This window comes from Brachycentrus maculatus, unplaced genomic scaffold (assembly GCF_059751285.1).
Source record: "Brachycentrus maculatus isolate JH-2025_06_01 unplaced genomic scaffold, ASM5975128v1 h1tg001040l, whole genome shotgun sequence".
NCBI classification, from domain to species: Eukaryota; Metazoa; Arthropoda; class Insecta; order Trichoptera; family Brachycentridae; genus Brachycentrus; species Brachycentrus maculatus.
The window spans coordinates 3,653-75,741 of record NW_028281751.1 but is presented as its reverse complement, the minus strand read 5'-3'; the positions used below and the strand labels follow the sequence as shown (position 1 = coordinate 75,741).

At 31.2% G+C, this 72,089-nt stretch overlaps 6 protein-coding genes across 8 annotated transcripts; 3 read left to right on the top strand and 3 right to left on the bottom strand.

Annotated features, from left to right (window-relative positions):
* Positions 1-17,885: 17,885 nt before the first annotated feature.
* LOC148299630 (lysosomal cholesterol signaling protein-like) lies at positions 17,886-31,435 on the bottom strand. 2 transcript variants are annotated; one of them, XM_088275874.1, is made up of 15 exons: positions 31,229-31,435; positions 30,755-30,844; positions 27,524-27,813; positions 26,403-26,707; positions 25,351-25,472; positions 25,108-25,273; positions 24,277-24,504; positions 23,439-23,591; positions 23,175-23,349; positions 22,250-22,444; positions 22,009-22,150; positions 21,028-21,223; positions 20,212-20,387; positions 19,814-19,939; positions 17,886-18,792 (listed from the first exon to the last, which is right to left on the bottom strand). In XM_088275874.1, the coding sequence occupies exons 2-15, from the start codon at positions 30,835-30,837 to the stop codon at positions 18,600-18,602; spliced, it is 2,550 nt and encodes an 849-aa protein (XP_088132000.1). In that variant the 5' UTR covers positions 30,838-30,844; positions 31,229-31,435; the 3' UTR covers positions 17,886-18,599. The 2 variants fall into 2 exon arrangements, with proteins under 2 accessions (XP_088132000.1, XP_088131999.1); XM_088275873.1 differs by having other exon boundaries at positions 31,238-31,426.
* Positions 31,436-32,740: 1,305 nt separating this feature from the next.
* Positions 32,741-33,304, top strand: LOC148299629 (multifunctional methyltransferase subunit TRM112-like protein). The gene has a single exon (XM_088275871.1). The coding sequence runs from the start codon at positions 32,843-32,845 to the stop codon at positions 33,215-33,217; it is 375 nt and encodes a 124-aa protein (XP_088131997.1). The 5' UTR covers positions 32,741-32,842; the 3' UTR covers positions 33,218-33,304.
* Positions 33,305-33,771: 467 nt separating this feature from the next.
* LOC148299628 (cytochrome b-c1 complex subunit 2, mitochondrial-like) lies at positions 33,772-42,147 on the bottom strand. The gene is made up of 9 exons (XM_088275875.1): positions 42,047-42,147; positions 41,400-41,548; positions 40,831-41,005; positions 39,760-39,891; positions 37,924-38,186; positions 37,302-37,402; positions 35,835-36,007; positions 34,798-35,022; positions 33,772-34,087 (listed from the first exon to the last, which is right to left on the bottom strand). Exons 1-9 carry the CDS (start codon positions 42,089-42,091, stop codon positions 34,001-34,003), a joined length of 1,350 nt encoding a protein of 449 aa, XP_088132001.1. The 5' UTR covers positions 42,092-42,147; the 3' UTR covers positions 33,772-34,000.
* Positions 42,148-46,222: 4,075 nt separating this feature from the next.
* Positions 46,223-49,512, bottom strand: LOC148299627 (COP9 signalosome complex subunit 1b-like). Of its 2 annotated transcripts, none has more exons than XM_088275867.1 (3): positions 49,413-49,512; positions 47,729-49,075; positions 46,223-46,560 (listed from the first exon to the last, which is right to left on the bottom strand). In XM_088275867.1, exons 1-3 carry the CDS (start codon positions 49,458-49,460, stop codon positions 46,486-46,488), a joined length of 1,470 nt encoding a protein of 489 aa, XP_088131993.1. In that variant the 5' UTR covers positions 49,461-49,512; the 3' UTR covers positions 46,223-46,485. The 2 variants fall into 2 exon arrangements, with proteins under 2 accessions (XP_088131993.1, XP_088131995.1); XM_088275869.1 differs by having other exon boundaries at positions 46,223-46,580; positions 49,413-49,511.
* Positions 49,513-50,691: 1,179 nt separating this feature from the next.
* LOC148299626 (gamma-glutamyl hydrolase-like) lies at positions 50,692-57,947 on the top strand. Its single transcript, XM_088275872.1, has 6 exons — positions 50,692-50,989; positions 51,377-51,427; positions 52,078-52,307; positions 54,289-54,395; positions 54,870-54,967; positions 57,535-57,947. Exons 1-6 carry the CDS (start codon positions 50,754-50,756, stop codon positions 57,788-57,790), a joined length of 978 nt encoding a protein of 325 aa, XP_088131998.1. The 5' UTR covers positions 50,692-50,753; the 3' UTR covers positions 57,791-57,947.
* Positions 57,948-59,201: 1,254 nt separating this feature from the next.
* On the top strand, positions 59,202-70,295 carry LOC148299625 (gamma-glutamyl hydrolase A-like). The gene is made up of 8 exons (XM_088275870.1): positions 59,202-59,215; positions 64,237-64,357; positions 65,500-65,678; positions 66,236-66,286; positions 66,873-67,108; positions 67,940-68,046; positions 68,504-68,601; positions 69,738-70,295. The coding sequence occupies exons 3-8, from the start codon at positions 65,524-65,526 to the stop codon at positions 69,997-69,999; spliced, it is 909 nt and encodes a 302-aa protein (XP_088131996.1). The 5' UTR covers positions 59,202-59,215; positions 64,237-64,357; positions 65,500-65,523; the 3' UTR covers positions 70,000-70,295.
* Positions 70,296-72,089: the final 1,794 nt, after the last annotated feature.

The following is a 72,089-nucleotide window of genomic DNA, read 5'->3' as shown; positions in this document are numbered from 1 at the left end:
CGACTGTTTTTGCCTAGAATTTTCACTCATGAATTACATGAAATTATGGTAACTTTAAACATAAAGAGGAAATCCACTCACGAGTAGGCATAGGCTATGAAACTTATAAAGTTGAAGCCTGAGTAGGGACATGATAAACGGTGTTGCATAAGTCGTAGCTAGATTTCAGAGTCACTTGGACGTTATAATAATAATAATAAAACCCTTATCCGCACCCCAATTGTGCATAGGACACTGCGTCATATAAACGCAGTGTTATCTTAATCGTTTACACATGAAGGAAAGGTGATCAGCCTCTGCTTCAGGTCCCAGTCCAGGATAATATTGAATAAATATGACAGTGAAAAAAATCACTTATATTTATTTAACCCCCTTTGGGAATCGAACCCGGGACCTCCAGAACGGTAGCCGAGCGTACTGACCATTACACTACGGAGGCGGATATTAAAACTTGGACGTTAGCTAATTAAAAAAAAAGAGATCAACACATTCTAACGAATAGCCAGTTTTGTACTCTAGCATATTATGTTATGCACGGATATGTATTATCCTTGTCTCCTCCTGTCCTTTCCAGTTGGCAACTCCTGCGTCCTGAGTTAGTAGATCCTGCAGCTCACGGCCATTTCAAGGTCGGCCATGACTGAGCCATCGTCTGGGATATAAGTGGAATCGAACAGGGAAGTCTCGTGCTCTTAAATTATTTATCAAATGGAAATAACACTTAATTCCATGAATCATGAAAATATAAAAAATATAAATACATACCCCTTGTATGGATGGTGGTATTAATTTACATACGTCGCTCACTCCTTTCAAGAACGTCATAAATCAATAAAACCTGATTTTTCAGGAGAACGTTTTTAAAGTTTAAAAATATAACACAATGTATTAAAAATACATATCAAGCCGCTTATTGAACTTTTCACTGTGCAACAGATCTTTTTAGGTAAAACCTGAAGGTTTTTTCTCCATTCGAAAAATATTTAGTATATTTAAAAAAAAAAATAATACCTTCAAAAGTTTTTAAAAAAATAATTAAACGATACCTTTTCTTCAAAATGCAAAAACAACATTTTCTGCCCTGTAGCGGGTAAATATTAAGTTAAAAATATGCCTTTTTTGCTGGGATATAGTACATTTTCTGGGCATTCCGAAAACATGCACAAATGAAAATTTTACGATTTTTGATTAATAACGTTCTTGAAAGGAGTAAACGATGTATGGTTCTTTTTTTTAAAATTTAAATTCATATCTAATGCAAATTAGATTAATACCACTTTCAATCCTTCAATAATTTCATGAATCCCCTCTAAGTTGTAATAATGGGCAGGACATGTTACAAGACGAAACATCTCAAGATGGACACCTAAAATTTTAAGATTGGGAGAACAAAAGAGGCGTCGAAAGACCTCTGACGACAAAGCCGCTGTGGGGGTAAAAACTGGCTACAAGCAGCAACAGACCGAAAAATATAAGGATACAGAAGAGACCTATATCCAGCAGTGAAGGACAGAAGTCTAAAGAAGAAGAAGTTGTCCTTAAATTTTAGGTGTTAGTTTACCGGTAGCCATTAGTCGAGATGCCAAATACCGACTAGTCGCTTATTTTTTACACCGACTAATCGGCTTACACAATCGTTTAAAAAAAGGTTCTTTTCATAAGCATAAAATAAATATTCGTATTGTTTAGCTGCCTCTCCGAATTTATTATTTTATTCTCATAAATGATAAACAAAGGGTTAAATTATGTTTTACCTAAAATATGTTGATGATCTCGAGACGCCCTTGGACTCGGCCAAACTAACCCTTGAATGCCTAGTGGCTAGCGGCGCGGTCGGTCCGCTGCGGCCGCCACATTCCGTGTACCCGAATGCATCCAGCATGCATCTCGTCTCGCGACAGCTTCACGTGTGCATTGTGCATAATACGTACCTATCATTAGACTTGACTAAACTTGACAACTGCTCCGCTGCCAGATACCGAATATTTGTTTTGCCTGATTTATCATTCACGTGGGGTATAAATCAAATCTCGCAGTTTCACGGCCGCTAAAGAATATCAATAATTATTTATAAATAAGAGGGAGTTCAGGGGTCTAGGGAGAAGTAGCGTGTGATGTGAGAAATATACATTATTTATTAATTGATTACCGAACTGGGTGATTTTAATATAGAATTTTTATTAAAATATATATTACTGTTTATTTATAAACGTATTCTAATTCACGAATATTTTTTTTAAACTTGAAAATAAAAGATGATACCAGTCATGAATTGCGCCTCTCGTGATCAGACTGTCGTTCGGGAGAAATAACAAGTACTTTGCAATTTTTTTACAGGAAAAACATGTTGGAATGAATTCAAGCGAAAGTATTTTTTTTAAATTAACAAATAAAAACAACTATAAAAATGTGTATATTTAAACGAGTACTGAGGCTGTACAAATCTGAGAAAATTTTGTTTTACATAGTCAATATTATCGTTAAATTTTTATTGTTATTCTGGTGGAAGTCTTAGCATCCGTCTGAGTTCAGACTTCCATCTCTTTTATATAAAAACGATAGATGTTGTATCTCAAGTTGTGAAACCTTTAATATTGACATCACCTTATAGGTGAATAATCCATATCTGATTAATAAGTTAAAATATTGTTTTTAAAACTCTTATCCGCACCCCAATGGTGCATAGGGCACTGCGTCATATAAACGCAGTGTTATCTTGATCGTTTACACATGAAGGAAAGGTGATCAGCCCTCCGTGTCAGTCTGGTACCAGTCCAGGGTAATATTGAATAAATATGACAGTGAAAAAATCACTAATATTTATTTTACCTCCCTTGGGAATCGAACTCGGGACCTCCAGAACGGTAGCCGAGCGTGCTGACCATTACACTACGGAGGCGGACAATATTGTTACAACATGATTAATGTATACATATTTATAGTAAATTCCATTTAAACATTATATTCACAGCAAAAATATTTAATGCATTCTCTTAAATTTATTGCAGTACGAAAAAATATTTCTTTGCCGTTAGTTTAATGTTTGTGATTTCCACTATACTTGTTTTTGACTTTTTACTACAGAGAAAGTTAAGCTTTTTCATTCGGGAAATATAACCGAATAGAAACCTCGTGTATCGAAGCAAGTTCCGTGTAAATGGACAAGTAAAAGAAATTAAAGTTCTACAGGTGTCCATTATCACAAAGCACTAATTCATTTCGATTATCATTCCAAAGCAACGATACGAAATCATCAAAAGAAACTCTTCCGCTGTACTTACTTTAAAATGTTTCAAAAATAAACTCGTTGGATTTTCGCTCTTTGAATTCACGTCAGAATCTCTGATTGTCATTTCCAATTAAAATTGTCGCTTGGTGAACGAACAAAAAAACTTATCGTAGGGTCGCTAAAATGTTTCTTTGGCGATTTCGCGGCTTTGTGAGGTTGATAAAGTATTATAATATTATCTCGAATCTTGTCTCAGCTCTGGTTTGTCTCCTCTTTGTGTTCTTGTCTCTTGTCTAGCGGCGATCTTAAATTACATTATGTTAAATATATAAGAATATCTACGCCCAGGAAGACAATGAAACTATGAAACGTATTTTAGATAAAATGTTTGCGTTATGTCCGATTGTATTACAATTATTACTACCTCTTGTATCGAGAATTGAGACCGGTGAAAGATTCGTGCAATAAATTGTGTTTGCTCTCCATTGTCCGTTTATTAAATTATCCTAGATACCAATGAGCTACCTCTTACCGGGAATTGATATTATTTTACTAACAATATACTTTGTAAACAAGTATGGTAAATTATATTATAAATATTATTATTATTAATTAAGTTTTATCTTCAGGCCCTATCCTTACCCGAGAGTTGATAGAGAACCGCATTATAACGACGGTGTGTTAACTTGATATTTGATTTCGTTAGGCAGGGTGATTAGTCTTAAGCTCCAGATTTTTGAATCAAGGATTGGAATATACCTGATGATGACATGGAAAAACACTAATAATAATATCGTCTAACATCAATTTGTTAAATGAGTTAAAAGTAAAAATCAAGAAAAAAATATGGCAAAAGTTCAGAAAAGCAATGGGCAGACTTAATTTAGAGCTAAAGAAAAAAAGTATTGTGATATTAAACACATTAATTAGATGTAATATGTGGCATTTAACCATACTGAGATTTTAACCATACTGAGCCACAGCTCTTTTAAAAATCATTTTGACGTCACAAAGTATTTTTCCCCGCCTGATGTAGGGATTTTTTAAAATAAAAGTTAAATGATCAATAATTTTTTGAGATCTTTACTTAGTTGTGAGAAATTTTATTTCTTAGATGCAAAAAATACGGCATAAATAACAAAAGGATATAAAAAATGAGAAGAAAAAATAGCTACGAAACTTTAAAAAAAACATTTGTAATTTCATCACATATTTATATAAGAATAGTAATAGTATTTGTTTTTATTTATTAATCTACTTCCTTATAAAATAGTCATAATTCACTATTTTCTGCGCACTTTTTAAATCTTGATCATGATTTTATAGAACAACCAATATAATAGTACTTATACTTTTGGACATCAATATTGAACTTGATTTTTAAATCTTAATGTGTTTTTTGTGCAATATATAGAGACAGATAATGTATTCTCAAAGCAATTGAAAAAGAAAAACTTGATATTCTACCGTTACCATATCTACGAGTGGCATTAACTCAGCTCAGTTTGTAATGTAGGTTTAGTCGTACTTACTGAAAAAAGGAGTAAGTTTTTAGTGCCTATACTTCCATCCTCATACATAATACAATGCTAACTGGAAAGCAGTCGTGAGCTTCTCGAGTGAGATAAAACAAACCATAATATTAAACGGATAAAAAATATAAACCACGATCGCACAACTTACCTATAACTATAAACATATGTATTCGTATGATATTATGCATCATACACTAGCACAGGGATCCGCAACCTCTTGGACCAAAAGATCCAAACGTGAGTGGCAAAGCGATTATTAAATTTATTTAATATTTATAGAATGTCTAGAAGTATTTTTTTAACATATTTTTTCTATCAGTGATACTTTTTTGTGCAGATTTAAATACCTATCATAAATGTATAATTGACGCCCTTCCCTATCAACTTTTAGCTACTGAGGTGATTTAATTTCACGTAAGCACTGACGTGGGGGCTTCAGAGGCCCGTATATATATATTTGTTTATATTTAAAAATGTTTACGTTTTTTAGGGTTAAGTGTTTAATGATTAGCTTTAGTGGATACATTTAAATTATATTAAATATTTTTATTTATAATTTATTAATTAAAAATTAACTATTATATCAAAATTAAGAAAACACTAGGCATTTTTGGCAAAAATCACACGAGATCATAAAAAACAAAGTATTTAAAAATATATATTTTAAAATATCAACAAATTAACTTAGAATCTTAATTTTTAATAGTTTTTCTAGCAAATGGCAAACAAACAGTTTTGGTACCATAGAACGGGGCTACTTGAACTTTGATGTGTTACTTGAGCCCAGTACAAAAAAAAATTAATCTGTATTTGGTCTACAATTATGAACGTATCGACATGATTCATTGTTTCCCTGACAGGTGACACTCATTGTCACGATACTTCGATAGATACCACGATCTAAATGTTTTTTTGTACTGGGCTCAAGTAACACATCAAAGTTCAAGTAGCCCCGTTCTACGGTATGTATATTAACTTTCAAAGCATGAGAATGGTTTATTAATATAGACAAAATATAGACAACTATAGTATAAATAGGTATGTTTGCTAGCAAACTAGGTTTTTATTGGCATATTGAACATGAAAGTGGTTTGAGCCTAGTGTGATTTTTCAAAGATTGTTTTCTTTTTAATGTTTTTATTTTTAACAATATAAAGGTTTTATGAGGGCTCATATGTGCTTAAACGGCACCATCCCCCTTATCCAACCAAACTTAAAATGAATATACAGAGATTTATAAAAAAAATCCGTAATTTTTTTTTTTAATTTGACAAAGAAAGAGCCACACAAATTGCTTACAGAGGCACGTGTGGCTCGCGAGCCAACCGTTACCGACCCCTGCACTAGTTCGACTACTTTAATGTATGCCCGAAGGTTCGGAAGCATATATTTTATTTGATATTATTATGCGTTTAGTAAAATTACATGGTTAGAAGCTTATTCCTTCTACCATAATTTATTATAAATTCCAATATATTACATTAATGATATCATCATATACTTTGATTACTGCGGGTGCCTGTAATTCGTGTGAAATAACCCACCAAAAAATTACAATTTTGACATCTCAACATAGATGAAGAAAGTATGGAAGTCATTTAAAGCGCTTACGAACGTCATAGGCTTGGTTAAGCGATCACTTTACACACGTGTAACATTCACCAATTCTAGCCATGATTGACAACCACACTTTTAAATTTTTGGAACTCCTACATATATTGACACAGTACATGTGAGTTTATCTATGTTGGGATAGGGAGAGGTCGAAATCCTGGATTAAATTCACTTACTTGAGACCTGCCTAAAAACATGATAACCTTTTTATGTAGCTGATAGTGTAGTGGTTAGCGCGCTAGGCTACCATGCTGGAGGTCCCGGGGTCGATTCCCAAGAGGGTCAAAATAAATATTAGTGATTTTTCAGTCTAATATATATTTAATATGACCCTGGACTGGTACCTGAAGCGGAGGGCTGATCACCTTTCCTTCGCGTATTTAACGATCAATATAACACTGCTTCTATACGATGCAGTGCCCTATGCACCATTGTGGTGCGGATAAGGGTTAGAAGAAGAAGAATAATAATTTGGATGAATTAAAAGAACTAATCGCAATTATTATTGTACCTTCACAATTCTGACTTAGAATGGGGACTATCGTACAAAATAAAGCAATGTAATAAAAATGAAACATAAAATATAAATATAAAACAAAATAAAACAACCCTTGATAAAGGAAGAAAATTTTCTCTTTATACCGTATAATTCCACAGTAAATTGTTTAAAATACCTTTGTTGATGTTATTTGAATATTTGGTAAATTTTCAAATAATTTTTCGATACCTACTTCAATGTCATTCTAACATGTTTTAAATCTCAACATAGAAGAAGAAGGATATGGAAGTCCGGATATTTACAGGGCTTATGACCTGTTAAAGACTGGTAAGATATCTCTTAACACATGTGCAACATTCACCAACATAGATGGCTGTTGTGAACTCGTATATACTGTGTCACGAGATTGATCAATATATTGGAGTTCCAAAAAATTGAATAATGTGGTTATCAATCGTGAGTAGAATTGGAGAATGTTGCACGTGTGTAAAGTGATCACTTCACCAGCCTTTGGAAGATCATAAGCCCTGTAAATACCCAGACTTCTATATTCTTCTTCATCTAATATGTTGAGAAGTCAAAAAAATGTAAATATTACTCCTAAGTGGAGATAATCCAGATTTGTGAACAAGTATTTGGACACTTTCGAAATGTTGTATCTAATTATTCAGTTTGATATTTCACCGTCAGATTCAAATACATAATATGAAAATTAGTTTTATCCAATGTACCTACTCTCGAACATCGTTCACTTACTTACTCGTATCCGTATATTATTATTATATATTATTATATTATTATATATTATTATATTATTATATATTATTATATTATATTTTCAAAAAATTACTTTCTCCATCCGATAAAAATATTTTAATTCATATAATTAGGTACAGCATTTTTTCATCGATTATTGAACTATACATTTTTTTTCGATGTATTCACTTAACTAAGCTTTACTTAATTGAGGGCAATGGAGCAAATCGTATACAATTTAATTAAATTAATAGCGCGAAACAATAAAAACAAGCTTTTCAGCCGATTTATTGTTGTATTTAATCGTTATAAGATATTCCATTCAGAGATTATTGGGCTATTAGATTAGACTTTAATTACAATATCGACTTAGTTCGTTTGTTAATCGGAAAATTGTTGTAGAATACGTTTATATGTATGATTCTTTTTTTCTAAAGAACAAAAAGTTAGCTTTTAGACATTTAGTGAATAAATGACGTATTGACTGTAACATTTTGAATGTGTCCAAATACTTGTTCACTTATTAATAAAAGAGTTTCTGCTCAACAAAAAGCTTCTTTTCATCTCACCAATAGATGTTTCTAGTGAAGTTCTAGTGATTCAAGGACAACGTTTCGAAATCGGTTCATATATATATAGAACTTGCTAGAATTTGAGTAGTGTGGTTGTCAATAATGGGTAGAATTGGTGAATGTTACACGTGTGTAAAGTGATCACTTAAATCAGCCTATGACGGCCATCAGCTCCGTAAATGCTCAGACTTCCATATTTTTCGTTATCTTTGATGAGATGTCAAAAATAATACGTATTAACTGTGTACAAGGTACCTATGATAGCTTTTTTGTAAATGATACTTTGTGGCACATTTTATAAACATAAAATAAAAACATCAAACAAACATTGTTTTTAATCACTTTTATATTTGAAACTTTTCCCAGCCGGTTTCGACAAGCACGTTATCATCTTCAGGGTTGTACATCCCTCAAGATGACAAGGTGATTGTCGAAACCCGTTGGAAAAATGTACCAAAAATAAAAGTGATTAAAAAAGCTTGAGTTTTATTTTGTAAAAAGAGATAGCATTCACTATACTTCTGTTTTGTAAAAAAATGATACTGCAAATTTTAACTACCTGAAAACAAGTTTAGAAAATTTGTTTAAAAATACAAAGAAGATATAGATATAAAATTCCAGTAGAAAGTTTAAGCATTAACTTCCCTATTTATAACATCCAAAACTACATTAAGGTATCAGTAAGGTTATGATTATTTAAAATTTTAATACTCGTATACAGAGTACATCATCTTCTCATTTTATAAAAGTGAATACTTTTCGAAAGATTGGTAATAAAACAGTTAAATTAATTTAATTTTCATTGTTTTTTTTTTTTAATTTCATGTAAGTAAGCATTTTAAAAAATCCTGTCACAAATACGGGTAGCATTAATTTCTTAATGTATTTGAGTAAGTTCACATACTCTTAGAAAAGTTTCATATCTTGAAAACAAACTACACGCCCAATAAATTGGAATAATTCTGTAACATTTGGCGTTTTGACTATATTGACGCTATAATATTCTAGCACTAGAACAATAAAATCATAATTTCAAATAACATGATTGTCTACTCTTTGTTTTATGGATATGTAGTTACGCTCTTTGTTGTTATTTTATTATGACATGTCGCTCACTTCTTTCAAGAACGTCATAAATCAAAAATCGTCAAATTTTAGTTGTGCATGTTTTCGGAATGCCCAGAAAATGTTCTATATCCCAGCAAAAGAGGCATATTTTTAACTCAATATTTACCAGCTGCAGGGCAGAAAATGTTGATTTCGCATTTTGAAGAAAAGGTATTTTTTTAATTTTTTAAAAATATTTAAAATATTTTTTAAATGGATAAAACATCTTCAGGTTTTACCTAAAAAGATCTGTTGCAAAGTAAAAACTTCAAAAAGTGGCTTGATATTTATTTTCAATACATTGTGTTATATTTTTAAACTTTAAAAACGTTCCGGTGAAAAATCATGTTTTTTTTATTTATGACGTTCTTGAAAGGAGTGAGCGGTGTGTAATATAATCAAATACTTTACCATAAAATAGCGTAGAAATAAAAGTTTGACTGCATTGTAATTGCGGGGGAAAAGTACACATTAACGCCATCTATAAACACGCAGAGAAACACTACAAATTTTCCGAAATAAAAACATTTTTATTAACCAGAGGAAAAAAACAAAAACAAAAAATTACTGAAATTAAAGAAACGTTTTCCTTTCCAGTAGATCTGAATATCTAATTTTGTATATATGACGGCATTCAATTGATATAATATAAACTTGTTACAGACTCCTTGAAATCATTTTGTTCTACCAGTTTTAAAAAATACATCAATATCAATATTTGTTGAATAAAAAATAAATTGATGCCTTATTATCTTGATATTAAACGATGCAAGCCTAGGAGATCAATCCTAGCTAGGTATTATGCCTTGGGTATCAAATAAATTATTATAAGTTTACACATCTTTTTAATCATATGTGTATGCGTGTATACATGCATAAATAATGTTGTTTCTTGGAATGGGTAAGCTTATTGAAGCAATATACAAAATTTTAAGTGTATAAAGCTGTATTATTTTGAGAAATAAAAATACTTCGTTTTTTGATCCACTTCTTAATAACCAACTAGTTTCGGCAACAACCTGTTGCCCTCCTCAGGGTTTAATTTATGTCTATGAAACTAGTTGGTTGTTAATAAAAATGTGAGTGGATTAAAAAACAAAGTATTTTTATTTCTCAAAATAATATATCAATATGGTCCACAAAGTTAATGCTTTCAATATTTAAAAAAAAAGTATTAGGCTGTGTTCATACGTGTTTACCATATATATCTTCTTCTTGGAGTAGACCTTGTGGCCTGTTTTAAGAGGGATTAGCCTCCTGAGATGTTGATTACCAGCTGTCATTCCATCTACCGTCTTCTACCTTGGAGTTGGCCGTGCAATGCAATGTGTTTCATTCTCCTTACATAAGCATACCATTGTCTTCCCCAGCTAATGACATCTTCGATCTCTCGTATTTTTCTTACCCTTGTGTACCTTATTCTATCTCGTAAACTCTTGCCAGATATGCTCCTTAGACTCTTCATTTCTGACACTCCTCAACCCGCCCAGTTTAGAAAGTGAACGTTGTAAAATTTGGCCCTTGAGTCTGTGGCAACTACTCTTTCAGAATAAGAAGCTTCATAGATTTGAATGAATGATTGCCTAGGCCAGTCCTTACCTATGAATGCGTCATGCTTTAAACATAATCTTATTGCACTGACATAAGGCTTGTATATGTGATAGTGATCAGGGCTGTGATATTGACTAGGATCTGATTAGAGCAAATTCTAGTGTCAAGTTATGGGTAAAAAACAAACTAATGTATAACATGCACAATACAAATTCTCTCCTCTAATAACTTTTAATAAATGTCTGAGACATTACTATTTATCATTAGAATCCTAACTGTCCATCAAACCTCCTCCCTTAGATTTTCCTTCTACCTCCTTCCCTATTGTGCTCCTTTTTTTGCCTTCCTTATTATCATCAATTTGTATATGTTCAAGTACTATCTACCCTATGATTGCAAACAGCTATATATGGTATTGTAGGCGTCTGGCCACACCGTCAAATTGGCACCGCTGAAAAATACGAACATGACGAATTCGCTACGGAGATTCCCGAACAAAATCAACGATCGCGGCGAGCCGAGAAGAAAAGGACGAGGTCACCTACACCGTTTAGCCCAAACGGACGTGTTTATCTAGCTTCACATTTTAACTTCCATAGTTCATAAATTAATTAGATTAAATATTTTTAGTAATTATCAATAGTAATTGTAATGTACGAGCTTATATAAATAAACGATCTGTAAGTAAGAATTCTTTAAATATCATTTTCTGGCTTCCCTTTTCAATAACCAACACGTGATTTTTTCACGTGCCATCAGACAATAGCAACACGCTATAAATAGTCACCTCAACGTAGCAATCCGCTACACACGCACACATCAGGTGGCTATATTGGTGACCACAGACGTTCTTAGGTCGCTATATTGGTGACCCCAGACGTTCACAGGTGGCTAAAGTATCAAACGTTTTTGACCAATATCACTAGGCTGTTTTTGGTTGATTGGAAGATATTGCTTTTTATCAATAAGCCCGCCAATGTACGTATTTCTTTTCTGGACATGAAGTTTAAGTAAATAAATAAAAATTATGTCTATTTACTTTGCAATCTTCTTCCACAAAATGGTATAATATAGGTGGTAAAAAATAAAATACTAAAATTAATGCAACAAATATATATTTTATTGAAATAAATAAATCACATAATATCAACAACTTTCACAGGGTCACAGTTGTTTGTTCTTGTCTTATAAATATACAATATATAAGGTAACTCTTAAGCCGCGGTCACAATATGAGCATTGAGCGATGGAACGACAGGCGAAGAACAAAATAATGAGCACTGTCAACACTGAACCATTTTTTTTATTACCAAATTCGCTCATATCACGACTGGGGCTATAAAAACGATTACAAATAAAGCTTAATCAAAAATAAACTTCTTTTTATTGGACTTAATTTAAACTCAAATCACATCCCCAGTTTTACATTAAATATAAATAAAAAAATATTTCTAGACAATTGAATTTGAAACTTCTCTAAGAAATATTTTTTTACTTGTCTTTGTGTAAAACTAAGGGTGGGATTTTTATTACTATACCATTTGAACTAGTTGTTTTATATGAAATTAGTTTCAACACGAAAAATGTTTATTTTTCAATTTACCGGACACTTGGTAGACAATAATTAAATATGGGGACAAAAATAGGAATACAAAATAATCTTTGGTTGATATTAATACTTTATCAGATCTATGATTCAATTATATAATTTTATAGTAACCGGTGTATGTTGTTTAACTACAATTATGAATTGAAATTCACAAAGCTCATTAACAGCAAAAACATTCAATAAACATACATGCACACAATTATTAATATTATTATTTAAAATATTCAAATATGTATTTATGTTCAAATCCAATGGAGTCAGATCAGTAAAAAAATGTAAAAAAGATTTATATTGGTAGTATTTGAAAAAACATTTAAGTATAAAAATATTAACTCCTTGATGTCTTTCATATATCTCATTCAACTCAGATATAAGATAAATTATTTATTTATTTAGTTAATGACAACATTTGGACTTGGTTGAAATGTTCATGTACAAATGTAACATTCGCAATTCGCTAAAAAAAAAACACGGTATCTATAAAGGTTACGCCATATTACTTTAACAGGACAATGCGTCCATTAAAAGGTAAACAAAATGGGCGATAAAACTGACGAAAATTGTCTACACTTTTTTTTCAAAATAAGCTATAATTGTTACATTTCATAAATATTAACTGAATTGCCATCTTGTAAAGAATTGTTTCTGTTAAATCCACCTTTATCCATTGGACTTGTAAGCATAATCATATAATTCAGTTGTACATAATAACTGATGCCACCCACAACATTGGCTCCAATTTTAATAAATGGATGAGAGAATATCATCTCTGTCACCATTTTAGAAATAAAGTTATCCCTCAGTGTTTGCGTTTGTTTTGTTTCTAGAAATGGTCACAAATAGCAAAATCCAGAATATTGGACTATTCTCATCTTACAAGTCACCTTTTATAAACACAGACCACATGAATATTGGAAATATTTTAATAGAAAATAGCATTACTAAAGTAAACCATAAAACTGAAAAATCCTAAATACGTATGTAACATTATCGTACAAGTTTGCATAATATTTCCAAAGCAGACAGATTACTTTGTTCATTTATCAATATGCAATATTTATATGTTTTATTATATACACATAAACAGACGTATGGTTATTCAATAATTTTATATACTCAATGGAAAAATAATTTTGCTTAATAGCAATGACAAATATAGTTCAAGAAAAAAAAACATAAAAAAGATAATAGAGAAACAATATGTAACTCGGAAAGAGAAATTTCAATGAAGCTACATTTTGCCTGGTTTTAGAGAATATAATGTCATGTTAAAAATAAAATGGCCAATTTTCATAACCCTATTTTAAGAACAAAAAAATTTAATATTGAAATTTAAAACACAAATAAAGATCTAACTGATTTTAACTTGCATGTACAGTGTTTTCTGTACATCATTTTTTAAAGTATTGTAAATATGTATAAAAAAATTTAAAAAATAAAAATCTTTAGTGCATCTGTTACACAGATAACATGTGCTTGATTATATATTATTATTGTACGTTAGCAAATAGCAAAATACATAAATTGAAATTACTTATTGTTTATTCAAATGTAAAAAGGTATGTAAAGCCATTTATTAGTATAAATGCATTGAATCCCCGTAAATATGCGCAAGAATTTTATTTTCCCTTATTTATTGTGCTCAAGACATTCAAAGATTTTATACACAATTTATAAACGATGAATTAGAAACATTTGAAAATAGTATATAGGTGATCATTTTTAATAACTACCTCTAAATATATTTTGCATAGAATAAATATATTTGGCTATATGTTTATACTAAACATAATACAATTTACTGCGCATAATAATATGGAATACGTACAATATTATTTTTGTAAATAAATACTATTTTTGGCCTTGTATTCATGTAACATCTTAAATCCGCAGTAACTAACAATGAGAGTAAATATATTTTGTCTCGCAAGGATATATCAAAAGCACTAATTTATAATATATGCCTTATTTTATCGATAATATTTTTATTGATATTTTAATCATTCAACACACTGTGAATAGTTTACAACCTATTCACAGCATGTTTGAAGAAATTGTCATACATACGCGCATATTTTATTTACATACTAATGTTTCACAAAAGTAAGTATCTTAAAATAGTTGATAAGATAGTGTCTATAAAAAGGAATAATATTTTCCAATCGTAAGGAATTTTAAAGCCATCTGTACTAAATTCATAGTCTTAGGCAATATTAATATTTTCATACAGGGTGGCACAAAATTAATCACCCTAACGGAAGATGTAAAAATTTTTGCAAATGGCATCGTACGTCAATCATATTTGACATTTGTGAACTAGACAGCTGCAATATACAAACAAATTGATAAAACGGCCACAAATGTGGATCAACACTGGCGGCAGCCACTTGACGGACACCAAAATGTTTCACTTAACAAAAATAATTGTAAAAGTCCATATAAAGATTTCCATCACTATTTTTTTTTAATTTAGTAAAAAAGTAATTCAAAAACAAAATTGGATGATAATTTTACGTCCCTCTAAATTCGTTTATATACTGCAGCTGCTTAGTTCACAAATTTTAAATATGATTGACATACGACGCCATTTTCAAAAATTATGACATCTTCTGAGAGGGTGATTAATTTTGTGCTACCCTGTATATGAGTGTATTGCAATTAATTCTATAAGCACATTTTTACATAATACATATTTTTATAAATTAATAGAGGGTATATGGATGGATCATGCACTGTAGATGCCCGAATTACGATCACAGAAGCACAAATTTTTTAGTAAGTATTTTATTTGCAAACCCTGATGATAAAGAATTAAATGAACTCACTGAAAGAAATTTTCAGGGTATGATGTGTCTGTAGTTTACACTCCTCCCCCTTATCCTTGACATGTATACGTACTGTATACTTGATTATATACTGGCATATATAATATTTGAATAAATAGTCTACGTATAATTTATCCCATTTGAGAAATTAAATTTTTACTAAATTCAATTACAATTTTTTAAGTATATGAAATGGACCTTCATGAATTATGTCCTGTCATAGATATTCCTCCCTTACAGCAGTTCTGCTCGCATACATTAAAAATCACACATAAGAACTAATGTCCAGTATTTTAACAGTTTGTAAATACTATTGCAGTAATGTGACATTTAACATTAAATTGATTACAAAGTACATATCGCTCACTCCTTTCAAGAACGTCATAAATCAAAAATTGTCAATTTTCAGTTGTGCATGTTTTTGGAATGCCCAGAAAATGTTCTATATCCCAGCAAAAGCGACATATTCTTAACTTAATATTTACGCGCTACAGGGCAGAAAGTGTTGTTTTTGCATTTTGAAGAAAAGGTATTGTTTAATTATTATTTTAAATATACTAAATATTTTATAATGAAGAAAAAACCTTCAGGTTTTACCTAAAAAGATCTGTTGCACAGTAAAAAGTTCAATAAGAGGATTGATATTTATTTTTAATATATTGTATTATATTTTTAAACTTTAAAAACGTTCTGAAAAATGAAGTTTTTTGATTAATGACGTTCTTGAAAGGAGTGAGCGATATATTACATACAATCAGAAGCAAATGCTCAAATTACATTTACTTAAATAACTATATTAAAATAAGCTTTATAATATGTGAATATTACATACACCGTAATACTCTCTTTATATAAAAAGTGGCCCGTCTGAAAACATCAAATTTGAGCACTTTTCAACAACAACACAAACTTTAAAAAAACACAATCATTCTTAAAGTATTAAAATATTTATTCTTAAAAAAAATTTATTTCAAGGTTATGATTTATAAAATAGTATTTAAAAAAAATCAGTGAGGTAGACAAATTTTGAAAAAACGGATACACTGGTAATTAAAATAAAATTTAGCAGCATATTTTGCATTCATGGTGTGACAAAATTATTTTTATTTATGAAGTTTTTTCATGCTTAAAACTAATTAAACAATTCCTTAAAAAATAAGCTGTTTCCAATATTTATTTCACAACATTTAAATAATACTGTAGTACATAAAAAATACAAAAATAAGATGCTCTAATAAAAATAAATATATGCTCGACACTGAGTGCTAGTTTGCCAATAAAAAATGTGAATGAATTAATTCGAACGAATAAAAATTTGTGCTAAAATTGATTGAAATAGCTTAATGCAGAAATAGCTATAATTGCCATACTAAAATGGACAAATTTTAGTATTGGCATTTAACATGTTAAATGTTTTCAATCACAAAACATTAATTTAGGCTTACTTTACACTAATTTGAGCCTTGATAACAAATATGTATGAAGTGTAAATATGTTCTGCGATATTTGTCACAATTCCACCAAACAAATCACATAATCCATTAGTAAATGGGTGAGTCCGCTGCTCACGGTCATGGTTGCTAGGAAAGCAACCTTAAGTATGACCGATAATTAAAATTTAGTACATGGCTTGTGACAATACTCAAAATATTTTTTAATGGAACAATACACAAAAGGCAGCAGAAGAGTAGCTCAACAGCTACAACAATTTAAAACATCAAACTAAGAATATTGGTCTACTTATAGGAATTAAAACTTTATTTCGACAGCCGAGAAAAAATAAAAAAACTTAAGCTAAGGATAAATATATTAATAAATCACAATTGTTGGTAACATCCAAATTAAAATTACACAAAACATACATAAAAACTTTTATCACAATCATATAGGACCATTTGATTACAAAGATGATTTCATAAAAAATAACATACAATTAGCTTTAATAAAATTCTAAAATCCTTTTATATAAATTCTAAAACAGTGATTTTAAACTAACCGCTTTTACAGGTTATAAAATAAAAAATCACAAAGTTTGTGTTGATTACTTCTAACACCTTCAGATATACAGATTTGTATCTAGAAAAACTAAAGGTTTTAAACAAAACTGGTATCAAATTGAAATGTGCCAGAGTTGTAGGCTAAAATAATAATTATAAAGATAATAATCATTGGTAGATAAAGATAATTACACATTCGCAGACATTTTTTATACACGAGTCACTTGTAAAGACATATATTCAAAAAATATTAAACAACTTACATAGTGGAGCATATTTATTTGATAAAGGAACCCAAATAACTTCCCATCATATCATTTAAATAAATTATAACCACATTTCCCATACAAAACTAATGTTTGGCTGGCGGCTGTAGCTGTCAATTCCCAAATGAGAGATGAATTCGACTGTTTCAATAGTGATAGCTGTTTACGTGTTAAATCAATAAAAAAAAACATAAGAATGTACTTTTGGTTTACCTAACATTGTCACTGGCACAGACAAATTTGATAAATATTTGATAACGATTCGGTGGCAATTTTATGAAAGTTCAATCAAAGCGCCGTTAATTACTTAATAATAAGTAATCATAGTTTTTTTTTATTTGCTTGCTAATAAGACGAGTTTATTTCGAGAATAAAAGGTGTCATATTTTAATAAACGAAAAATTAAAACAAATATCTGAAACCTACTGACGGTGTTATAATTTATATTTGCAAATAATGAGAATTAAACTACAAGATATATTTGAATGTTGACATGTTTGAAATCAGGCATTGTATGTTTTTTAACCACCCTACCTTCGGGTTATTTTCAGGCTTATTTTTTATAAACAAGCAAAATTAATCACGTTTGTTGTCAAAAAATATTGTCAGGTATGAATCTTGACAAAAATTTATCAGTGTATCCGGTACCCATTAAATATTTTTGGAAAAGAAATATTTTCTCGTGCAAGTAGGCATTATGAGTTAGCGCGCCATGGTGTAGAAAAACCGCGCGTATCGCGTACGTTCATATGTGTAGGGCAGTTAAGTGCATATTATATATTGTAGTGCCTAAGCGCAGCTTGAATAAAAAACACAAAATCCCGCGTAATACAGCACATGTTTTTCTAAATTAAAATACATAACAAATGAAGAAAAAAATCACAGCATGAGAACTGTTCTCTAATTATAAAATGTGTACATTTTAAAATTGATATTTCTTGGCATAGAAAAGATGCCTATCGTCTTTTGAGCAGGTAAATTAAATAAATTAAACTCACCTGATACTTAAATTCACAAGCTAAAGAAAATCTTTTAAAAGTTAAACAAAAGTATACAGAAGCGGAGAATCGTGGAAGTGGTGTGCGTTATTAATGTGCGCAATCAGCCTTCCTTCCAGTAAGTGGCGTCCGTACGTGACCGCCTCTGCAGAATCTTTAGCCAGGCCTATACTGCATATCCAGTGCACCAAGCAAGAACCTCGGAACACTCCCCGGTAGGTCTTCATGCGCCATCTAAATATATTTAATTTCATTAATTGATTCGGCAGTCACTTTGTGATAAAATTATTCCATTTTTAATTTAAGTTTTATTTGGTAAATATGTACCACTATTTCTTAAATCTATATCATTTACATTACATTACGGTTTTTGAAAATAATGCATCGAAACATGTGACACAATAGATTTCAAGAAATAGTGGTAATTACCAAGTAAAACTTAAATTGAAAATAAATTAATGTAAATCACCATTATTTAATCCCCGACTTGATCGTTAAATATATGAAGCCAAGGTGCTCAGTTATGCACCTTGGGTGTTTGTACACTACACAGCATTTTACCTTCCAGCATTTCAGTTAGCGTGATAAAACGATGAGTGGCTTGGATTGGCTTGTGCTTTTGTCCATCTTTCTTCGGATTGGTGCTCTTGATCGGTGTGTGAACACGTTGCGCATAAATTTGATCACGCTAAACTGTCGTAGTCGCTTTTATTATTCAAAACTGGACTGCCGGATGGTAAAATTCCCTGTAGTGCACAAGCGGCTATAAGGCCTACACCAAGAAGAAGAAAAAAAAGAAGATGAGATTGAAGGATCTGAGGGTGCAGACTACTATAATATAATGAAAATGGAGGCCTAAAAACAGGAACTATTAATAAAGAACAAAAAAAGGAGAATAGAAGCAATGGGGTTTTTTATCGCTCGGGAAGAATATATAATTACACATACTCAACCTATAAAGGATTGTTTAAGACTTGTTTTGTGTTTATAACAGCCGATATAATCAATATTTTCATTCATATTTTTTTTTAAACTGGTTAAAAACGAGAACAGGTCCATAAGAAAAAAAAGGAAAAAAAAAGGAAAATACTAATGCATAATGTAAACTGAAAGTTGTAAAAGAAAACTAACCATGTCCTTTATTTTCATCTGGGATTGTGGTAGGTTACTTGCCAGAAGATAAAGTGAAATGGCAATATTTGAAGAAGAAAATATTAGTAATGTTAATATGTAATAATGTGCAATTTGATGATACCTTGTGTCTTTGGCAATGGCGTCTTTGCATTTTTCTAAATGATGAGTGATGAACTGTTCACAAACATGCTTAGTTTCGAATGACAATTGATCCACGGGTGTTAATGTCAACACATCGGCTCCGTACCTAAACAAAAATTATCATTCAACAAACATCGTGAAAATGTGAAAGGCAACGAGAATTGCGATGATAATTTTGATCAGCCCCAAAGGTATTGAAGCAATACGCGGATTCTTCATTCTCGGCTGTTGAAAATAAATAAGAGAAAACTGCGTAACAATTTATATCGAGATTCACAAGTGATTTTAAATCTTCCGCCTCATGTTGCAATGAATATCGGTAAAAAAAGTTTTATAAACGCTGCATTATGGAAACAAATAACAACGAAAAATATTTACCATATGCGTCTCCAAAATTTGGTCAAAGGCACAATAAGTTCTTGCGGATCTATACCGAAAGTTGCCCAAAGGATTAAGCTTTGCCCGTAGTTTAGTATAATATCCAAAAATCTGAGCTCTACATATATTCCAGACATTTCATCCAGTAATAAACTCCAAGTAGTGTATCCTAGACCCTGAAAATTTATACAGAATGATTAAATTGAGATTAAAACAAAGTAACATTATTAAAATACTACATTTATGTATTTAATTCAAACTGAAACTAAAGAAGGGGGTAAACAAAGTTTTATCAATTTATTTATCAGTAAAGCTGTTTTACACATGCATGAATTAATACATTAATAATAAAATAAAAAATGTTTTCAAAAGTTAGTTTTGATATGGCTGTTAACCCATTGCACCACTAATAAAGATGACGTAATTTGTTCATACCACACACTATTTAATTTTGACACTTTTTTTTTATTATAATAACATTAAGATTAAATTAAAACAAACTAAACACACAAAATAAAAATGGTAAAACGTAAAAGCATAATTTTATTGTTGTTTGTAAGTTAGATCATTATGGCTCATCCCCAGGTAGTTTTGGAAGAGTGTGTTCAGTTCAGAGTTGTGAAAGTTATTGTCATTCAGTTTTAATGTAAAAAAATCAATTCAAGGACAAACGCCAGCTTAATGAGTCAGTGACAAATTAACCTTGGCTGGCGATTCGCCGGCTTTGCGTTGCAATGGCTTAAAGCTGGTGATCCTAATATAGATAGTGGGGAATCAATCGGATGAAGAAAGACATTGAAGTAAAAGAAAAATTACCAGGAACATAGAAGCGGTGTAGGCCACAATGATAACTGTGTGTCTCATCAGTTGCCCGCCGCGGCCTTCCGACTGCTCTGGGGGCGTGAGGCCGAGGGCCCCCGCATCCCTCTCCACCCCCTCCAGGTAGGGGCAGGGCTGCGCAGAACCGGGGGCGCATGATGCATTGATACTGCCAGGGGGGCAATTGCAATCGCTGAAAATAAAACAAATGGGAATTGTGTTTAAATCGTGACATCAATTTTAGTGTTGCTTCCCTCGAGAGATGATAATATTCTTAGCATCATACTGCCACTGTTGTAGCAACTCTGTGCGAGCAAGCTGCTAGACTATGAATTGAAATGGTATTATTAAAAGTATCAACGCTAGGAAAACAGTAGAAAAAAATTTAACAGAGTCTAACCATAAAACATAAAAAGGTAATATTATTTATTGATTCGGCATTAACTTTGTGGAATGACATGTTGATTTTTTATTTTTATAATTAAACACTTGTATAACCACTTAATGAGATTTATTGTATTACACATGACTAGTTTTGAAAACTGACAGATGTTTTTATCTACATGATTAATTTTTCACCTGTCTCAAAACTAGTCGTGTGTAATGAAATATAACTCATTTAGTGGTTATACAAGTGTTTAATAATAAAAAACAATTAAATAGGTAATAGTAAAAAATAACTCATTTTTAACTAATTTGCCAGAGTTTATGGGGTTTTTTTACTTTTCCAGTGTAAGTATCGAAAGAAATTAGTCAGCTCTGACCGGTTCATAAGGAAATATCTTACTTAACCTCACCATGTTTGTGTGATGAGAAAAATCACAAAAGTGTTATGAAGAAAATATATGTATTTGAATGAAATATAAACCTTGTATTTTTTAATAAATGAATAAAAGTCAGACATCTAACTTTAAAAAAACTTCAGTGCTGTTCATTTAAAAATATATTTTTTTATGTGCTCGAAAATTGTGTCATTACCTTTGCACGGGTGAAACCAAATCTTCAATGTCGACAGTTCTAGACGTTCCAGGAGTAGGAAGACCAGCATTTTCACAATTGGCATTTCCTCCACAGCAGCTAGTTTTTGTAGGTGTTCCGGTTATAGTGCCATATGTAGCAGCTGCAGGTGAAAGCGCATTAAAGAGATTTAAAAAAAAAAAACAAAAATTAAAATGTAATAAATATGTATGTATGAAGGAATGAAAAAAAATGTACAAACCATTGCCATTATTCATGGACCCCGCGATGTTAGGAGTTTTAGAGACCTCTTCAATATTCTCAATTAAACTTGTAGTCTCATTTTCACAAGGGTTGATCAACTCTTCTTCGCGCCCCGACACATCAGCAGAAAGTGACATGTATCTTGCGTTGCGTTTCCAATAACGAACATAAAGGACAAGGCTGATAATGGATACTGCAATAAAATATATACTTTCATTAATTGATTTGGCAGTCACTTTGTGGTAATATGTTCTTCTTTTTCTTCTGACCCTTATCGGCACCCAATGGTGCATAGGGCACTGCATCGTATAGAAGCAGTGTTATTTTGATTGTTAAATACACAAAGGAAAGGTGATCAGCCTTCCGCTTCAGGTACCAGTCCAGGGTCATATTAAATAAGCATTAGACTGAAAAATCACTAATATTTATTTTGACCCTCTTGGGAATCGAACCCGGGACCTCCAGCATGGTAGCCTAGCGTGCTGACCATTACACTACGGAGGCGGTATGTATCCATTTTTAATTTAAGTTTTACTTGGTAAATACCATTTTCTAAAAATCTATGTTCTCGCTGATAAAAAAAATATATATCTCCTACCCCCGTTTCAATGTCCCAAGGACACAACTCTAAACTTTAGACTGCGGAATACATCAAAATACGTGTCACAATAGATTTTAAGAAATAGTTTAAATAAATGTTTATATACTTTGTCTTACGAACGTAAAAAAGACATGGTGATAAAAATTTACTAAATTACATACATAATTCTATTACTTAGTAATTCTATACATATAAAATATTTTTAAAGTAATACTTGTAAAAATTATGTCACATTTATTTTATTGTTATAATAATGTCAATAAAGTATGTATACTATAAATATTGGCGTTAAAACTTAATGCTTTGTTATTATTTTACATACCTGATAGACACAAAGCTAACCAAAATACTGCAACTGCATTCATTGCACTCCCTTCGTTCAAATCGCCGGAAGATCTTTTGACAATAATCATAACCGCGATGATTATCAGTGGCAGGCCCCATCCCGCAATGCACAGCAATGGAAAAATTTTAACAACAAAACACGGTCCACGACACTAGAAAAAAATAAATTAAACATACAAATTAGGATTTAAGTAAAAAATTTAAGAAGAAAAATTCAACCTCGTATTTTTACAATACTTACTTGTAAAAATACAAGAACTAATGCCAAAATAGCAGTCCATGCGCGGCTTGCCATAATTCCAAAATATTTCACAGCTTCAAAGGATATTTTTGCTAAAGGAAGCGCATTTTTGGGAGTCAAACCACCCCAAATTATTCCAATCGACATTATCAGCTAGAAGAACGAAATATATACAAGAATTATTTATACTAAACAATAAAATAGAAGTAACAAAAATATAATATGCTGATGGTATTCATGAGTGGTCTTTTGGTTCCTACGCAGACTCAATAATTATTCCAGTAATATTGGACAGTTGAGTCAAGGAAATCCTTTTCCGTTAAAGGTGTGTGAAATAAAGAAACATGATACACATGTATGTACTTTGTGTGTATACGTATTTGCTAGATATATTATACCATATAACAAATATTAATATAATACAAACCCTTATCCGCACCCCAATGGTGCATAGGGCACTGCGTCATATAAACGCAGTGTTATCTTGATCGTTTACACATGAAGGAAAGGTGATCAGCCCTCCGCTTCAGGTACCAGTCCAGGGTAATATTGAATAAATATGACAGTGAAAAAATCACTTATATTTATTTTACCCCCCTTGGGAATCGAACCCGGGACCTCCAGAATGGTAGCCGAGCGTGCTGACCATTACACTACGGAGGCGGGCATCTATACCATATTATTTATTATTATTATTATTAAATCTATACCATAAATCTATACCATATACCGGGATCTTAACTAAAAGTCATCAGAATTAAAGAAAACCCAGTATGTATTTTTTTTTTAATAATTTGCATATATGCTACATGATGATATTTTATTCTGAATTACTAACCTGAGTAACAGCCAAACAAAACGTGATCCGATGAGGCATTCGATTATACTTTTTAGTTATGATGAAGAAGATTATCATCCACAGTGATGCAACAGTTGCGACAATGGATACATCAAAACCAAAAGCCGAAAGTTGTGGAGCATAATCTTTGGTAATGGTAACCATATGCGCTGATATAAACATCAGGGGAGCTGATATAAATGTACACGCGACCATGCATGAGGCAATCTGAAATAAAAACAGGGTTTTTTATGTAAAATTGTAAGTAAAAAGTTAAATATTTTATTATGTACTATTATTTCTAAATAAGATAGCACTGCATTAGTGAAATTTCATATAGTAACAAATATGTATATCTAAGTTGACAGATGTGGAAAGATGAATTCTGATGGACAAATATAAACGGCAAAATTGAGAGATTTGGATTTTTTTTTATCAATGTGGATTCTAAAAATTCTAATAACCACTGCAGTAATATTACACAGTATCAGAATGCAAATATTAAAGTTGCTATTTCAAGAGATATAATCAAAGCAATTTTCGCTCATATTTCCATGCATAATTTTTGCCGATATAACATTCTGACATCAATAAAAAAAAAATTAAATCTCGTTCTTATTTATGAGAACTATACAATTTGAAACAAGGTTCCGGTTTACGCCCATTCGTTCTAGGCCATAATTTTGAGGAATAACTTTTGATGTTATATGCTATGGAAGGAAAAATTTCGTCTTTTACCTAAAGAGTCAATATAGATATGGAATCATAAGAAAATCTGCGAAAAATTCCGTTTGAAATATAGAAATAATAAAAGATATTTGTTTGTATTACCAGATCAACATCTAAGGAGTACTGTGAAGCAAAGACAAAGACAGCCGGAGCGGAAGGGAAGGTTCCATAAAGAAAGCCATATGTGGCCAGTTCCTGCGTGTCTGTTGTATTTACTCCAGGACGCAATAGACTTACAGTCTCGCGCATTATTATAGGTAAAACCATTCTGAAAGGAATATTCCAATTAATACAAAATTTGCGATTTTCTTATAGGAAAAGTAGAGATCTCTCGGGATAACTTACAATTTAACAATGATGAGAACAACTGGTAATAAAAGGGCCGGTCCTCTTAATCGGTGAACTTTTCCCACCATACGAAGCCCAAGCAAAAATAGTGCAGTCCCAGAAAAGGCAGAACCTAACACCTAAATAATCAGATCGATACACATGTCAGAAGAAGAAAAATAATTGGATGAAATTATTGATTAGAGATGTGAATAATGGCTAAATGTTACTTTTTCTATTACCCATTGGGACAGAATTCATTATTTTATCTCGGTCTATGTTTCTTTCTAGCTTAACACATTGTTTACAGTGTGCACATATTGTGCATTTAAGAAACCTTATGTTCTGGCGGTGCGCACAATTTTGTGCATTTCGGTGACCTTCGACTTCACAAAAAACAAGTATTTATTAGCGTCTAGTTTCTTTTCATATTTGTTTTGTTGTGGAGCAGATAGGTGCAAAAATATTATTGATTCATTTCTGACATCATTCTTTCAATGCAATCTAATAATGCCCGCATCAAATTACATTTCATTGACAAACTTCACCGTAACCAATGTGTCAAGTTTTTGATGTCAAACATATTAGTAATTAAAAATTAACTACGGAACTAAATTTGTGCAATGATTGGTGTTATCATCTTTTAATGATTGAACCCAAAAATTAAATTTAGTTACGACATAATTTAAAGAAGTCATTTAATTGTGCTTTTCAATTTGATCACCGATGTTTATTACTGAAACAGTTTAATTCATACTTTTTTTTTCAAATTGTGTGAATCTGACAACATTGCTACATTTTAGCTATCAAAATTTGTCTCATTCTGAATAATTAAACGATTTTTGGATATACATATATAAAAAATCATGTATTGGTTTTTCCAAATAACCAGTTGGGAATAAAATGAGTAAAAATCAGTCAGGATTAAGTCAAAAAATACTATTATTTCATATATGATCTTTATTTCTACTGCTTCAAAATGGCATTTAGAAGGCGAAACCATTGCTTTGAAAATCAATAAAATACATGGAAAAAAATAAATGCCATCTCAATCAGTGAAAACAAAATACCTTTAATATTCCTGACAGAAACTCGGGCAATGTATGTTTGAAGATTGCATTTCCAATTATCCCAAGCGTGGTCATGAAGACAATGGGGTTTGTGGCTATTCCTTTCAAAACTTTGAAAGCCATTTTGATGTTAGAATGTGGAGGCTTTGGCGTTAGATCCGATTGGGTTGCAGCATTAATTTCTCTCTCTTTTCCAATTTCCATCATTATGAAAGCGATTGGATTCAATATAGCGAGGGAAATAGGGGCCATTAGGTAAAGATAAGCTGCATACTCCGGATGTGTTTGTTGATAAACAGCGACGACTGGGGATAAAAAAATCAATACTGATAAGTGAATTTATTAGCCAATAAGTTAAGCAAACAGAAACTAATTTGTAGATGTAGAAATAAAAGGTGCTTAACGTAGGCTAGTTATGCACTTTTTAACCATTTTTTTTCCGTACTTAGTATGAATTTTATCATAATAAATAAAATAAAAAGTATGATTAACTCATAGAATCGTTCTTAAAAAGAAGGCAGTAGCTGCTATAGAAACAAAAATTAAATAATAATGAAAATAAGAGTAAAATCATAGTTACAGTAGAATGTAATGTAAGAATAGCATATTGCAACATCAATCAACTGCAATGTGGTCAAAATTAGCAAGAAATGTACAAAACATCACAAAAAGATTATTGCTGGATTTGATAATTGTGTACATATAGTTAAGATACAGGTATTTTAAAAAGACTAATAAAGATTTGTCCGCCTCCACGGCGTAACGGTTAGCATGGTTAGCTACCGTGCTGGAGGTCCCAGGTTTGATTTCCATGAGGGGGTCAAAAAAATATAAGCATTTTTCACTCTAATATTTATTCAATATTACCCCGGACTGGTGTCTGAAGAAGAGGGCTGATCACCTTTCATTCATGTGTCAACGATCAATATAACACTGCGTTTATATGATGCAGTGCCCTATGCACCATTGGGTGCGGATAAGGGTTAGCAGAATCAAATTAATACCTTTTATTAATTAACAAAATCAAATATTGGTGACTAAATATCACTCAATAAATAATATTTTTTTAAATTACATATATCTTATGAGTATTATATAATTATGAGTATTTATTTACTTACCTATAGGATATCCAATTGCAAAATCATTACTTTGTGTGCAGAATATTGCCAAGAGACCTGCCCTTCCCAAGTTCATAGGTCTAGCTACAATAAGGCATACAATGATAACTATGAAAAACACAATGGCTTTGGCAACTAGCATCGCTAGCAGGAACCACCAGTTGACAATCCCAAAGTTGAGTTCAGCCAGAGACAAGAAAATCAGCGACGGCAATGCGAAGTTGCCGACAAATGTACCGAGGCCTTTGGCTTCGGTTTGTGAGATGACATTGAATCGGCCTGCGATATATCTGGAAATAAATAAGAGATAATTATTAGTAATTTAAATTTAATAATTTCAATGTATTTCTTTATTGATTTGGCATTTAATTTATAACTCCATTTTAATTTATGTATTAATTTTAAATCAAACACAGATTTTTTGAGTCAACTAAGTTGTATTTTATTACAAAAACACATAAAAAATATATATACTGCGACAATTGTTTCGCCTTGTTAGGGCATTATCAAACGAATGTGAAGATCAAAATAAGGACCGTAGTCTATTTGAACTTAGTAGACTCAAAAAATCTGTGTTTGATTTAAAATTAATACATAAATTTCAATGTATCTTTATATCAGGTCAAGGAATAAGTTTGAAGCGATTTGTTTTCTGTTTGGCAAAGTATTTTTATGTATTTGATCTTTTAAAATAGATAGATAGATAAAGATATATAAATAAAGATAAATAAAGTATTTTGTAGAGCAAGAAGAGCTCTTGTTCTTTTTGCTCTACAAAACTGTGCTAATCATTTTCCGAAAAATTGGGAGCCTCAGTGCCGCATGAGCTAACCGAGACAAACAAACAGAGTCGCCTTCAAATTGCTTCATCTTGCCTACCACCGAGCAAAACATGGACACCAGGAACATTTTTTATACCGAATTGTCAAGGGAGATGAGAAATGGTGCCTATATGTCAATGCGGAACAAAGTAAAGAGTGGATGTATCCAAGAGATACGCCAAAGGGTGAGGCCCCATTAGTGCTATGTACTGCGTTGCGTCGTCGCAAAAATATACAGGGTGGCCCATTTAGATTGGTCAATGTGGGCAAGTCTGAAAATATAACACATACAAGGATTTGTTATTAGGAACCATGTCATCGATTTTAATCACAAGAAAAACTACATTCATAGATTTTAAAAAAACTACTACTCAGTTCGGGAATCAAATCTGGACCTTTTGAAAAATAAAACTTATATCATTTCTATTTGGATATTGATTGTTGTCTGTCTGTCTGAAACTGTTTAAAATTCTGTTATATTTATTCAATCTATTGATTATATCCACAGAATATGTACCGTAGAACGGGGCTACTTGAATTTTGATGTGTTACTTGAGTCCAGTACAAAACAATGATTTAAATCTGTATTTGGTCTGCAATAATGAACATTTCATAACAATAAGTGTCACCTGTCAGGGAAACAATGAATCATGTCGATACATTCATTATTATAGACCAAATACAGATCTCATTTTTTTTTTGTACTGGGCTCAAGTAACACATCAAAGTTCAAGTAGCCCCGTTCTACAGTACTGCAGATGTACTCCATACTGAGTTATATAATTACTAAAGATTTAGTAACCAAATATTTTCGAATGTTTTATGTACATAAAATATTGATTACAAATTCAACAGAGTTAACATACATAATTCACTATCAGAGTGTTAGTAAGTATTGAATGAATAAACAGACAAATGTGTTACAAAAGCAAGTTTTCAGAACTACTATTTGTGTTTATCATACAAGAATCAGCGATATGATGTACATATCTAAAATAATAGATTAAAAATTATAAAAATATAAATTCAAATTGCTAATCAAATCAACATGATTATGTAAAAAAAATAGACCCGATAGACTCTTAAACCACTTTCGTCACTTAAACCAGACTATGACGGTCGTAGGCCTGTAACTCCTTGGTGCGAAGTAGACTCGAGAGTGGCTCGATGATTTGGGGGCCACACGAGCTTAAGTACTCTCTTATGGTAGAGAAAGTCCAAAAGAAATTTCTGAGGTATCTCTACATGAGAGAGTACGGCTATTATCCTTGGCTCTACCCAACCGAGTTTCTCCAGGGTATGCTTGGCTAAAATAGTTTAGAGACTAGAAGGAATGTGTATTTGATTACGCATTTTTATCGATTGTTGCGCGGTATGATTGATAATCCTGAAATTATCCGGAGCATTGGTCTGTATGTTCCCGATAGTTACCTAAGACAGCGTCGGAATAGATTGTTTCACATTCCTATACACAGGACCAACCTGCCGATGGTTATGCCTGTAGGAAGAGCTACCGCTATGTTGAACAATATCTCATTGGATATTGATCTGTTCTATGTGTCTGAAGGAGTTTTCCTAAGCGGGATTCTTCTACACCTTTAGCAATAGTATTCTTCCATATTTCGATTTTAATGTTTACGCTTTAAATTTGAAGTTTGTAATGTGTATGTTAATTGTAAATAAATTGAATTGAATTAAATGCTCAGACTTTCATATTCTTCTTTATCTATGTTGAGATGTCAAAAAATAATATAAAAAATAACTTGATTGGAGATAATCCAGATTTGTGAACAAGTATTTGGATACATTCAAAATGTTGTTAATAAATATCAATTTGGTACAATTATTATGGGATTAAAGACGGAGATCCATGAAAAATATTTAGGGATACCCATGTTATGCAGTCTGATGGACAAGTTATGAATTCAGGGTTAGTTGACTTAGACACTATCACCACAAGTCATTTCCATTAAATGACAGGAGTGCAAGAAAAGGGAAAACTGATTAGTAATAATAATTAGTCCAAAAGACCCGCCGAATGGATCGGCCACGTGCTAAGACAAGAGGGGTTCCTGGACCAAATAAAAAAGGAGACGATCGAGGGAATAAACGTCAGAGAACGCCCACGCCGCGAATACCTAAGCGACTTATACGAAGACATGGGCTGCTCGACGTATGAGGAGCTGAAGAGGACTTCCGAAAATAGGCGAGAATGGCGAAAGAGATGTCATCTATTGCTACAGACTAATCCGCAGGATTGAGACCAGAGAGAGAGATTTTATAGATATTCTATTGCATAATTAAGTATAAGAAAACATTTTTGGAGTTCATTTCTATGTCTCTTTGAAACTTCTTATTGGAGAGTTTTAAGAATTTTGTAAAAATTTATAACAACACGGTTTAAACTTACCCGCATATGATTACTGTAAAGCATTCTAGTAAAGCTGGATACAAGTTGTCGGTTGTATCATCAGATGAAACTGGAACTTCCATCTTGAAACTAAAAACCACGCAGCAAATGAGCACAGAAGTAATCTGATATAAATTTAGTAGAGTTAGAATAAAAGACTATATTTAATGACTTGCATCGCAGATACATTCTTTTAATGTCCTTCAATATTGATGGTGAAAATCAAAACTATCTTAAATAACTATGTGAATTCAACAGGAGAATAATGAAACTTTTTTTTTTAACTATTAATTTGCGAAATTTAGGATGTAAACCGTAAATAGCTTAAAATAATGTTTAATAACAAAGCACAAAATGTTTCGTTTAATGACGCATAGTCACAAATGGATTTGAATTTCCGATTAAATAAACATTACTTGATATGATTTACATTCATAAAAAAAAATTAAGAGTAAATAATAAATTCTGTAATACTTTAGTTACCAGAAATATAGAACGCACTACTAAGAATACGGTTCACTATAATTTTATTCAATTTTTAGTAACTGACATCGCCAAATTACTGATAAAACGTCAACATATCGAAAAGATGACTGACAAAAGATCGCAATCAAAATTGATCATGAAACGGAGAAACTGTGACCGTGTGACGTATGGCCACCCAAGGATAGTGATGTCAGTGACGATAATTACAACCTTTTTGAATTCATAGTCTGCAAAAGAACGATGAAATGTCAAATCAAATGATAAATTAACCGAGCGATTTCATGATTGAATAGTTAATATCGAAATATAATTCGAATAAAAATCCTTTTTGAATAAGAATATGCCTTCCACCGAAAAACATGAAACTACCGCCGGGTCACATAGTCAAGCAAAAAAGAAAACTAACCGTTTCCTTCAAAAACTTCTTCCGAGCTTTTTTTAATGTTTTTTTTCAGAAGTTTCTAGCGACGATCAAACAGTAAGTTTGTTTTCGATTTCTAGTTTTAGCCATCAAGTGAATAATTTGAATTAATTGATCGAAGATCATGGTTTTTCAAAGAGATGAATGTAGATTTGAGTGTGAAATATTGGTTTATGGGGAGATTTTGGAACTGGTAGATAATTTCGTATATTTGGGTAGTATGTTTTCTAGGGATGGAAAGATTGATAAAGACATAGAAAGGAAAGTGAATGTTGGGAACAAAGTGAATGGTGCACTGAAATCAGTTTTAGCAACAAAAAAAAATCTATGAGCGAAAGCTAAACTGGCAGTACACAATGAGTTCTGGTTCCAACCCTTTTGTAAGGAAGCGAAGCATGGAGTTGGCAAAAGAAGAATGAAAGCAGACTGAATGCAGTCGAAATGCGATCCCACAGACGAATATGTGGCAAAACGATGTTTAATAGATGTTCGAATGATGAAATAAGAAAATAATGTATGGCTGAGATAAGCATTATCGATAAAATTAAGGAAGTGTGTTGAAATGGTTTGGACATGTGGAACGTATGAGTGAAGAAAGAACGGTTAAACAAATTTATGAGGCGAATGTAGTTGGGAAAAGAAGCAGAGGAAGACCGAGGAAAACCTGGCACAAACAGGTATGTTAAATACTTGAAAGCGGCCGGGTCAGGAGTCGTAATAATCGTCGGGTATTTATGAGGAGATGCATGAATGTAGAAGAGACGAAGAATGTTTGCAAAGACAGAGTGATGTGGCGTTCGATTCTCTCTGCCTATCCTTGCGGGGAAGCGGCGTGATGGTTAGTTAGTGATCGAAGAACCCACCGAAGAACAGCCGAATATTATTGAAACAAATGGATTATTCGAATCATTCAGGCTGTCAAAACAAATGGAAGTGACTCACTCGTTCGTGAAGGAGCTGGGTTATTGAATCGGGTTTGCCATTTTCATGAACCGGTTAATTTATTTTAGTTGACCATAGATATTTTTAGAAAAAGAGCAACTTGTCTTTAGAAAGCACAACAGAATAATCTATGGAATCCGGATGTACTTTTTTGACTTTGACGTTTCTTGTGCGGTTTACCGCATTGTAGCGTGTTCTTTGATTTTGTTGAAATATTGATCTTAAAATTACAAACAAATATGAAGCTCATAACCCATAATATGCTGACCTCCAAGTGTGTCAAAGGTGTAATTAATGGCTATCCGCTCACAATCAAAGCTAAGGAATGCAAAGTGACAGAAGTAGTTTTTAATCCAGATTTCATATGCAGATTCATACCGAAATTAGATTATCCAGTTTTATGGAACGCGGCAGACAGTCTCGGTTATAGCGAAGATCTCCCCAAAACAGTTGTTGAAAATTTCGAGGAAGATGAAGGGTTTCTCAAAAAAGTACACAGGGTTTTGATGGAAGTCGAAGTTATCGAAGGATCCCTCACTTGTCCAGAGACTGGAAGAGAGTTCCCTATTGTCCGAGGAATACCAAATATGTTGTTGACAGAAGCTGAAGTTTGATTTGAATTTGAATGAAATAATAGACAATTTACAATACAATGTTTTAAACTGTTTTAAGTTTAATATGTGATTAATAAACAACCTGTTATAAAACTAATGTATTTTCATTATATTACCTTATTAACCTAACAATATTTTTTTTCATAAAAGTTTTAGCACACCAACCGGTTTGAATAAAAAAAGCAAAGAACTTACTGGAGAAACATCAACATTTTATATTTAGTTTATCACAATTGTAAGCATGGGTTGTGTTTTGAGATGAAAATGAAATTTAACATGTTTTTATAACACAAATTGGATTATCTGAAATGAATGTAACTCGCTTGGATATAAAAGGTTCAGTGCGTTTATTTGTGTACAAGCAAGCTTGCATTTTATTTTTACTTCATGTATAGAAAAAAATATTACATCAGCGGGCTTATTGCTAAGAAGCAATATCTTCCAACCAACCAAAAATCTTTTGTAAACAAAAACTGTGTTTTAATTCCATAATTTATTTCCCAAACATTTTGTGTAATAGGTTATGGAAATCACGAAAGAAAGAAAAAACGTGGTTATTAATAATTTGTTTATTTCAGATGTGAACAATAAATTATTTTAACAATATACAACATAATCACATGAATATTTTCATCCTACAGCATACATTTTAATAGTAAAATTAAAATGTGTTTCGGAAATACATCAATCTAGCAACATTCCTTTATAAGATGGAGAAAGGTTTAAAAATAAAATTAACTATTGTGCCTTCTTACTAAGCAGGTATATTTACAGATATACAGTTTATTGTAATTCATCCACATATGGCACATTAACAAGATTGCCGGCAGCTCCCATGGACATTTTTCCTCTGCTGATTTTGCTAGCAACCTGTAAAAAGTAAAATAATTGTAATTCGGGGAAGATGTTATTCACAATTTTTTATTTATTTATTCTGAAAATGGATTTTTCACCCCATGGATGATATATCAATATATAAACACGTAAAAGTAGCTTAAGCCAGCCAAATGCCAAGTCGTAAGCCCTGAAACGCTTAGACTTCCATCTTACTTTGTATGAAAAAACAACAGATGCTTTAACGCAGTTTAGGAATCTATAACATATATGAGATATTATTCAAATTATAGTATTTATTGGGAAATCTGAGATTTTTTTAATGATGTATGGAACAATGTATGACGGGATGAAAAGATGCTAATTACCTTTTTTACACGACAAATCATACTGTATGAGCTATCTTTATTCTATCAAATTATTTAAAAAAAAATGTATTGTCATTTTATTACCTCAATTGGGCTTATTTATTTAAAATGCATCAATTAATTTTACATATTTATAAAAAGTAAGTTTGAATGTATCACTATTACTTTTGAACCTATATTCCCCAGCAGAAATCAGTCCTATCATTTATTAATGAATCTGTTGATTTCGGCGCCTTCTTAATGCTATGGTAGACACCAGTTTCGTGCATGTGATGTGCTTTCACGGTAATGCTGCACTATTCCGATCCACCATTTTATTATATTAGATTGAGTTTAAATAAATATATAAGAATAGCAAAATAGGTACGCAATTCTTACATTGTTGATTTCGCCGTCTGTAATCTTGCAGATGATATCTGCGACATCGCAGGGTTTGTTCAGTCCCCCGGTGAGCAGGCCTTGGAGAGCCAGGTCTTCAGCTTGAGCGTACTGCGTGTCTCCCATGCACAGAACTTCGGTCAGCAGCTGGGCGCGTCCACGCTTCAGGTTATCAGCTCCCACCGACGAGGCCTTTGAGAGGACCTTGGCCGCGGTCTGAACAGCCTGAAAAAAGTATTAACTCATTGTAAAACAAGTAACTTGGTTTGCGTATCGGCTGGAAAAACTGTTTTAGCCGTCTTGTGTGGCCACTGATGTAGATAGGCTGGTTGCTAGGTGGTTGGTGTGGTGGTTTTATATACTCCACGTATATAAAACCACCACACGTAATAATATAATAATACTGTAAGTTGTTTTATATATGTACTCCACTCAATTTCCCGGCCTTCTCTTTCAGGTAGTCATGTTTCTGGTGAACCATAGGATATTTAAAATGCTATGTTTGGGTGACGTTGTAATATTTTAATGTTGGAGACTCGCTGTGCACCATAATTGATTTATTGGTTCATATGCAGTTTTCTGACTACCTTATAGATAAGAAGTAATTTGCTATGTAGTGAGAGGGTCGAATATCTTCCTATGAGCTAATGGAGTTGCGAGAATGAAAGGTTTAGTTCATCTCTTATGCCTTTGATGTATTGGACAGCTTATCAAAATAGGACAATGGGAAAAAACATAGGAAAATCATGTCTGGAAAAATCCAAACAAATTTTTTTTCTTGAGAAAAGGTGATTGCTGAGGGGTATGTCTAAATAACGAGGTTCTCCCTCACACAAGTTCAATAAAATATTTAAGAATACACACCAATGCGTGCAAAAAAACACAAAACAATTAAGTAACTTTTTCAGTTAATTATTTATTCGATATACCTTCTAGAACTGGTATCTAAAACAAAATGACAATTCGTGTCTCCAATTTATGGTATAAAACCGTGATATAAAATGACATTTCTAATGCTTTATATGTAAAATGCTTACTTTTCCTGCTGAGCACTTGGGGGCAGAAATAAGAACTCCAAATAGGCCATCGTCGGAGTAGGAAATGTTAAATGCATTTACGGCAAATGGCATGTCGCCGAGCTGGGAGGCCACAGCTGCACCAAGGGGAGATGCATCTGTTCCCCATTTCACTTTTGGTCCACTTCCGAGAGCTATAAAATAGAAAGGATATTAATTTCATAAAACAAAACGTCCATCTTGTGTATACTGTGAGAGCTAACAGAGTCCATGTGAGTAATTCGAGATAAATACATTTAAATGTATGAATATTATGCAGGTTTAATATACACTAAGACCCCACTTCGGGGTCGCAACGCTAATTGAAATTTACAAAACGGGAAATTACCTTTTAGAAATTTTTAAAAATGATTCTATGAATAATAATAAAAAAACAACACAATTCGAAAACACAACAACGCACAGCAAAAATGAGTAATTAATTAATTAATTCAGTAACGAAGCAACTTCGAAAAAACGCAAAGTGAAACGACGCAAAGCGAGGTCTGAGTGTACTGAATTCTTAAAATCAATTGTGATATTGCTGTGACATTACAATAAGGTCTTAAACTTTTTCGTAATCTAAATTATTTATTTATTTCATGTCTCTTTTCATTTGTTTTTTACATGATCAATTTTGCAGTATGCTTACTGCATACATAGCACTACATAAATGGCACAGTAAGGCACTTTGAAAACTGGTGTTCAGATATAATGGCTATTTTACAAGTATGAAATATGTTATAATTTTGTAAAACTCAAAAACTAACTAAATTGTCATATAAATGACGATTTTAACCTTTCAACTGTTACACCCATGCAAAAAATTTTAAATTTTTGTTTTGTTCGCACACTGGGAGCATTAAATTTGTTTTAGATATTTTAACCTAGGTTAACACTTCTGAATTCAATAATACTAATTAAGACCTCTCAGTTTCACTCAAATCATTTTATTTTTATTTTAATATAAAATAATGAAAGCTTAAATGAAAAGTACAAAAAAATTCCACTTTTTCACTGATTAAAATAACTGGAGAGCAATATTTCACATATAAAACTGACCCTTGAAAATATGTAGTAAAAAGAGTGTTTTTAAATAATCCACGCCCCTAACTGTCGTAGGTCGGGATAGCGATAATAAGTAGTAGGTAAAATCCATTGACATACGATACAATCTGAAAAAAATGCAAGAATTCCAAGAATCGTAGTATTTAAAGACATAAAACATTTTTGTAGGGGGTGCCTAATACTTATGGCCAAGGCTGTAAGTGATTATTTCACTCTAATATTTATTCAATATTACCCTGGACTGGTACCTGAAGCGGAGGGCTGATCACCTTTCCTTCATCTATTAACAATCAAGATAACACTGTGTTTATATGATGCAGTGCCCTATGCACCATGGGGGTGGGGATAAGGGTTTGAAGAAGAAGATCTAAGGGTACAAACCTCTGGCTAGGATAGACAGGGCGATGGCATCCTTGGCGCTAGTGAGTGCGGAGCCCTGAGTTGCCAGCGCGACATGGGCTAGCTCTCCTCCCATCTCCTTCCTGGCAAGACAGTAATATCAAGTTAATATTTGATAGCGGTCCATCACCAGGAGGTCCTTCAGGCTTTTTTTAGATAGGAAAATATGGTTGAATCTAGCTATTAAAAACAACAAACTATAATGATTTTAATTTACAATACATAATCCAAAAATGTTATATTCATGGATGTACACAGAAATCAATTGGAGCCAATAAATGAATTTAAAATTTTGACGACTTATATATCAAATATTAGTTATTTTAAAAACCATAATCGGAAAAGTTCAATGGTTTACATTACTGTCCGCATTTCTACATAGCATAGATTTTAGTAATAAAACATGTTAAGCGATCTAAGCTATCAGATTTTTTACTCCTATTCAGATGCTGATGGCGGTTATCTAAGTTATTACACAGTGTCATTAGCTCTAGTCAAAATTTCATCAAAGTTGTGTTGATGCAAGCTGCCAAATGCCAAACTCAACATATTTAAAGTCATAGTTTTTTTCTGTACGATAATGAGATATTTGACCAGTGTGTACCTGACTTCTCCTCCCTTGTAGGGAGAGGGGCAGGCCTGCCCGCTGCTGGTCTGGTTGAAGCAGATGGTCTGGGCTACGGCCACAGCCCTATCTAGAGACAGGCCGGCCACACCGACGGCGCAACGGTCAGCCGTAAAGTTGGCAGAGACAAAGTGCTGGAGGGACTCCGATGACACGCTGCCCGCCCGGCGGGGAGAGCAGAACAGGGAGTTACCCAGACCGCGACGGAAAGCGGCCTTGTGTAATAGATCCAGGGCTCTAACCTGGAAAATTAAAAATAATCTCATTATAACTCTGTAAATCTTAACCAAAATAAACAAAATTATTTCTCAATTGCATGTTGACGGTGTCTTCCTAGGTTGTTATGCCACTTCTTGTGGTACAAATCAGAAGTAATATGGAAACATATCGCTCACTCCTTTCAAGAACGTCATAAATAAAAAAACTTGATTTTTCAGGAGAATGTTTTTAAAGTTTAAAAATATAATACAATGTATTAAAAATAAATATCAAGCCACTTATCGAACTTTTTACTGTGCAACAGATCTTTTTAGGTAAAACCTGAATGTTTTTTCTCCATTTGAAAAATATTTAGTATATTTCAAAAAATAATTAATCAATACATTTTCTTCAAAATGCAAAAACAACACTCTCTGCCCTGTAGCGGGTAATTATTAAGTTTTCTGGGCATTCCGAAAACATGCACAACTGAAAATTGACAATTTTTATTTATGACGTTCTTGAAAGGAGTGAGCGATATACATAATTACATCTGAAACAGATAGTGGCTCTCATAGATGGAAAACATAATACGTAGAAATGGCATTAACCGTTTGCCTGATTTGCCCATCCACATACGGGTAAAAAAATGGGCCTTTGGAGATTTCACCGTACCTGGTAAAGGCAACCCGGTGAAGAAAAAGCCCAAACTGATTTTACCATATTATTTTATGAGCTCTATGTATATGGACTGTATTGGACTCTCGCCCAATGCCAGTATTATTTTGTACGATTCGAAAATATCTCAAAAACATGTATTTCAAATAAAAAATCTACCCTTTTTCCAAATATGTATAATCACCATTAAAACTCTTCAGTCAAAGGGTAAATCAAATGATAATAATTACATGAGTTAACACGTTCACAGTATTAAAAACAGAAGTGATTTCTTTAAAAATTGCCAGTTTTTTTTTCTTATTTCCAGTAGTAACAAGTGTCATTATTATGTCTTTATTACCAATTAAATTAATTTTTTGTAATTTTTTTGCGGTATTTTTGCACATTTATACCGATCACACGGATTTGTGTATCTAACTCTCGCCAGCAGTGCACGCAAAACACTGACGCGTTTGTATGTTTATGGGCGCGATCACGGATCCGTGTAGTGGGCACCAGGCGCTAGACGTATGATACACGGATCCGTGTGATAGGCAAGCAAAGTGTTAATATATGAGTTATTCCATTAACTAAGTTCAAACATCAAGTTCATTTTTAATTTCGTCTTCGGTATTTCTTTAAATATTAAAAATATAAAATGATTTTCAGAACAATTTTTATTGAATAAAATTCCTTGTTATAATAGAAATCAAATTGAAGCAGAAGTAGGCAGAAAAGTTTACTGCAATACCAACAATCACAACTTGACTCTTTCTGAACCTGATCTTCTGAATAATAGCGATACAATTATAAAAATTTAAGGTTTTTCATCAGCATATTTACAAGATATATTAATGTATGTAAATAACTATGATATCTCACAAAATTAGTACTCATCCCATCGTAACATGGTAGTTTGAATTATTGTTTCGAATTTGAGCATATTAAATAGAATATTACCTGAGGAGCTAGTCCGGCAGTTTCATACTTGATGCGGGAGATTACTTCGTCAAACTCCCATGGATTGAATACTTGCTTTGAGGCCACATCATTCAAGAATTTTACAGCACTTTCAATTTTATCTTTGGTAGCCTGAAAAAATAATTATTATTAAGTCTATGGTGGGTACTTGCAGAGTACTGGGCGATTCAGAAACTTGTCATTTTATGTTAAACGTAAAGAAGGAGTGAGAATTCTCACATCTTTCATAGGCAAGAAATTTACGAGTTGTCATGGGTATCTATTGATAAGGTCTCGGGTAAATTTAGCAACCCTACTCAACAAATCTCTTTTGAAGAAATATATGTTATGGTTTACTGTAAATGTAATTATTTCATGCCAATAATTCATTTTACGAAATTTTTATAGTTGATTAAGTTTTAACATCTTTTCTTACATCTAGAGAAGACTATCCACTGCAAAAATAATATAAATTATACATTATATTACACACTAAGGCAGCTTGTGCACTACACGGAATTTTACCGTCCGGCAGTCCGGTTTTGAAAAATAAAAGCGACGACAGTTTAGCGTGATCGAATTTACGCGCAACGCGTTCACACACCGATCAAGAGCACCGATCCGAAGAAAGATGGACAAAAGCACAAGCCAATCATCGTTTTATTACGCTAACTGAAGTGCCGGACGGTAAAATTCCGTGTAGTGCACAAACGTCTTAAGATGGGAAAGGTATTTCTACCCGTTCGGATGATTGATGCTTAAATATGGAAAGGGTATTTTTACCTCTTGTGGCAGTTTCATTTCAAAGTCAGAAAAGAAGGAATTGTTAAATGTTTTTCTATGAAAATTATGGATCAATTTCTTTATTAAGGTCTAAACTATATATGCACACAAGTATCGAATCCGGTCGCCAGCACTTCACAGGGGTAAAAAATACCCGTCCTTAGTGTGTTAACATTGATGGATACATTTCTAAATCCCACATGTAACCTCATTCAAAAGAAATTTTACTGAATAATATAAATGAACCCGGGTGATTAGAATTATTAAATGATCTAAAATCTATTATACCTCGAGGGTGTAGCAGATAGTCTCCCTGTCGACGGTGGCTGACAAGTTGGCACCGAACTGTTGAAGGTTCCTCATGATACCATACGCTGTGGAGTCAGCAGTACCGAGACCTGCAGCAGTCCGGAGGAAGTGAGACAGGCCAGGCTCATCTCCTGGCTCATACCTCGAACCACCCCTAGAAGTAAATTGAAGGCATTTTAGAGAAAGGGAGAATAACCAGGAATCTACTTAGCCCAAAAATGCCAAAAAAATGTACTACAAAAATGTCTCTTACTGTGTTTTGAGTTTGGACAGCCGAGTCCTGTATCCGGCTCACAGCACACCAGTGTGCCACGGCACACCGGTTGCAGAGCACTGATCTAAAATACTCTAAACCCCACCTAGGGTGTGTACCCTTGAATACAGGCGACGTTGGGGGCATTCCGGTGTCCCGATTGAATATTTCAAAAACGTGGCAACCCTAGCTTATTTATGAATATGTATAGCTGCTACCTTCTGACACTAGACATTGATAACGTAGGTGACAATTTAATTTGGCGAAATATCTTAGTAAAACAAATAGATCTTACTTGTATGCAATGGTAACGCGCGCCAACGGAGCTCCATTATCCAAAGCAGCAACAAATACTTTGTTCTGCAGGACAGTTGAACAGATGCCCACTGGTGCCTTCCCTGTAGCTGTTTGTTGTGATGGCTGAGCTGATGCGAAACTCCTCACCTGGAAATATTTCACCAATTATAAAATATAAGATATTACGTAAAAACTCACAAAACATGTTATAAAGTGAAAGATACCACTCAAATACTCACAAACCTTCACACAGGATAATCATAGGCAAACAATAATAAATAAATTTAATAAATAAGGCAAATACATGACAATTTAAAGTTATATTGAAAGATGAAATAGACATATTTCAGATCATATTTTAAAGATATAGACGATAGACAGATACCTAACCTAAAATACCAATGTATTTTTGATTTATTTTTTACAATAAATATTAGTATATTTTGATGAATTGAGGATAGCTTAACTGTTATTTATAACGAACATAAGAGAAAATAAATAAATACACAAAATATCACTTAAGGCAACAGATTTTTAATGTTTATGTAACAGGCCAGCAGATTTAGTGATATAAGTTATGTCAAATAATATTCAAGACTTAATTATGACGAGTTCCTGAAAAAATAATGAAATTATTAAACTTACCGAAATAGCTCTAAATAGAGGTAGTTTTGAGGCGTTGCAGGCCATTTTTACGTTTAATATTTCTCGGGACTGACAACAGGCCAAATACGCGGATTTCAATGGCCGACTAAAGTGATGGCGCTGCAATCGGATAATTAATAAAAGCGCGTTTTTTCAAAAACATAAACGTCATATTTTATTTTAGTATTTTTAATCACTGTTATAACAAATTAATAATACACAAACTCCAACTGTATTTTTAATTAATCCCTTTCAAATTGTGCCTATATTCATCAAAAGGTGGAGGACTGACCGGAGCATCTCGTCATAACATTGCTCGCGGCGAGCATCCGAAACTATGGGTGGAGCGCTTGGCTCGCTGTACTGACTGCCTGAATGCTCGCATCGTAACATGTTACGTTACGACGAAATGCTCCGGTCAGTCTTCGGTAAAAATTAAATTATGTTCTTAGTGTAATAAAAAAGGGTTCTTATAAAATAAGAACAAAATAAATTTCAAAATGTATTCATACTTTTTGGATGAAAAAAACTCCAATATAATTTTTCAATATCATAATAATTATTGTCTTCCATATAAAAAACAGATGATATCTTTTGCTAATGGTTTTATAAGAAGATTGAATGATTCATTCTAGAATTCTAAATAATACACCATAGCAGGATGATAAATTAAAGTTTGTTAGAACTTTTGAACTTCCATATTCTTTTATGTATTAATTTTAAATCAAACACTTCCATATTCTCCCAATTATAAATTTTTATGTGAAATAAGAATATCTTCCACGTATTTTGCCCTCTATATAACAAATAATAACAAACATTTTTGTTCAAATCTAGAGTGGAGTAAAATACTATAAAGTGTACTTATTTTTTACTGTTATCAATCACATTCACATTATGGAAGTTGTAACTTGTATTCGCTCACTCCTTTCAAGAACGTCATAAATCCAAACACTAGATTTTTCAGGAGAACGTTTTTAAAGTTTAAAAATATAATACAACGTATTAAAAATAAATATCAACCCACTTTTTGAACTTTTTACTGTGCAACAGATCTTTTTAGGTAAAACCTGAAGATTTTTTCTCCATTTGAAAAATATTTAGTAAATTTAAAAAAATTATAAAAAATACCTTTTCTTCAAAATGCAAAAACAACACTGCCCTGTAGCGGGTAAATATTATGTAAAAAATATGCCTCTTTTACTGGGGTATAGTACATTTTTTGGGCATTCCGAAAACATGCACAACTTAAAAATGACGATTTTTGATTTATGACGTTCTTGAAAGGAGTGAGCGGATTGCACATTTTAAGTAAGACACCTGTCCATGTATTGTATATAAATACATGGGTAATTCTTCCTATAAATACAAACTTGATAATTTTACTGGTCTGATATTGTGAAATTTGTAACTGGTCAACAAAACAAAAACATAAATGTTTTATTCACTTTTTTTTAGGTAATCTGAATCTCGGCAGTCTACAGTATATGTATAGTGTTGGGGAGAAGACGGCTGCCAACCAAGAAAAGGCTGAAAACCAAGCCTCAGGGCTTGGTTTTCTCTACAAGTGCTCTCCAATGGCTCCTATCGCTTGTAATCTTACCCCAGGTCTCATTTGTTCTTATCCTGCTGCAGTCTTCCTCCACATAGTCCATCCACATCATCCTTCTACTCCTGAGCCGCTTTTGTTCTAGAACCCATTTGGTCTGGACTTTTGAAGCTTAATTCAGATTATTTGTTTCCAAGTTGCACACAGTGTTTGATAATTTTTTTAATTTCATTTTTACTTGGTAAATTTAGACAAAACTATTTTTTAAAACCTACTATGACACATTTTGATGCTTCCAACATCATTATAATAAATAGATATTACCACAAAGCCATTAAAGAATTTCAATGTTAAGCGTGTAAAAACCCGTACCACAATATGTATAGTGTATTAATGAGTGATAACTAACCAAGTACCAATCAAATTTTAAAGTGTAAAATATGACTACCAGGGAATTAAAACACGAGGAAAAGAAATAGGAGCAAACACATATCTTAAAACATTTATTTTATCATATAATTATGTTATACAGAATAATGTACGAATGCTCATGTCATATAAACTTTTAAGGTAAATGTTATAAAGAAAATAACACAAAATACTAACAAGGATCAGATGTGGACTATGGAAAACAGAATTTGAGGATACATATATGCAGTTTTAAATTTAAGCAATATATTTACTGAATGACAAAAGAAAATTATGAAAATAATTTTATAGGCTAATAAAACCATGTTTTCTTAAATTGGCCAATTTCAAGAGGGCTTTTTCCAAATTCTTTTAAAATATTCAATAACTTTTTGAGATTTTACACAAAAAACCATTCCAGTAATATTAATGACACAAATTAATTTCTATTTTTTTTTATAAATATAATGTTGTGCAAATTTACAAAATAAGGAGCTATTTATTAAATTCAAAATTGTAATACATATACTGAAATTTCATCTTATGGGAAAAATGAGTTGCAAAGGAGACATCTAGAATTGAACTATTAAACATCCATATTATCCGGAATGATAACACTACAACTTTTTGTCATAAAATAATAATAATAATAATAATAATTATTCTTATTTTATGACAAAAAGTTGTACTGTTTTCATTCCGGATAATATGGATGTTTAATAGTTCAATTCTAGATGTCTCCTATAATATACAAACTGTAAGATCATCTTTTGATATTTTTTTATTATTAACATTTGCCTTATACAAACACATTTATAAAAAATAAAGCACATACTTGAATTGCAACAGAAGATAATAGAATAAGCTGATTTACTTCTGAATTCAATGATTATCCCAAAAAGTTTAACCCAATATTTTTAAATGAGTACTGTGAACTAAACATTAAAAATAAAATATTATTTTATTTATATTATATCTGTAGTGACACGGAGGAGGGGCACAAGTCCTGTGGTACATGTTACAGACTTGTGCCTTTCTTCCAATTCACTACAGATATAAACACACACACACACACACATATATATATATATATATATATATATATATATATATATATATATATATATATATATATATATATATATATATATATATATATATATATATATATATATATATATATATATATATATATATATATATATATATATATATATATATATATATATATATATATATATATATATATATATATATATATATATATATATATATATATATATATATATATATATATATATATATATGTGTGCGTGTGTGTGTGTGTATATAAAGCAGTGTGGAGGTATACAATGGAGCAAATAAAGTCTGTAAAACACTGACATAAAAATAACAAACAGTATACATTTGAATTTGTAATTTTCTGTATTACAGATGTCGATATCAATTCACATTTGTGGATTATTAGGAAAACTTAATAATGATGAGAAAAAATGGTTTCATTAATGCAATAATGCAATGTATGTTGCAAAAGCACAGAATGTGAAATAAAATTTCTATAAATAATATACGATGAGAATGACAAGAACTGACAGAAAAATCAAAGATACTTTCTAGCAAATGAATCCTAATAAACAATTTCTAAATTTAGCATACCAGTTTTATAAAACTGGTTTCAAATTCAGAATTATTCTTTTAGAACAATATTAAAGCAAGAGTATTTTTTTCCAATATAAATGTACAAATCTAAGATTTTTGTTCTTCAGTACAGAAATTATGTCAAATGAATATAGCATTTAAACAAAATGAAAGAGAGTAATCAATGAACGATTACTGTAATATGTATAATCCTTGATTCATAAACGTTTGTCTGACAGACCACACAATATGTATGAATTATGTAAAAAGTGTACTGAATAAATGCATGTTTTGCTTTATTATTATTTAAAAATAAAAACTAGTGCCCTGGTGCGTTCTCTGCCAAGACCATTATGAGTAAACTCTGGGGGAAATACTGTTTGCTGCAGAAGGTTAATATTCCAGGTTATTTTTTGGACCTCACTAAGGTTTAAAGATATCAAAAATAGAAAGTGACCATCCGGCAGTTTATGAAGAAATGACATATTTAAATATACATAGCACGCCATAGTGGGTTCAGGCCTATGTGCCGACACAGTGGGTTTTGCCAGGGCACACATATAGATAGACTGACATAACGATTTTTATGCACTTTTATTAATAATTAAACATGTGTCAGCTTCATTGTTAATAAAATTTAATTGCCATCCTGAAAGTGTCCGTCTGAGAGATTAATGTTTATGAATAGTCCCAGACATGACTATGAATCTAGGGTTGAATAGAATTATCCACATTTGTTCTGAGACTCATGAAATATATATTTTTCTCCAATGATTTTCTTTACAGCACTCACGACATGAGAGAGATTGGTAGACAGATGACCAGAGTGTGCCGAGTGCCGGCTTCAGTTCAGTGGAGGTACACTGGTGCTGGATCCAGGGGCTTCACCTCCCTGCGGTCCGCTCTCTCGTATCATATTCTGGAAACAAGTTAGGCTTTCTAAAAAATACTTGTCAGGTCTCAGTAACTATATTATTTTTTAAATATCCTAGGCACCTAAATACCTACTGTAAAATGTTGATAATGGGTACATAACACTCCTTTCAAGAACATCATAAATCAAAAATCGTCAATTTTCACTTGTGCATGTTTTCGGAATGCCCAGAAAATGTACTATATCCCAGCAAACGAGGCATATTTTTAACTTAATATTTACCTGCTACAGGGCAGAAAGTGTTGTTTTTGCATTTTGAAGAAAAGGTATTGTTTAATTATTTTTTTTAATGTACTAAATATTTTTCAAATGGAGAAAAAACCTTCAGGTTTTACCTAAAAAGATCTGTTGCACAGAAGAAAGTTCAATAGTGGTTTGAAATTTATTTTTAATAAATTGTATTATATTTTTAAACTTTAGAAACGTTCTCCTGAAAAATCAAGTTTTTGATTTATGACGTTCTTGAAAGGAGTGAGCGATATGTGAAATGAGGGTTGTTGATTATGTTTTTGTAGGATGCATGTCATGTATTATTTGATCTAAATGTAATACAAATGATGGCAAGACATCTTATTATAAAACTTAAATGAAGTTTAAATAAAGATGAAGACTAAACTAAAACCTAAAATAATAGTAAAAATGTTATATAGAATCAACTTTTCTTAAAAATATGACAATAATAAATGAGGCACTCAATGACAAAAACGTAGAATAATTTTGACTCAAGCGTGATAGTTGACCCGTACCATATGACCGGCTCATATAAATCCACTTGATATTAGCAATACTTTACAAAACAACCTCGATTTTTTGTTGCAGCAGATGCAAATAAATTGAAGAATTTCTCTTGTAAGTTATGTTATATTGATTTGTGCATTTTTTCTTCTTCAACATTCCGGCTAAGCTGCTTTCCAGTTAAAATGATCCTGGTAAACGAAGAATCAACTATGTGTTAATTCTGCACATCAACAACATAATAAAAATGGCATAAGATTTGAGGAATAAAGTCGTTTGTCTGTCATTTAAAAATTATTTCCAGGACACTTAGCAGGAGCGGGACATCAGCAAGAGAAATCATGAAAATAATTGTGGAAATTTGCAGCTGTGAATACAAAGAGATTTTAAGTAAAACAAAATAGAATTTCTTACTAACCTTAACATGTATTTGGCTTTTAAGCATCGCTGCTCTAAGTATTAACATGGATGTTCTTCTTTGATATTCCTTTCCGACAGCGAGACTCCTTTCAAATGTGGTACTACGTTGATCAACATCTTTTGCGTACAATATTTTGTTATGTGAATCTATCCGAGCTTGTATCTGTCCATCTAGAATGAGTTGCATGAGTTCGTCTTCCAGCGCACTCACTGTTCTATTGAAGGCTCCAGCCATCTTGCGCATATCTGCGGACAAGTAGGGGCTGAAGTATTGTATGAGGGCGCGGTTCCGGATCATGGTGTACAGCGCCGGCAGGTGGGGTGCTAAGTACATATCCAGCAGGAGGTTATCCCGCACGTCGTCCAGTAGCCTCAGACACGAAGCGTACTTAGATTCGTAAAATTTGAAAATAATATCTCTCAACTGGGGTTCGAGCTCCAAGAAGAGCTTGAAGGAGCTGCTGAAAATGACTTGCTTCTGGAGCTCGGCCCGATCAAAGGTGGCGAGAGCGCACAGCCCCCCGTATAGCGCCACGTTGCTGCCGCTCAGCAGCTCGGGGAAGTCCGTGTGGTCGAGGCTTGCGGCCAGGAAGTGCTTGGCGGCCGACTTGTACTTCTTGGTGGCCAACTCCGCCAGCCCGGCCGCACATTTTAATCTCGTTAGGATGGTTTGATTCGAATCCTTCCCGTGGACTTCGTTGAAATCCGGAGTGCCCTCCGCCTTGGAAACATAACTTAAAACGTGAGACCAGTTTTGCAAGTAAACTGAGACTTTAATTACATTAAGACACATATTGACGACGTGCTTTCCGCTGGTGCAGTAATCTCTGGCCCGGGAGTAGCACTTGAGGGCGTTGGAGAGATCGCCGCAGTCCAAGTAGTGGTCCCCGAGGTCGTCGTGACCTCTTCTAATGCTCTCTTTTATTGAATTTGATTTGTAATTTTTTAGATCGGTGTCTAACTTTTCTAACTTCAGAGCGGCTTTCTTGGTTTTAGCTTCTATCCATAAGTTATCTAGAGCGGGGACATCTTGAGAGGTAGATTGCGCGGCTATGTCAGGTAGGCTCGGCCCGACCATCATTTCTGCCAGCTTCTTGTGGAGCGTCTGATAAAGGTTCACATTGTAGGTTGTCATGACGTATGTGATAGCCATCTTCAGAGCCTCGAGCCTTAATGTCGGACAGTGATCGGCGATGTACATTAACCTGTACAGTTTGGCTAGACCGGTGTAAGAGCTGGCGTAAACTTCTAAATCCAAGGAAGGATTTTCTACAATATAACTTTCGGCTTCATTATTCTCGTTGTCTTCCGGCGGCCCATCCACCTGCATTGGTTCTACCGCATTCTAAAACAGAAAATACACGCACCATTTACACAATGATTATATCTGACAATGACGACTTAATTTAGTTTTTTACTAAAACCAAAGTAAAATTTTATACCATTTAAGAAATTTATTGATTTTCCGTATAATAATAATAAACGTGAACAGAATAACTTTGGTGGATTTGTCAAATAAAAGCTGTCATTATAGATACCCAACCTAAAATGACAAGCTATATGTATGCGCTAAACACGACGAAAACAGGTTAAAAATGGCTGTAATTTCTTCGGTCAATTAATAAAAATAAAACACTCTTAAAAATTCCTCCAAAATTCCATAAATTACGAGATAAATTTACCTGCAATAACGCATTCTGTATTTGCAGCGGCATTTTCGCTATTTTCATTTTCTATGCTACTCCATCTGTCTCTTTCTTATCCGGCAATTTTGTCGCGAGTATACTTACAGATTTCTACAATACCAACATGAATTATATGGCTATAAATTTTATGTTCAATAGCCAGCAACACTTTTTTTCATTTAGGTAGGTCAGTAGTTTTCAAAAAAGAGTTTTGAAATTAATTTATTTTCGATAAAAAAAAACATTTCAATGAATGACTAAGAGAAATAAAAAGAACACTTAGATGTACATGTACGATGGGAACATAAATGTTCTGGGGGGAGGGGTTTTGAGTGCTGAACTGTTCTTAAAATATAAATTCATTGATGTTTGAAATATTTTTTGAGCACAACGTTTCGTCTTAATTTCACTCAATTGATGTGAAAATTTAAAATAAAGTTGAATTATTACTGTTTAATTTTACAGTAAAAACTGACCTATTTTGTGTTTTTATTTTTAAATAAATTAAAAGTAATATTAAATTATTACTGTTTAATTTTACAGTACAAACTAATCTATTTTGTGTTTTTATTTTTAAATAAATTAAGTGTAATGTCAAATTCAATACTTCCTACATATCTGGAATGCCAAAATGCCTCCGATTTTTAACTCCTAAAAGGCATAGGAAAGTGTAGGAAATATAATTCAACCAATAAAAAGCCTTATACGAATTTATAAATAAATTCTGATTAAAAGTTTTACCAACCTCTTCGGTCAATTCAATTGATTATTCATTTCAAGCCCTACCTCGAATATAAATCTTGCAACGGAGTTGCAACAATCTTGTTATCCAAAAATATTTATTTTATGTACATCTATCAAACGACAGAAAATGGCTACATAAATGGATGAAATTATTATGATTAAACACTCCAACTTTCAGGGGGAAACCGCATAAATACAGATAAATATTATTCTTTTTGATGTTTAAAAAACATTTTTTTAAATTTTTTTTTATTTAAAGTTGACATTGGCAATCTAATAAAATAACGATTTTCCTCTAAAAAAGTTTAAAGCTAATCGCGTCAGTCAGTACAGAAATTTGGTTAGGCATTGCGTATTTTTAACTCCTAATTTAAGCTGTAAATGTGCGACGCATGGACGTTTTTACAATTTATATTATACTAAAAAAAAACTTTCTTTCAATGCTCGTTATAACCACGTTCGACTGTAATAGTATACCCACTCCAATAAGTGTAACGAATTTAATTTAATGTATATTAGTGAGATATAAATTAGTAGTCTGTGGTACGTTGTTACAAGTTAGTCGTCCGCTCTGTCTGATATAACACTATCAACATGAATGTGCTAATATTGTTATCATCGGTTTTAATTATTTATTATGTAAATTTGGTTTCATCATTACAATTAATTGAGTCTAATGAACCGGAAAATAAACGTCCTATAATCGGTGTTCTAAGTCAAGAGATGTCGGTTAGTCTCGAGACTGCCTATCCAGGAATGTACAGCAGTTTTATTGCAGCTTCCTATGTGAAATTTATTGAAGGAGCTGGTGCTAGAGTGGTGCCAATATGGTGATTTTTTGGAGCATTATTTTATAAATTTTTTATTATCATTTTAATTTATCTTTTTTTTATTCATTTCATAATATGCCGGGTACCCACTTCTCCGATAAAGACTTTGTCAATCGATATCCGACTTTCTCTGGGGAGTGAGTTCTTTTGACATGATTTTTTTTCACGTAATCTATATATTTTATAGTATTCATATAAAGATATTATGTACAAAAATAAAACTATGGTTAGATTTATTTTTTAGAATGAATGACGAATGAAAATAAAGTATTAGAATAAAGAAAACCAAACATGTCTTTATACTAAGCCCTTTTGATTTACAGTTAAATTATGAAATATATTATCGTATAATATTATTTAAAATAATGTTTAAATAAAATTTTGTAGGATTGGGAAAAATGAGGATTACTACGCAAATATTATGAGTAAAATTAATGGGTAAGAAGTTTAATATAAATCATTAAAGAGATCATTCACACAGACAATTTTCAAATATGATTTTGCATCCATTTTTTAACGATATGTTTGAAAATTAAAATTCATTGTATTGAAAAAAAACTGAAACTCTCGGCACCGTAGCATAGTTAGGTTAGGTTAGGTTAGATCAACTGGGAAACTGGCTCGATTCCCGTCAATTACAAAATGAATTGAAGAAATATTTATTCTCAATTGATGTGAGCGTACATAATATATTTTCTCATCCATATTTCCTATTATTAGTATTCTACTTGTATTCTAAAAAGTATTCTAAAATTCTCTAAAATAGAGGCTTAGCGGGTTATTCCTTAAAAAAAAACTCATAATACAAGTCTGCTCCGTGATAAGTGTCGCTGATTCAAGTCATAGTTTCGAGGTTCGATCCCATTCTTTCACTTCTTGATTCTTGTTTTCAGACACAGGTTGTTTAAAGTCCAACAATCAGAAGCCTTCAACTAAATTTTTGTTAAATCCCGCTAACATTTTGCTGCTAGAATTCAATCGAAACAACCTCGTTCTCGTCTTCGATTTACCATCGTACCTTCAATTGAATAGGTATTTCATATGTAGTATGCTACGCATTATTTATCTCTTATATAATTGATTTACAGAATCCTATTTCCTGGTGGATCTTCCTGGTTTCCGAATCCAGATGGGTATGCTGATGCTGGAGAACTGATTTACAAAATAGCCCGAAAAATGAACGATGATGAAGAGTATTTTCCCTTATGGGGCACTTGCCTCGGTTTTGAACTACTCACATATCTTTCTACTAACCGAAGAGAACATAGAGCCGATTGTTACTCCCAGAAACAAGCACTGAATCTTGAATTTCGAAGTGGTAATTGTATAATCATTATCTAGGTATTCATATTATTTTTTGACATCTCAACATAGATGAAGGAGAATATGGAAGTCTGGGAATTCACGGGGCTTACATACACAATACACACTACTCAAATTCTTGGAACTTCTATATATATGGTTCAATATACGAGACATAGTGCTTGAGACGTCTATTGGTGAAATGAAAGGAGCTTTTTATTGAGCAGAAACTCTTTTATTTGTATGTGAGGTCCGAATCCTGGATTATAATCACATACATAAGAAAAGCTAGCAAATATTCTTTTCATTTTATTATTTTAGCTTATAATTTGACCAGTTTATTTATTTACAACATTTTGAGTGTGTCCCAATACTTGTTCACAAATCTGGATTAACAATGATATGAGTTATTTTATATTATTTTTTGACACGAAAAACAATGCAAAAATTCAATTGTAAAAAGTTCTAAACGATGTAAAAAGTGGAAACATAATTTTTCGTGTTACATTTTATCGTATTTACTTTTTTTTCATGGTTTTGACAGGTGCTACGATTTGTAGTTGATAGTCCCGCAAATAACTTAAATCTAGATCCTTACAATGATTTCGTACCTAAATTTAGTGGGGTGTTAAAATACAAAGTTCAATACAATTTATACGAGTAAGGTAGGGAGGCATTGTTAATGTGCCTAAATGAAATGCACGCCACTGACTGGTTACAGCAGTGGTCGGCAAATCGCAACTCGCGAGCCGCATGCGGCTCTTTGGCCTCTTGAATGGGATTCAGCTACAAATGTGCGCGACCGACACCCCGTTCGTCTGATTTGATCAAGAAAAAACTAAAAATGCAAATTTAAGTAATACTGACACATTTTTACACATCACTTACACAGCAACGGAAAGTAAAATTGCCGTAAATGTTTCTAAAACAACCCGTCCATATAACAATTGATACCAACAAAGATATATAACAGGTTGACCCCCTTATAAGGTTGAGATAAGTACCGCAATATCAGAGATAATGTTATAGAGGTTATTAACTTCGAAAAAAGTTTATTAAGTCAATAAACAGTGTGTACCCATCTAAATAGTTATGAATTTAATAAATTCGGTTCTTAAAAGAAACCTCTGTCGTTGTTTGTTTGTAGATGTTTGTAGATGTGTGGATGCTTGGATTTGTCAACTAATAATTAGGGTATTATTGTGATTAGGGTAAAATACGGTAGGGGAATTAAGGGTAGCCCGGACACTAAAATAAATCAAGCAAAAATATGATCAAATTGTATTTTTTCTTATTAAAAATTAAGATTGGGAAATTGTATATTTAATGGTAAATTAAAAAAAGAGCAATTCAGTATTATTTATAAGTTATTTATTATTATTTAATTAAGTTTAATAAGAGTCATTTACTATTGTAGTGAAACTAAAATAGGGTATATTACTCACGGTAAATATTACTTTGGAGAATTTCAAGATTTACATGCCTTAAAATGGATTTCCAAAAGATTCTATGTATATATATTTTTTAACAATGTTATTTTTTAAATATATAAGTTTAAGTATATTTCTTTGGCAAAATATACATTTTATCATAGCACCTGTTAAATATATGTTTATTTGTGTTTAACGAAAACTTATTGTAACATTGCATTGATTTTGTAACAATATGAAGTATTTTTTTTGTAAAACACTCTCCTTATCATCCATTGTTTACATTGTGTAATACCACTTTAAAAAAAAGTGGTATTACACAAAGTAAACAATGGATGATAAGGAGGTTGTTTTATTACCATACCACAAAGTTATCAATTTACAAAATATTTTTTTTTGTAATTTGTTTTTGTACTTATTTAAATAATGCTTATCACTGTTGCTTCATTTATTGATAAAATTGTAAATTGTTATTTATCATATATTAGACTAATCACAGCGTTTAAATTTTAAATGTTAAATAATACTGAATATCATAGGAACTAATGTCTTTTCTTTATTTTTAAGATTACGGTACGAGTAAAATGTTCAGTGAAACATCAAATGAAGTAGTATCAATACTCAAAAAAGAACTGGTTACATCCAACTTCCACAGCTTTTGTGTGACGGAAAAAGTAATTATTTTCTTTTACGTATTATCAATTGTCAACGAAATAATATAGCTCATGTAATATTTTTATAAATGCACTTTATCGTGTATGGGTGCATTTATCTTTGTGTGAATATCTTGAATCAATCTAATATTTTAAAAGAAATGTTATCGATTATTTTAACACTTATCTAAACACTTAAATCTTATTTAAAAGTGATTGGCTCATGGCTTTATTCTCTAAAAGCGAAAAAAAACGTAAAAAACTTATCCTATGATGTCACACGTCTTCGATTGTTTCTTCAATTTTCTTAAATTTTATTATAGGTTTTGTGTGTACGTATTAAGAAAAAACAATACTTTTCATCCAATATTGGCCAGGAAACAAAAAACGTAAACAATAGCAATTCAACAGAAGAAAATCCTCAAAGTCACGTTCGATCTTTATGCACATAACGTTCAGAAAATATGGGTAGTTAATCGATTATTTTTTTTGCAGAATTTGACTGAATTCAATATTGATGACGAATGGCGAATAATCTCGGAAAACCATGACTTAAATGGGTTCAAATTTATTTCAACGATTGAATCTCGACGGTTAGTATTAATCTTTTTTTAAAATAAGTTTTATGTATGTAAATTTTCATCACTGAATTTTTTCGCAGAAAGATCTTTTAAACCATCAAGGGGTGTAAACCCCTCACACAGGTCCACATAATATGCTGCAATCAGTAGATTGGTCTCAAGTCTCGTAAGGGCTGGTCGTCGCTGTTTGGATTATTCTTGTTTGTGGATAAGAGAGAAGCGATTATTATTTTTATTTATTTATTTTCATATTTTACCAACTCTTTGATAAGCACAGTAAAATGTTTTTTTTTAATGCATTTTTTTTTTACTTTTTTGAAGAAAGAAAAAAGCATGAAAATATATCAGAGAGGGTATCAAACTAACGATTATAAAAAAATATTTACTTGGTAAATACCCCTATTCCTTAAAATCTAGTATGACACATGTTTTGATGTATTTCGCATCATTTTCAAATACCGTACATACATACGGTGTTTGAAAATGATGCAGAATAGATCAAAATCGATTTTAAGAAGTAGTGGTATTTAGCAATTAAAACTTAATTTAAAAATGGACATATCAATTAAATCAAGTTACTGCCGAATCAATTAAAGAGATTTATTTTTTTATCTTAGGTAGATGGGACATCACATCATATCTCTTCTATTTAAAAAAGTGATTGTTTATATTAAAGCGATGAATAATTAATCAATTGCATGATCAATAAAAGATAATTAAAAAAATTTTCATTAAATTTGTCTTTGAAAGATAATTCAATGAAAATTTATACAAATAAATGCTGATTCTAAGATAAATTGGTAGACAATCATTATAAGATGAGATAAATATTATGACAATTATTCTAAATTCTGAAGATATTTTAGTAAAGTACACCCATAATACAAGTGTCAGTATATTATTCAATTATATCCAGGGGTTTTTTTTAAAACAAAAAAGGTCCCGGAACTCACTCCGTGTCAAGCTTTTTACTAAAACAATTTTTATTTAAATATCATTTTAATCAAATTTAAAGCAATATTTCCTATCATTTTGAGGAATTATATAAATACAGATTGAAATTAAGCAAGCGCAAACATTGTTTCATCTAAATAACTTTGAAATAAAAAAATATAGAAAAAACGTTAACGCCATTCAACCGCGTTACATAAAAAAAAACCCTGATTAACCCATACCCAATTGTAAAAATATAAACAATTGGTAATTTTGGGGAAAAACTTAACTACTTCACAATATCACAGGTCATTAATAATTATCTATTGTAATACCATTGTGATAAACAAATATTGTTTAACAGATGCCATAAATGTTTGGAATTAAATACATTAAATATATTCAAATGTAATTTTAATAAATAAAATAAAAAATAAATGAAAAATTGCATATAACCACTTTTTTGAGTTTATTAATGTAAGAACGACTAGTTTTGACATCTAAAGATGTCTTCTACAGGTAAAAATACAAAACAATTATATTCTCACCTGTTGATGAGACAATCTGTAGTTTTCGAAACTTGTCATGTTTATATTAAACTCCAAAAGTAGGTATATACAAGCGTTTAAGTTTTATATTTCAATCATGTTATTCCTCGAAATTAATGCTACATAAAGAAATAATTGTAGTGTAATAATAATTGATTCACTGGAATTCAATTGACTAGGATCACGATTTTATGAAAAAATGTATTTAGTTAGTAACATGATAGGGACACACTCAAAATGTTGTAAATAAATTATCTGGTCAAATTATAAGCTTAATAATAAAAATGAAAATGGTATTTTCTGGCGTTTCTCATGTGTGTGATTATAATCCAGGATTCGGATCTCACATACTAATATAAGAGTTTCTGCTTAATAAAAAGCTTCTTTACATCTCACCAATAGATGTCTCTAGTGAAGTTCTAGTGATTCATGAACAAGGTTTCTAAATTGGTTCATATGTATAGAACTTCCAAGAATTTGAGTAGTGTGGTTGTCAATAATGGGTAGAATTGGTGAATGTTACACGTGTGTAAAGTGATCACTTAAACCAGCCTATGACGGTCGTAAGCCCCGTAAATGCCCAGACTTCCATATTCTTCTTCATCTTTGATGAGATGTCAAAGAATAACATGATAGGGATGTTGGATTACATAATCTAAAATATCTGTTCATAATCCTGTTTTGTATCCGATTTTTTGTTTCATTTATTGAATCGGCAGTCAATTTATAACAATTGTTTGTAATTTTTAATTAAAATTTTACTCCGTAAATATCACTATTAAATATCTCTATTCAATTTTTCATTACGACACGTGTTTCAATGCATTTTGATGTGTACAGTGCTTGAAAATGATGCAAAATGCATCGAAACACGTGTCACAATGGGTTTTAAGAAGTGTAGTGTTTACCAAGTAAATCTGAAATTCAAACATTTTTAATACTTGAAAAAAAACGATATATTGTGTAAACATATAAAGACCGCTTTCTTAAGAAACAAATTTGGAAACCAAATATTGAGGATATCAAGATATGTACAATAAGCGGTTTTCCATCTTTCCATTCCACCAGAGTCCGTAATGTTATTATTATTTCCCGCAGATATCCTTTTTACGGAGTACAGTTTCACCCTGAGAAGAATATCTATGAGTGGGTGACAGACAGGAATATTTCCCATACACGTAACGCAGTTAAAGCTAACAGCTATTTCGCCGAATTTTTCGTCAACGAAGCCAGGAAGAGTAACCATAAATTTGACAGTGAAGATGAAGAGCAAAATAGTTTGATCTACAATTTCCATACAACATTTACGGGACTAATAGGAAGTGCTTTCGAACAGTGTTATTTTTTTCAGTAAAATTGATCCAAATAATATTAGCATCTATTTTTAGTAAAACCTACTAAAATAAGATGCCAAGTGCATACATAGAATAACTTTCCACTAAAATTAATAAATAAATGAGTTATCGATGTCAAAATAAAGGTATAAAATAATATAAACCTAAATAATAAAATTATTTATTTATTTATTTTATTAATTATTATTTATTTTTCCAATACATATTTTTATGAACGTCTCACTGAATAAGATTTTTGAGTGTATTAATATAAACACACGACTAGTATCGAGAACTACAGATGTTCTCAAAGACAAATGAAAGTAAAAAATGTTCAAAACTCTCAGTGTTAACACTAAACTTAAAACTGGTCTAACAGAAGTGTTTTGTTGAAAAACACAGTAACTTTAAATTTTTTTTTACAAAAATCTGACAAATTTATTTTATGGAGAATACTAAATTTGTATATAAAGCTTCCAGTTATATGTCCTGTCTAAACTGTAATATTGCGTGAAAAGTTTTTTTTTTGAAAATCTTATAATATTATGGTTGTATTCAATGTAAATTGTAAAATTTTTAGAAAGTAAAATATTTATTAACACATGGAATACATATACGAGTACTAACTGATATGTGAAATTAAAAATATTCATACTGTTTGAAAATATTTTTAATTAAAAATTTTAATAATAATAACACCCATAAAATGAAATGGATACGGAAAAAACAATATACAATAGAAACATTCGTAATATTTAATGCACATTGTAAAAATTTTAGTAAATAAAATATTCGTACCTTCTGCTTGAAAATATCTTTTATTTTAATTTTTAAATAATATATTTATATATGTATATATATATATATATATATATATATATATATATATATATATATATATATATATATATATATATATATATATATATATATATATATATATATATATATATATATATATATATATATATATATATATATATATATATATATATATATATATATATATATATATATATATATATATATATATATATATATATATATATATATATATATATATATATATATATATATATATATATATATATATATATATATATATATATATATTAACATCTACCTGCAATAATGATATGCTTTTTCAATCAAGTGCCTGGACCATTATTTTTTTGTTGAAAGAGATATGAATTAAAATTCATATAAAAATATTCTGGAAGCGGTATTTTTTCCATTCCACAATACACATGAACCAAGAGAAGGTCTATACACTTTCATGCCATACCAAAACGTACAATTTCAAAGTACAAATTTATTTTATTTTATTTAGGAATGACACGCATGCGTGTTTGTGTTTGTGTACTCAGTTTGTATTCAGTGTCACATCACGCTGAAGTGAGCTGCCTAAAAATATAGCTATGTGTTTCAAGTTCCGAGTAAAAATGGTTAGTTCTTTTCTATTTAAATATAAGGTAAGATTCGTGTATTTATTTACACTATAAAGCATTATGTTTAATTAAAGCATTATGTAAGACAAATAATATTTTTTGCAAACTGGTCTTGAATTCTGTATAATTTTAGATGGTTCCATCGAATCAGAACTTACTGAAAACTGTAGCGAAAGCTTTCATTCAGAATGCACAGATGGTGCCAATGCGGGAAAATTATAATGTCATAATCCATACGACTAAGTACATCACTTGTAAACGAATGGAGGCTTAATAAAAAAATGCATGTATATTTGTAAAAAAAAAGTGATTCTAGTACAACATTTTTGTAGGATTTCAGATAATAATTTCAAGTCTTACAGTTTACTAGTTAATATAGTCAAAGTTTCATATAATTTAAATTAATATTTGGATACATTTTTCTTCTTCTCCGTCTTAATCCTCATTGCTGAGGGTTGTGACCCTTGCAGAAGCAGTGACTCTTCTCCAGTTATCCCTTGACGCGCTGCACGTAGTGCTCCAACCACTGAGGTGCCTGCTGCTGCCTTAATTTGATCGGTCCATCGTGTGGGGATCTTCCTCTCCCTCTCTTTCCCTCCAGGCTACCGATCACAACTAGTCGTTCCAGGCTACCCTCGTTCAACGTGTCCAAAGAACTGGAGAATCCGTCGGGTACAGATATTGGCCAGGATACATTTTTAAAACTCTTTAAAAACCTTTTCACAAAATATCGTCTTAAGGGCGTTTTACATTTTTCGTATGTACTGTATCTTGTACTGTGTAATATGTTTTTCTTATGACAAAGAGGGAAGTCACAATAGACCTAATATGGTCGCAGTGACATAAGAGATGCAAGATCCCTTGACCTCTTATAAAAATAAAAATAAATGATGTTGGAGGTAAACTTAAATTTTTTGGACTGCTTTAGGTTGATTATTAAACACTGTATTATATTACTATTTCTATCGATATATTATGATGTGTCGATGATTTGGTTCAGAAATGTAGGTCCATATTATTTAAATAATAAAAAATCCAAGAGAATAACTTGAATGTCATACATGATATAAATAAAAAAAAGAGTTGAGTTAAAGTAATTATTTTTAGATCATCTAATAGACATATACCATAATATAAATGTCAAATAATAACAGTGTTTTAGTTGATAAAAAGATAAGAACAAGTAAGCCCACAATTCAATCAAATAATAATAAAAATGATTAATAAATGAATAAAATACAGAAAATACTAAGAAATTTGCAGAAATGTGATAAACGATTATCCTTTATAATCGCCATAATGAGTACGTTTTTTGAGATAAGGTAGCAGTGCCTATTTGGTTAAGATTTTATATCGTATCACATAACACAAAGGTTGTCTGCAAATTTTTTGGTTGGAAGAATTTCTTACATCTATGGTATCGATTAAATTAAATAATGATTCAGACAGCTCATTTAAAAAAATGCTGACGCCCCTACGCGTCGAGGCTCATGGTTTAAGCACCACAGATTTAGAGCAGTGGTGCTCAAACGTGCTCAAACCATGAGCCACGATAGGCATCGATTTTTGCGACACACTATGGGATTTATGTACCATTACATAATATACTTAGCATCATAGGAACGAAAAATACTCCAGAAAACCTTTTTTTATTTGTTTTAGTTTACAATAATTACTTTAAAAATATATATAAATAACTCTGTTAATTGTTGGGTAGTATATCCAAAATTTGAAACGATTATTAAATTGAATTTTGCTTTTATTTACATATATGATTGTCATAAATAAAAGTAGAATTTAATCCAATAACCGTATTTAATTTTGGATATATTACTTAACAATTCAATATGGAATTCCACCAACTGTCTGCAGTTAAAATAAATATTAAAAAAACTCCGTTAGTGTCCATTTTGTAAAACACAAAATGTTCTTAAATTTTATGTGTTTCTTTGATAATCTCTAGGTAATATTGATATATTTTTATTTATTGAAGTTCAGTAAAACCTCGATTGACGCAATAATTAGGGGGAGGAAGTGTCCGTTATAACCGAAAATCCGTTATTTAAAATAGGTTTAAAATAAATTATTAAAACTTTAAAAAAGTATGAACACTGTATTGAGATAAATAAACAATACAAAACCCAAACAAAATTCTATTTATTGTATGCGGACACTCGCCGCAAAGTGACGTTGCTGTTTGATATCGCGCGCTTGCTTTCGGTAATCCTGCTGTGAAAAAGGAATCAAGTTTTGTTTGCACTCTTGAAGTTTGTTTTTTTTTTCAATTATTATAATCAACTTTCTAACTTCGTTATCTGACGTATAGTCAATAAATGTTTTTAGATCGTCAAGATTTGATCTTACCACTGATAATTCCATTTTAGCAGTGTTGTTGTTCCGGCTAGGTGCAGTCTACGACCAGGACGGCATTATGTCTCAATTTCTAGTGCCACTAGCGATGCGGCGATACTTCAATTCAAGGCCCAGTATTAGTTAAGTCGCAACTTATTTTTTTCTAAATCCAAGTAACATTTTACGTAATTGATTTTTTTCATTAAAACACCGTTTTACATTGAAAACATAAGCTTTTCTTTAAAATAATTAAATGGTTTTGAAAAGAAAAGATTGGTTGATAGGACCTTTTCTTGTATTATTATTTTTTTTATATTAAACAATTATTTTATTCTCTACATATTCTAAAAAACTAAAAAATATATAGAATACACATTATTAAAAAAAATCGGGAGTGGAAAGACGTATTTCCTCTCCGGCTATCAACCGTTGATTGAATTCGTTGTGTCTCCTTAGACATGTATAATATTAATAAGACGTTTTATTCATTTCATTTTCCGGATTTTTGTCCGCTGTATCCGAAGTTCGTTAAATAGAGGTCCGTTATATCGAGGTTTTACTGTATAATTTCGTCACTGCAATAAATTTATCTGCATTATGATTATTGCAAACATCGTAATTAATCTGTTAATAATTGTTGCGATAGTAGGCTTATCAAAAGTAAATTAATAAAACACAGATACATTATCAATAAGATTACAATGCTTAGATATACCTGCAAATAAGGCGATGACTTTCATGAATAAAATCAGTAATTCAGAAATAACAGAAGAAGTGAAGTTATTTTATTATTCGATACGATTTCTTATGGTTTTTACACAATATTTTCAATGGTGGAACATTAAAAAGTAAGAAAGTTAATCAGTAAAAAGATGTGTTATGTAAAACCGATATATATATATATATATATATATATATATATATATATATATATATATATATATATATATATATATATATATATATATATATAAATATATATATATATATATATATATATATATATATATATATATATATATATATATATATATATATATATATATATATATATATATATATATATATATATATATATATATATATATATATATATATATATATATATATATATATATATATATATATATATATATCTATATATAAAAAAATTAAATTAATTTAATAATATCAATATAATTTAAAATATAAAAAATGGGATATCACTAATATACGTTGAAATAGGTACCAAGTTATCGGAGGGAACGTTATAAGGGTTCAATGTTTTAATTTGTATTTTTTATTTTTGATCAGCGGAAATGGCTGAAATGAGTCATTATTGAATTGAAATACAATTTAAAAATATTTACCCTCTATAACGTTGTCTCCGATATTGCGGTACTTATCTCAACTTTATAAGGGGGTCAATCTGTTATATATCTTTGTTGGTATCAATAGTTATATAGAAGTGTTGTTTTACAAACATTTACGGCAATTTTACTTTCCGTTGCTGTGTAAGTGATGTGTCAAAAATGTGTCAGTATTACTTAAAATTGCATTTTTTTTTATTTTGAGATGGCGAATTTTTAATATTGAGTGAACTCACATAAGACAACGGCTTGAAAAGAGTTGTTAAAAAAATCAATGCGTATTAATTACATTTTTGACATCTCAACAAAGATGAAGAAGAATATGGAAGTCTGGGTATTTGCAGGGCTTATTGGTCTTGGTCACTTGATTATTTGACACACGTGCAATACTCACCAATTCTACCAATGATTTCTTCTTCTTCTTCTTTTTAATGGCTTTTCACCCATCTTGGGTGTTATAGCCAGTTTCGAGTTATTTACCCATGATTTACAACCACACTACTTAAAATTTTGGAACTCCTACATATATTGATCAATCTCGTCACACGGTACACATGAGTTCACATAAGCCATCTATGCTACTAAAAAAAGCTCTACAAAAAATCAGGCAGTTCTCAGTATGTGAATATAATCCAGAGTTTGAATCTTACATACAAATAAAAGAGTTTCTGCTTAATAAAAGCTTTCCTTGATCCATCATAGATGGTTATTGTGAAATCATATATACTGTATTATAAGATTGATCAATATATCTAGGAGTATAAAAAAAATGGTAGTGTGGTTGTCAATTATGGGTAGAATTTGTGAATATTGCACGTGTGTAAAGTGATCACCAACCAGCCTATGACAGCTCCACAAATACCCAAACTTCCATATTCTTCTTCATCTATGTTGTGATGTAAAAATTTAAAAAATAACACCTATGTGGAGATAATCCAGATTTGAAAACAAGTATTTGGACACATTCAAAATGTTGAGTATTACGTTATTTTAGATGTTATTTTGTATTTATATGCTAATTGATAAATCCAATAGTTCATCAATGTTCTTGAACATATTTATTTTAAACTAGTTTCTTATATTTGATGACTTTTAATATATTTTTTATATTGTTTTCCCATTTCATGAGATTACATACAAATAATACAAAAAATGGAATGCAAGGTATCTTTTATAGATATTATTATCGTTACGGTATACGATGTTATTTAAACAACGTGAATGCATTTATCAAGTGGGTATTGAAATTAACAAACAAAAAATACAATAAAGCTATTTTTAAGCACATGTCTCACGTCTTTTTTTCTGATATTTAAGCGGGAAAAGCGGCAACGGAAACAAACGTTTGCAGAGAGATGAATAAGTTTTTGAGGCGCCACTATCGCGTCCCTCCTAGTCGCTCACTGCCATTTCGATACGTAGGACACGTGTACATAAGGTGAAATTATTCATTATTTTCATGGCTTAAAAATAAAGTTTTCTTAAATTTTTGCCCGATTGTCTAAGCATGTGTTCACATAACAATGCCTTTTCTTTAAACTGCACAATTTACTTTATATTAGTTAAAATACTCATAACAACCCTAGTGTTTTGTAATATTTGTGTGTGTTAGGCAAGGTTATACTTATAAAGCAAATGCAATACATGGCACATTGATAGCAACCCTAAAGTGTTGTAATATTTGTGTGTTTGAGATTAGTTTGCTGTAATCAAGCAAATACAGTACACCGAGACATTGACGGCAACCCTGTGTGTTGTGATATTTCTGTATTTTAGACTAGGTTACAGTAATCAATTTAATGCAGACTCTGAGATAATGATAGCAACTCTAGTGTGTTGTAATATTTATGTGTGTTAGACTAGGCTAAAGTAACTAACCAAAAGTAATACACTGAGACATTGATAGCAACCCTAGTGTGCTGTAATAATTGTGTTTTACACTAAGTTACAGTAATCAAGCAAATACAGTACACCAAGACATTGATAGCTACCCTAGTATGTTGTAATATTTGTATATGTTATACTAGGTTACAGTGATCAATCAAATGCAATACACTGGAACATTGATAGCAATCCTAGTGCGTTGTAATATTTGTGTATATTAGAGCAGGTTACGGTAATTACGCAAAAGCAGTACATCGAGACATTGATAGCAACCCTAGTGTATTGAAATATTTGTGTAACACCGCGTAATTTTTCATATATTTATTGATCATATGAGTTTCTTTTTTGATTCCTAAATAATCTATTTTATCCAACGAAATACTTTAGAAAATATCCATAACGTTAAAAAAAATCTTATCCTTCACGGTTATCCCACGTGGCTACTCTAAAAAAAGGTCATCAACACTTTGATAGTTCAGTTTTCAATTATTACCCAATTTTTATTTTGAAATTTTATAAGACTTGTACGATTAATTTAAAACACTCTCCTTATCATTCATAGTTCACTTTATGTATAATCACTTCAATGCACAAGGTGAACGATGAATTATAAAGAGAGTGCTATATTACCATAGTATAAAGTTAACAATGCTTTTAATATACAAAAGAGATAAATTTAAATATTTATTTTGACAGGAAGAAGGGTGGATTTCTTAGAAAATGAGTGAAAACAATCTCCCTATCATAGGTGTATTAGCGCAAGAGGTATCGCATAAATTAAAAGAAATTTATGGAGAAGAAACGTACGATAGTTTCATTGCAGCTTCATATGTGAAATTTATTGAAGGTGGTGGTGCTAGAGTGGTCCCGATAAGGTAAATATTAGTCTGTTTACAAAAGTGATTTTCACTTTTTTATGGATATTTTTATATGTGCGTGATTTTTAGACCTTTAAGGCTTATATCTCAAGCTTGTCTCAAGCGCTCAAATCAGATTGTGTTGGTCGTGTGCTCATAGTCAATTTTGAAAAAGATACATATGTACCTAGGATATTTTTTGTTTTTAGAATATATAATGTATGGAAAATATTTTAAAGTTTTTTTTTTTTTTTTTTTTAACACCTTACCTTTCAATAACTCCTTTCCTTTCAAAACCATGTAATAATTAAGAAGAAAATTTTACTTTTTCAATGCAAAAATGATATTTTAAGAAAAAATCATTTACGAAAAATGTTACCTGGATTTAGAGAAAATAAAGTTGCAACTTAACGAATACTTGGCCATAACTATATATTTTTTTTAAATATTGCGTTGGTCAGAATTCGTTTAAATATAAATAATAGCAATGTGAGAGTCCGTCAATCTAGCGTTTATCAAGGATCAGATATCTTTCTTAAATTCTTGTGATTTTATGTACTTATTTTAATTTTCAGCATTGGAAAAGATAGGAAGTATTATGAAGAAATACTTAGTAAAATTAACGGGTAAGGTCTTATTTTTATACATTATATTAGTAAATAAATATATATATATTTATATATATATATATATATATATATATATATATATATATATATATATATAAATATATATATATATATATATATATATATATATATATATATATATATATATATATATATATATATATATATATATATATAAAATATATATATATATAAATAAATATATATATATATATATATATATATATATATATATATATATATATATATATATATATATATATATATATATTTATATATATATATATATATGTATATATATATATATATATATATATATATATATATATATATATATATATATATATTTATATATATATATATATATATATATATATATATATATATATATATATATATATATATATATATATATATATATATATATATATATATATATATATATATATATATATATATATATATATATATATATATATATATATATATATATATATATATTTATATAAACTATTTTATCTTTTCATGAATTATTTACTGCATGAATGAGCTATTAATTTTATTAATCTTAATTGTTGCACAGAGTATTATTCCCAGGAGGGTCAACGTGGTTTGATCAATCTAACGGCTATGCCGACGCAGGGGAACATATTTACAGTATTGCTGTAGAGCTTAATGACAAAGGTGTATATTTCCCTCTCTGGGGTACATGCCTGGGGTTCGAACTCTTGCCTTACCTTTGGCTGAAGAGAAGTAGTGAAGGCTACAGGACGAATTGCAAATCGTTTAATCAAACATCAAATCTTATTTTCGAAAATGGTAAGTAATAACATAAATATCAATTTTTTCTATTAATATTTCAACACAAACATAGGAATCCTAAAAAAATATTCATACGAAAAGTCATAAACTGTAACATTTTGAAACAATAGAAATTCATAAAAAATTAAATAATAATCAACCTTTTATTACCTGTATGACAATGAATAAACCGTTCCCCGCTATTGTCCATGTTCTTACTGATAAAAATTATATACGAGTAATATGAAAAAAACAGGTCTTATCCCCTCAAACGAATCCAATAAAAGTGAATAATTTATTTTGTTTTTTAAAAGCATTGATAACTTTGTGGTATGTCAATATAACACTTTCCCTATCATTCATCGTTCACTTTGTGTAATACCACTTTTATAAACACTTATTCATGACAACTGGTTCCAGACTAATCATTTCATCATCAAGTCATTAAAATAAAATTATTACGATTTGACAGTTGTGCAAAATAAAATTTTGAAAGAGAGAAAGAAGAACAAATGAACACAGTGGGAATATTTTTAAAAGTGGACTCGAAGTTAAATTTAGTTGGTTATTTATTCCGTAACCGGTAGTTACGAAAAGGTGTCTATAAAAGTGGTTTTACACAAAGTTAACGATGAATGATAAGGAGAGTATTATTTAATCATTAATCCACCACGAACATTCAATAATTTGCAGAATGGTGAACGTTACGCAAGTGTAATTTTGAGACACCTATGATACAATATATAAATATATCATTCGTATGGTGAATAATACAATATATGGTAATAAACACAAACTTATTTTCATTCACGTCAAGTTGGGATATCAATAAAATTGATTTTTTTACAGATTACCAGAATAGTAGATTATTCGGACATATTCCAGAGGAAACTAAATCAATTTTATCAACACAAGATGTGACGTATAACTATCATCAATTTTGCATAACGAAGGAGGTGAATAAACATGTATTTTTATTGAAAAAATGTTTGTGTATTTAATTTAAACCGATAAATAAAACTCTTTCACCTGTATATTGGATGTATTTCAAAGTGATTTTGAAAGGGTTGGTCACACAATATTTGGTATTAGAATTGGCTATAAAACAAAACTTTTTATTTTGAAAAAAATGTGGATTGAATTAAGAAATTGTACTTTTTTATTTATGAATAAAACACAAAATCATTCAAATGACTTCTAAGGCTGGCCATTCACTGTCAAAATCTCTGTTTTTTTTAAATATGTACGAGCCTATATATATTTTTTCAATTTTTATCATTATGACCAAGGACGATTTGTGAAAAATACGATTCAAATAGTATCGTCGTATTATGTAGCTAATATTAAAAAGGACTTTCATAAAGTAAGTATTTTTTTCAAACAGTATGTTTTTTACGTGATTTTTATTTGCAGACATTTAAAAAATTCGAATTACACAAGGAATGGACGTTTTTATCAACGAGTATCGATCAAGAAAAATTGGAATACATTTCTACTTTAGAATCAAAAAGGTATATATACATTTACTGGCACGACCAGGTTTTAGGTTTTAATTGATTTAGTCCTGCCAAGTCTTTTTTGGTCGTCCTCGTTGTGTTCTTCAGTTTACATTAGCCTAATATACTTTATAAGTCATTCTCTCGCTATCTATTCGCTCCATATGTCTAACCCACCCTCTACCCTCTACCCTCTTTTTTTTCTCCTACAAATTGCATACTGGAAAGCACTATAGTAAAAGTGTAAGAATCCCTTACCCGTAGCATGACCTTGCATGTACAAGCAGGATGCAAAAATGTGAAAGAGAAAAAAAAACCACCTCAAATATTTTTCCTAATATTTCAATTGTTTCTTGTTCAGCCATGGGGACTGACCGGAGCATTTCGTCATAACGTAACGTTCGCGGCGAGCATTCGAACATCGGATGGAGTAGGCACTCGGAACGACCTTGGCTCGCTGTACTGACTATACGAATGCGCGCATCGTAACGTGTAACGTTACGACGAAATGACTCCGGTCAGTCCCCACCACTCATTTTAATATCTTCATTTCTACTTTCGTCATACATCAATTTTCTCTGCTTTATCCTTCTTTAGTCAATTCCATTTTTCGCTTCCATTCATTATTGTTGATTCTGGCACTGCGTTGAGAACAGCCTGTTTTGCTTCCATGGACATGTTTCTTTTACAATCACTCTATTTAAAGCACCATTTGTTCTATTCCCTACATTTACCCTTCTATCGGTATCTATATCCACTTTTCCATCCTTTGAGAATATGTTTCCTAGATACGAAAATTCCTGCACTTGTCCCAAGCACTCATCATATACGTCAATTTAGCATTCGCTTATATCTTATTATTTTTTGACATCTCATCAGAGATGAAGAATATGGAAGTCTGGGCATTTACGGGGCTGACGACCGTCAAAGGCTGGATTAAGTGATCACTTTACACACGTGTAACATTCACCAATTCTACCCATTATTGACAACCACACTACTTAAATTCTTGGAAGTTCTATATATGTGAACCAATTTAGAAACCTTTTTCTTGAATCACTAGAACTTCACTAGAGACATCTATTGGTGAGATGTAAAGAAGCTTTTTACTAAGCAGCTCTTATATCTTTCTCTAAATACTTTTTTTTCAGTTATCCATTTTACGGGGTACAATTTCATCCAGAAAAAGTTATTTACGAATGGGGAAAACCCGAAATCCCTCATTCTGGAGATGCAATAAAAGCGAATCAGTATTTCGCTAGTTTCATCGTTTCAGAATGCCGGAAGAATAGCCATCATTTCACAGATCCTGACGAAGAATTGAATTCGTTAATTTACAATTATCCTATTATTTATACCGGGTCCAAAACAAAAGTTTACGAACAATGTTACCTTTTTAATGAAAAAAAATAAACAGTTTTTTCATTTCGATTAAAAAAAAAATTATGTACATTTTTATTTTTATTTCTCGACGCTTAATGCTTTTGAAAATTTACTGGAAAGGACGTTATTTTTTTGATAGCTGATTCATTTTATAATAATATTATTTAAACAATGTTTTATTTTAGGAAATAATATTTATGTCACAGGATTTAATATGTTAATTTATTATTATTATTTTAATGGTAGTTTTTTTAAAACTAAAATTGTTTCATATTTATTAATTTAGAATATTTAATTATTGATAACCATTGCCAATTTTATACCAAAAATTTAAAAATTGTATGTCGTGTTGTTAAGTGGTTAATTTTGTCAATAAAACCATGTTATAACAAAAAACTATTATTTTTAAACTTTATTTTTAGTTATAAGCCCATCAAAGTAGAATTTTAATAAACAGCACGGATTCCGTGTTTTGCCAGAAAAATACATGAAAGTAGTAGTTATTATTATTTCGATAAATGTATTCTTTTCCTTTGGTATCGAAATAAAATTAATAAAATTTAGCAAAAAAACGTCAGTTTCATATCGATGCACCTAACATAATTCTTGAGATACTTTTAGAAACAAACACATGCAAATAATGATAAAAAAGGGTTCTATTTTATACATATATGACAGGCAGCTGATAACTTTGGGTATAGGCAATACAAGCATATTGTAAGGACCTTACTTCAAACTTAGTTGAGTTTATCGGCCCCTCATGTATTTTAGTATGTCCTCGTGTATTATAATAATGAATTTATAGGTAAATTTGGTTTGGTGTTGCTGTGAGTCATTTTAAACATTATTTGAAGCATTGTTGAGAAATGCAAAAATGTATTATGTTAGTGTTCAAATACATATCTTTTACATGAGTGTTGTACGGTAGACGAAACATATTTCTTATTGCTCTATTTTGTATTACTTGTATTTCGGAAATTCTCTTCTTTGTAGGGGAACGCTAGATCAAAGGTATGACAGGTGGGGATGCATCATGGAAAAAATATATTAATCGAAGCATAGATAAAGAGAGACTACCTTATCTATATAATATTCCTGTTATCGGGACAATTTTATCAATTTTACGTTTGTATTATTCTTTTTTCGCGTTGTGTAAACCTTCTGTCAGGTTGGAAACAATACGAGACATTACGAGAAGGCTTTGTGGGTAGTATTCATCTCGTGTCGAGCCACCTGAACAGTACCTATTATTATTGCGACAAGCACTGCAGGCATATTCATATTGAACTTTACTCACTGTCTGGACTATTCCCCTATTACACCTTTTTTATATATTTCAAAATAATATTTGTTAGTTTAGAAAATTATCCTGGCCTATTAGTAAATTAAAAGCATATTTCTAGATTCCTAAAAACAATACAATGACAAAATGGAACATTTTATTTTACCATTTTACTTAAATTCAATGGATTATTATAGCATTTATTGCGTTTATCGATAAGATAAAAAATGTAACGATAGTACAGTTGTATTTAGATACTGTGTTTTAGTATTTTATTAGCTTCGTTTTGTATTCTTGTTAAAATAGTTAAAGAAAATTGTGAGCGATTTGAAATATAATAGTTATATAAAAATGTTAAATAAAAATGATTTATAAACTTTTTTTAGTGTAGCTCTGAAAGATCTTTGATATTTACAACAGATTCCGGTATCTGTAGGGACTTTTTAATCTATACTTTTATTAAATATTTATTATTGAGTAGGGCAGGAGAATAGCTCCGTTAAGGTTGGTTATGTAGCTCTCTCCCAAGCACTGTCTGGGATCATTACATAACAAATCTGAAGAAAATTCACGTGGCCGAGTATGGTGTCTAGATGTGTATACCTATTTTTAGTATGAAATATTCTGAAGAGGTAAAGCGTATTCATTAAAAAAAATCTCTCACAAGGACTCTTACGACTGACTCAATTTTCTGTTCCTGTATTACAAAACTCCCCTTTCAAACCGTAGAATCATCCTTCTTATTAAAACAAAATTTGATCAAGACTCAATTTACATATTTCACGATACTATATTTGGACCTTAATTAATTTACCCTAATAATCTTCTAAATGTCAAG

Coding starts and splice junctions, on each gene's coding strand:
- LOC148299626 (XM_088275872.1), top strand. CDS start 50,754: ATGAATGTGCTAATATTGTTATCATCGGTTTTAATTATTTATTATGTA. Junction 50,990..51,376: donor GCTAGAGTGGTGCCAATATG/GTGATTTTTTGG, acceptor AAAATTTTGTAG/GATTGGGAAAAATGAGGATT. Junction 54,396..54,869: donor GCTTTTGTGTGACGGAAAAA/GTAATTATTTTC, acceptor TTTTTTTTGCAG/AATTTGACTGAATTCAATAT.
- LOC148299629 (XM_088275871.1), top strand. CDS start 32,843: ATGAAGCTCATAACCCATAATATGCTGACCTCCAAGTGTGTCAAAGGT.
- LOC148299630 (XM_088275874.1), bottom strand. CDS start 30,837: ATGGAAGTTCCAGTTTCATCTGATGATACAACCGACAACTTGTATCCA. Junction 27,814..30,754: donor TTTACAGTAATCATATGCGG/GTAAGTTTAAAC, acceptor ATTTATTTCCAG/ATATATCGCAGGCCGATTCA. Junction 19,940..20,211: donor AAATTTTGGAGACGCATATG/GTAAATATTTTT, acceptor ATTTTTGTTTAG/GTACGGAGCCGATGTGTTGA.
- LOC148299628 (XM_088275875.1), bottom strand. CDS start 42,091: ATGGCCTGCAACGCCTCAAAACTACCTCTATTTAGAGCTATTTCG. Junction 41,549..42,046: donor CTCTATTTAGAGCTATTTCG/GTAAGTTTAATA, acceptor AAATATTTCCAG/GTGAGGAGTTTCGCATCAGC. Junction 36,008..37,301: donor CCTGTCTATCCTAGCCAGAG/GTTTGTACCCTT, acceptor TCTATTTTATAG/CTCTCGGAAGTGGACCAAAA.
- LOC148299627 (XM_088275867.1), bottom strand. CDS start 49,460: ATGAAAATAGCGAAAATGCCGCTGCAAATACAGAATGCGTTATTGCAG. Junction 49,076..49,412: donor TACAGAATGCGTTATTGCAG/GTAAATTTATCT, acceptor TTTCTGTTTTAG/AATGCGGTAGAACCAATGCA. Junction 46,561..47,728: donor AAAGCCAAATACATGTTAAG/GTTAGTAAGAAA, acceptor ACTTGTTTCCAG/AATATGATACGAGAGAGCGG.
- LOC148299625 (XM_088275870.1), top strand. CDS start 65,524: ATGAGTGAAAACAATCTCCCTATCATAGGTGTATTAGCGCAAGAGGTA. Junction 66,287..66,872: donor ATACTTAGTAAAATTAACGG/GTAAGGTCTTAT, acceptor ATTGTTGCACAG/AGTATTATTCCCAGGAGGGT. Junction 68,047..68,503: donor AATTTTGCATAACGAAGGAG/GTGAATAAACAT, acceptor TTTTATTTGCAG/ACATTTAAAAAATTCGAATT.